At 35.9% G+C, this 72089-nt stretch overlaps 4 protein-coding genes across 4 annotated transcripts; all 4 read left to right on the top strand.

The window, feature by feature from the left end:
* The first annotated feature begins 18221 nt into the window (after window positions 1–18221).
* On the top strand, window positions 18222–20288 carry LOC104453213 (probable carboxylesterase 12). Its single transcript, XM_010067736.3, has 2 exons — window positions 18222–18845; window positions 19731–20288. The coding sequence occupies exons 1-2, from the start codon at window positions 18267–18269 to the stop codon at window positions 20220–20222; spliced, it is 1071 nt and encodes a 356-aa protein (XP_010066038.2). The 5' UTR covers window positions 18222–18266; the 3' UTR covers window positions 20223–20288.
* A 4695-nt stretch (window positions 20289–24983) lies between these two features.
* LOC120296022 (probable carboxylesterase 7) lies at window positions 24984–37801 on the top strand. The gene is made up of 4 exons (XM_039317674.1): window positions 24984–25002; window positions 28736–29187; window positions 31400–31504; window positions 37652–37801. The coding sequence occupies exons 1-4, from the start codon at window positions 24984–24986 to the stop codon at window positions 37799–37801; spliced, it is 726 nt and encodes a 241-aa protein (XP_039173608.1).
* Window positions 37802–49731: 11930 nt separating this feature from the next.
* On the top strand, window positions 49732–52473 carry LOC104453214 (probable carboxylesterase 12). The gene is made up of 2 exons (XM_010067738.3): window positions 49732–50221; window positions 51785–52473. The coding sequence occupies exons 1-2, from the start codon at window positions 49760–49762 to the stop codon at window positions 52268–52270; spliced, it is 948 nt and encodes a 315-aa protein (XP_010066040.2). The 5' UTR covers window positions 49732–49759; the 3' UTR covers window positions 52271–52473.
* A 3924-nt stretch (window positions 52474–56397) lies between these two features.
* LOC104453209 (probable carboxylesterase 12) lies at window positions 56398–59557 on the top strand. The gene is made up of 2 exons (XM_010067733.3): window positions 56398–57011; window positions 58882–59557. Exons 1-2 carry the CDS (start codon window positions 56550–56552, stop codon window positions 59365–59367), a joined length of 948 nt encoding a protein of 315 aa, XP_010066035.2. The 5' UTR covers window positions 56398–56549; the 3' UTR covers window positions 59368–59557.
* Window positions 59558–72089: the final 12532 nt, after the last annotated feature.

The following is a 72089-nucleotide window of genomic DNA, read 5'->3' as shown; positions in this document are numbered from 1 at the left end:
AAATTAATCAAATAAATATGTTAAAGCATCCAATTTCACCATAACCACTAGATACGAATTTCATATTGTTATGCAAACAAAAGCAATATCAAACAAGTGATAGCAGAATTTCCTAGTCTATTTACTATCCTATCTCTAGGTACAACAAACATATTCAATTTATTAATCCACTATATATTTATGTGAATTTAAATAAACATAAGTGCATTAAAATTTATGAATATTTCCGGTTTACAATGAGTCTTTTGGATTACTTTATCATCGAAAGTTATACAAATAATGCGGTACATCTCTATTCACGTTTAATTCATGGTTATATATTAAAATGAGTAATTGCATATTGCCACTTCTAGTCTCAAACATGCGCATCAAATCATTTAAATAGTGGCCAGTTACTCAAAAGCATTAAGTAAAATAATATATAACTCATATGAATAGAATCACTTGTACGTGTAAAATCATGAAATTCACATTATCATACTTAGGCTACATCATAGCCCTAACAAAAGAAAATTAGAACATAGTAGAAGAAAAAAAAAAATAAATTAAACCCAACATCTTGAATCAAAGAACAGAAATTATGTCAACACTTTTATCTTCTTTTCAAAATACTTGAAAAAACTCTAGAACAATGAAAAATGATTTAAAATAAAAACCTCGCTGTCCCCAAAGCTCTCAATGTTCTCCCATTTATAAAATACATTCAAGACCCTTATTTCTAGATAATTGCTTATTTTAAGCGTTAAATTTGAGAGTAAATCAAAGGATTTTTTATTTTGATATCTATTTTCAAACACTTGCAGATAAAATTAGGGAGCAAAATAAAGAATTCCCCGATTTGATATTGTCACGCCCCGATCCTCGAGCACGTGCCCATCCCTCGGTGGTCGATAAATTTGCAACATCCCAGGACACATCGCCGACCCATTCATTTTAATGCGCATGGAAGCATATAAATAAATCCCTAGACAGCACAAAGATGTGATAGGAAAATAGGGCCACAATGCACCACCAAATCACACACCTTTATACACAGTGACTAGTTTATTTACAAGACTAGTCTATAGACCAAGGTCTACAAAAGCATAAAAGTATGCAAGTCCTCTAGGCATTCGAATCCCTAGCAGAAAACTCCGAGGTCTCTTGAGGGCTCGGGTCCACCACTATACCATTAGGAGGATCGGCTATACCCTCACCGAAAGCAATCTTTAACACCAACATAGGGACCCCATACTCTTATAGGGGACCTTCCTTAGGTCCATTTCACCCTTGATGATACCACGCTCTAAATTGATGGGGCACCCTCCGAGGTAGACCCGCATCAACCCAAACAATGGTTCTCACGAGTTCATAGACCCAAGCTCCTTGGCCCTCAGGAAAAGGAATCTAGGTGACCTGTTTGGTGATCCTCTTGGGCTGACCAAAATGCTTTGGGAGAGTAGCCATCTAAGGACCTAAAAAGGTTGAATCCACGACGGGGTGAGATAATGTCTCAGCAAGTTCTCCCCCTAAACTTTGACTAGGAAGGAACTACGCCCAAAGGCAGTCTATGCACACACAAGACAAAGGACTTACCTTACCTCAGTTCATTTCTGCAAGTTAGTACGATTCATATACTCAACCAATCACTTCAATTCAAAACATCAATCCATCGATCTAATCAATCAATTGACTCGATTCTATTATTACTGCTCACCAAAGCTGAGATTGATTATTACTGCTCACCAAAGCTAATACATATATATATGATTGCTCACCAAAGCTAATTAATGCTCACCAAAGCTGATTAATGCTCGCCAAAGCCGATTAATGACCATGTTGAAAATACCCAAAAAATTAATCATGTGTGGGTATATGGTTAGCCTGAGCCAAAAATACAATATCATTCTTTTAAAAAATCTCACTATTTATTATAGTCCATAAACACATTTTTGGTGTTGTAAACCGATGCCCCAGTATATTCTAATTAAAATACCGAAATTACACAATTTTGGGATAAATACCCAAAAAATACAATTATCATTCAATTGTACAAAATAGCATTCGATTAAATAAACCAAGCATACTATTGCAATCGACACGAAATTCTAGTTATCGGCTATCCCGGCATAATTTTCGAAAAATAATAAATAATTAAATAAATACCAAATTAATTAAATAAATACAATTAAATGCCAAAAATAGAAACTTAGGCTGGAAATGCCTAATTAAATACCGAAACAGGCCCATAAAATTTCCGAACCAATCTAGATAAATAGTACAATCTATCTAGTCTCTAATTAAGCCGTTCTATTCACCTAACATGCAAAATCGGATAATTAAATTATTAATCCATTCTTACTAACCACCTAAATCATACTTAGCCTAAACTAATCAACTCTTAAGCATCATTAACTCCATAAGAAGAGTTTAGCAAGTAAACTCATCGGTTTAACGATCTGGTGAGTCCATGGCGATGGCAATGCGGAGATGGGTGACAAACCTCTTGGTGGCGAAGCCAAGCAGGGCCCAAAAGAGTCGTAAAATGGGCCTAACAGTCAGGGTTGGGCAAAGGACTTCTCGATTTTGTCCTTGGGCCGAGAGGGCTGGAACAAAGGCCGGTTGGCGAGGGAACGGTGAGGGACAAGTGGACGAGCTACAGCAGGTGACGGCAGCTGCTGGACGGCATCGACGGGGCTTCGGCTGAGCTCTACAGTGACCAAGGAGTCTCAAGGACATGAGACTTGGCACAATTGGAGTGGAACGAGTGGCGGATTGGCGCGGGTTTGTGCGGGGCTCGCAGGCTGCGCGTTGAGGCGCGACGGTGGTAAGCGGGAGGTCTAACTAGCGTGTGACGGCAGGGGACTTGGCTCAGCTTCCTTTGCAACTTTGGAGCTTCAAAATGACTAGAAATGAAGAAAGCAAGCTCTGAAGAAGAAGATGAAGCTAGCTGCCCAAATGGAGGGACCCCTTGGCCAAAATATCCTCTATTTGATCATTATATGGCCCCCACCATGTTTGCCCTATTCTCAGCCAAATAGTAGTCAAAATATTCCTAAACAAGCTAATAAAGTGGTCCAAAAGTGATGGAGGCCATGGCATACGAATTTTAGGACAAATTCTCCCAAATTGAGCCTAATTTCTCTTCAATTGAATTCAATTTGGTCTCCATAAATCCCACCAAGGTGTCATCAACCAAACTAACATTTTTCCTTATCAATAGAACCAACTTGTATCCCAAAAAGGCGATAAAAAATGGTCCTCTGAATTTTCCGGACAAAAACAGCCCTATATTGAATTTTTGCCGAAAATTTCGGTTTGTAGAAAAATTTTCGGTCAAACAGTCGGTTTCGGGTCGAATTCTCAAATCTATTGTGTTAAAAATCCCTTAACAGCTTCCTCAGATAGACTAGTTATCTAGTGAGTGATCAACTCAGAGAATAGATTTATAGTCGCGTCGATAAAAAGCCCGATTCATTAAATTGAAAATAGAATTGGAAATTTAAGATGTCATAAATATCCATCTTCCAATGCTTTTTAATTTGAATTCCTGATTTTTGTCATTCTTTTATTTATCTTCTCTATATCTCGTTATGTTGCATAAATAACGAAAATTCGAATAATTAAAAGGAAATTCAAATATTTTCTCATAGATATTATATTATTTGTTGCCTAAAATAGATAAAATAATTTTTTTTTTATAAAGTTATCAAATCTCCAAACTTAACATTTTGCTAGTCCTCAAGCAAAAGCAAGATATAACGCATATTCAAGCCAACAATCTCCTTCATGACATTTTTCCATAATTACTAAAATTCACAATTCAAAGAAAAACACAAAGTTTATCCAAACATTGAAATCGATTCTTAAGTTAAAACAAATTCTAACTATGTGACCCAAATGTGTGTGTGAGTCCTCATCTTTTCGAATTATATGTAATCTAGATAAATTCACATTGGTATGCAACCTCTAAAAAATTCTTTAGAATTATGACAAAATCTCATAGGTTTGCTTTTAATTTCTCTCTCCACTAATGTAAGTTATTCATCCAACTAAAAATTAATAGGAATTTTCTCGATTTGTAATTTAAGGTTGGGCTACGGGTAAGATAACGGTAAATTTAAGCTCAAATCACCCATCAACACATTGATTTCTAAGATCTAATTAGAGCCAATGCCAGTATCCCCAATTTCACTCCTTCAAGATAATCTTTCTGCTATCACATATTATCATTTCTCTTTTTTTTTTCTTCTTTTTTCTCATTGCTTTTTTTTTTTGAATTACTATGTGATAGAGTTTCTCCCAAAGTGCCTCCTAATATAACATGAAAATTTCCAACCCATTAAGTATCCAAAAGGCTCGCTCAATTGGAAGTTGGATAGGGAACCATAAAAGCAATTTTTTTTTTTTTTTATGATACACCCCAAACAACCATGGCAATCAATTTTTTTCTTTTCCATGCTTCATCCTTCCTCCCAAATTGCTATTAGGCTCAAATAAACTTTTATCTCAAAAAAAAAAAAAAATAACGTGTTCATGGGACATGGGACAATGATATAATTTGATAAAAGCTAGGGTAAACATTTATGGGTATCAATGAAAAATTGGATAATAATTAAGGCTCAATAAGGTGACTGGGGATAAATAAACAGGGTTAGCTTGAAAGGCTCAATCGATCCAAAATCGCTCAAATCATTTTTTCAATTAGATGTTAACTTAGGATTTCACCTAAAGAGAAAATCAAACAAATTCTAAGATTTTGGTGAGATCTAAGAAAATCACATACTTCACATGAATATTCTCTAGATTTCCACACAATTAAAAAATTTAAAACTTTTGGTGCTCGGTAAGTAGATTGACATAATCATCAGAATCAAAATTAACTCACATATTAGTTGCAAGTTCAAACAAAATTCAAATTTTCCTAAGAATGACAAAAATTCATAACAATGAATGCAATCATGAAAAAAAAATTAGGTTTAACAAAAAATTTGTCTCCCCCCCTCGAGACTTGAATGAGGCATTGTCCTTAATGTGAAAAAGAAAAATAGGAACAAGAAAACTCCTTGGTTGTAGAATGTGTTCATGGATGACCTTGATGACTAAACTCCTAGAATGTGGTCCCTCAAGAAAGAAAATTAACTTGGATAAAACAGAGAAAAATTAATCTTTTTTTTTTTTTGTGAAAAGTAAACTTAGTAATAAAAAAAGAAAATGAAAATGCTTGGGTTGTCTCCCAAGAAGCACTTGCTTTATAGTATTCAGCCAAACTATCTTAGATGTCGTTATTTTGGAGGATGAAGTTCAATAGTGGTTGTTTATTTGTTGTAACCATCTTCAAAGTAGGGTTTTAAATGTTGACCATTCAACTTGAATGTGCCCTCAATATCACACGTAACTTCAATTGTTCCATATGGGAATACCTGTGTGATTGTGAAATGATCAAACCACCGAGAACGTAACCTTCTTGAAAAATGTTTAAGATAAGAGTTATAAAGTAGAACTTTTTGATCAATTTTGAACTCTCTTATGATATGTACTTGTCATGCCACCTTTTTGTATGCTCTTTGTGTAATTTACAATTTTCATAGGCCTCATTGCAAAATTTCTCCAATTCATTCAATTGTAATAATCTTTCTTCACTTACAAATTGCATGTCAAAATTCAGAAATTGTAATGCCTAATATGCTTTATGCTCCAATTTCACTAGTAAGTGACAAGCCTTCCCAAACACTAACCTAAAAGAAGACATCCCACTTGGAGTTTTGAACGCTATCCTATAAGCCCATGCATCATAGAGTTTTTCCTAGAGGCATTCATTGTTTTTTTCTAAAATTCATTTGATTTCCTTATTTGAAACCTCTACTTGACCACTAGTCTAAGGATAATAGTGGGTTGCAACCTTATGTGTGACTCTTTACTTACTCAAAAGTTCTTCAAACTATTTTTCATAACCCCCTATCACTTATGATTGTCATAGGAGTGCTGAATCGGATAAAAACATTTTTCTTCAATAATTTGACTACAACCTTAGCATTATTTGTTGGCAATATTACAGCTTCTACCTACTTAAACTCATACTCCACAGCCATTAAAATGTACAAATTCCCACAAGAATGTGTGAAGGGTCCCATGAAATCAACACCCCAAATATCAAATAATTTGCACACAATAATGTTGTTTAAAGGCATCTCATTTTTCCTTGAAATATTTCTAATTCTCTTACACCTATCACATAAAGATATGTAGGACTATGCATCTTTAAAAAGTGTGGACAATAAAATCTAGATTGTAAAATCTTAGCTGCAGTTTTGTTGGCACCAAAATGGGTGTCTCTCCATCATGACAATGATATAAAATGTCCCCCCTCTCTTCGCCCGAAGCACATTTCCTTATGACCTGGTCTGCATATACTTAAAACAAAAAATGTTCTTCCTAAAAAAAAAAAAAATTAACGTTAGAAAAGATTTTTTTTCTATGAATATGATAATTCAAGAGGAAAAACATTACTTACCAAATAATTCACAAAGTCAGTGTACCAAGGAATTTTTGTAAATTTGATTGAAATTTTTTCTCATTAGGGAATTCTTCCAAAATTGGTCTTATATTTTCCTTTGAATTCGAAATTCTTGATAAGTGATCCACAATTAGATTTTCCGTCTCATTCTTATCTTTGATTTCCAAATCAAATTCTTGTAGCAATAGAATCTACCTAATCAACCGGGGTTTTGATTCTTTCTTTTCAAGTAAATACTTAAGAGCATAATGGTCAGAATAAACTATAACTTATGAGCTAATTAATTAATAACGAAATTTATCAAAAGCAAAAAACTACCAAAAAAGTTTATCTTTTGTTGTTGAATAATTCAAATGTGCACCTACCAAGGTTCAATTGGCATAATATATAGTTTGAAAAACTCCATTGGTCCTTTGTCCCAAAACAGCCCCCATTGCACAATCACTAGCATCACAGATTAGCTCAAAAGATAAACCTCAATTTGATGCTATCATAATTGGTGCTGACCCTAACTTCTCATTTTAAGTGTTAAAAGCCTCCATACATTCACCGGAAAAATTAAAAGGAGCATCTTTTTCCGAAAGATAAGAAAGATGTTTAACAATTTTGAAAAATCTTTTATAAACTGCCTATAGAATCCTACAAAGCCCAAAAATCCTTTGACAAATTTCATAGATGTTGGTGAAGGCAATTTTACAATGACATCCACTTTGGCTTGATGGACTTCTATTCCATTTCGAGAAAATTTATGACCGCGCACTATTCTTTTTTGCAGCATAAAGTGACATTTCTCCCAATTTAAAACAAGGTTAGTCTTCTTACATCTTTGTAAGACCAAAGCAAAATTATTTAAACAAGAATCAAATGATAAGCCAAAAATAGAAAAATCATCCATGAAAATCTCAATATAATTTTCAATCATATCAGAAAAGCAGTCATGCATCTTTGAAAAGTAGTTGATGCATTATAAAGACCAAATGGCATTCTTCTAAATGCAAAAATACCATAAGGACAAGTGAAAGTAATTTTCTGTTGATCTTCTAGTGCAATAAAAATTTTATTATACCCTAAATGTCCATCACAAAAGCAATAAAACTCATGTTCTACAAGTCTTTCCAATATTTGATCAATAAATGGTAAAGAAAAGTAATCCATACACACCCGCCACCCAATAACTATTATAATTGGAATCAATTCATTGTTGTCATTTTTTTTAACAGTCATACCTCTTTCTTTCGACACAACTTACACATGATTTATCCAAGAACTATCAATAATATGATAGATGATACCTGTATCAAGTAGTTCAATTACCTCAGCTTTCACTACCTTTTGCATCTTCGGGTTCAATGCCTCTGAGGTTGAGATAGTGAATTTTTATTGTTCCTCCATCAAGATTTTGTGCATGCAAAGTAAAGGGTTAATCCCTTTGTTATCAGCTATCTTCCATCCAATTGCACCCTTATGTTATCTCAATACTCCAAGTAGTTTCTCCTCCATCAAATTTGTCAAAGAATAAGATATAATTGCTCGTAAAGAAGAAACTCCATCTAAATAAGCATATTTCAAATGAGAAGTTAATGATTTGAGTTCAAGAATTGAAGGCTCTTCAATTGATGGTTTATGATTTGTTGTGTGTTGTCCCAACTCCTCAAATTTAATTGCCTTTTACCTTGAATATGATTAAGTTGCCTCCATGAACGTACTCTTTATCTCCTCATTCTAAATTTCTTTGTCCTATTAAACTAAGCATGCTTCAAAAGAATCTTTAAAAATATTTTTTGGAAAAATCTCACCCACCAACTTGTCAACTGTCTTAATTCTAAAATAAGAATTATCGATAGATGGATATTTCATCACTTTAAAAACATTAAAGGAAACAAGATCATCTTGAATTCTAAAAATCAACTTCCTTTGTTGTACATCAATAAGGGCTCTTTCTGTTACTAGAAAAGATAGACTTAAAATAAGTAGTACCTCAAAATATTCCTCCATGTCAAGAACTATGAAATCTGCAAGAAATATAAATTTGTTGACTTTTACGAAAACATCTTCCACAATACCTCTAGAATATTTATTTGATTGATCAGTCAATTGAAGTGACACTGTGTTTGCTTTTATCTTGCTCAATCCTAGTTTCTTGAAAAATGAATAAGGCATCATATTAATGCTTGCACCTAAATCACACAATACCTTTTCAAAAGAAGAATCCCCAACAATGCAAGAAATAGTAAAACTCCTTGGATCTTTTAACTTTGAAGGTAATTTGTTTTGTAGATGGTTGAACACTCCTCATTCAACTTCACAGTTTTATAATCCTCCAGTTTCTTTTTGTGTGCCAAAATCTCGTTCAAAATTTTTGCATAACTAGGGATTTGTGTTAAGGCATCTGCAAAGGTAATGTTAATGTGCAATTTTTTAAATACATTAAGAAATTTAGAAAATTACTTATCTATTTTGTACTATTGGAGTCGTTGAAGGAATGGAATTGGTGGCACATATGATTTGGGATTATTTGGAAAAAAAGTTTGCTCTTGCCTGCCTTCTTTGGTTTTTTATTGATCTCCTCTTCTTTGTCTTTGAAAATCTCTTGTTGGGCATCTTCTTCTCTCACTTGTTTACCACTTCTTAAGGTTATACCATTTGGCTGTGTTTGGTTGACCGGATAAAAACCAGGATAGGATATGTTTTATCATATCCCGTGTTAGGTAGCTATTTAGGATATGATAAGGTCGGATATAGAATGGATATAAACCAGATAAAAAAAATTGAGGGAGAGGGTGGGATAAGGTTGGATAGGATTTCTTTTATCTGAAACATAAAACCTTAAGTTTTTTTTTCCGTTGTTCGCCCACAGACGACTCCAACTCCTCTATTTCCAAAGTATCAACATCAAAGCCTTCTTTTCGATAGCTCTCTAATTCACATCGAAATTTTACAAAAGCGACAAATTTTCAAAGGTAAATAATCATGCTCTCTCTCTCTCTCTCTCTCTCTCTCTCTCTCTCTCTCTCTCTCTCTCTCTCTCTCTCTCTCTCTCTCTCTCTCTCTCTCTCTCTCTCTCTCTCTCCCTCACGTTGACTTCTAAAGTAGCCATAAGGTTGGTTGTGGATTGTTTTCCTATTTCATCTATGTTCCCTCTCTCCCTCTAATGTTCTTCCCATAAGGTTGGTTGTGGATTGTTTTCCTATTTCATCTACGTTGACTTCTAAAGTAGCCATAAGGTTGGTTGTGGATTGTTTTCCTGTTTCATCTATGTTCCCTCTCTCTCTAATGTTGACTTCTAAAGTAGCCATAAGTTTGGTTGTGGATTGTTTTCCTATTTCATCTATGTTTCGGCTTACGTAGGTCAGAATTATAGTTCTATTGGCTTTTTGGCTGGTTGATTGGAGATCGTGTTCTTGGAAGTGAAATTTTAATAGCCCATCTATTTTAGCATTTGGCATGGCACAAGGTGGGCACGTCAACAGGATGGGGTGGGGATGGTCTTTAGTTGGAGCTTTGATCAACAATACGACTTGCCCCTGCATAAATTTTTTACATTATTTCCATGCAAAGGGCTTCTTTTCCATAATTGTTATTATGCGTTTGTGGCAAAGAGCTATGGTGGAGAGATTTTTCTATTATATCCCTGCTCTGAGATGTAAAATAAAGATTTTTATTTTTTATTTTTTATTTTTTATAATGTTCAAAGTTGCATATAGGCCCCAATTTACTGCTGTGATGTTTGGGTGCGAACATGCCTTGGCTATAGATTGGTGCTTCTTCCTTGGTGTTTTGAGATTGAATTTGCATGCGACTTTATAGTGCCAAAAACTGCTCTCTTCTTGGCAGTTTTGAATTTGTAGATTTATAAAGGCCTTTCTGGTTTTGTGCAAAATATTTGATATCTTCAATGCCCCTAGAAATTATATGTCCCTTCTAAAAGTTTGAAAAATAGCTTAAGCAAATCCACGAGATCAAGGATTTTCTCCTTACTGCAAGGAGGAAGGAGAACCTCCTTGAAATTTGTTTTTTTGAAAAAATATATCATTTTATATATTTTTTCTATTATCTAACCTATTAATTTGTACTTGTCTATAGAAATGGATCACAATGATAGAGAGGAAATTTTCACCATTCTTATATTAGAGGAGATGAGACTCCAAATTTTGCATTTGTGTATGATGTATATGCTAGTAGTGTCCACTACTGCTGAAAGGCACTACTGCAAGCATATATTGAAGGATCGGACATTTATTAGAATCCAAGCTCGTTTAGATCACCTTGACCACCTCATTAAGAGCAATGACTTGAATTGCGTGGAACAACTTAGGATGGATAGACATACATTTACTCTTCTATGTGAGTTGGCACGTACAATTGGTGGGTTAAAAGAAGATGAACTTGTAACTATAGAAGAACAAATGGCCATGTTTCTATATATACTTGCCAATCATGTGAAAAATTGAGTCATCAAGTTCAGATTTATGAGGTATGGGGAGATAATAAGTAGGTATTTTAACTTAATTTTAAATGTGGTGATAAGAATGCATAGTATGCTTCTTGTCTCACCTAAACCAGTTCCAGAGGAATGTGTCAACGAGGGATGGAAGTGGTTTAAGGTATGTTTGTTATGCTATTTCATGGACTAATTTAATACTTTAAAGAGAATGTTATTTTATTAATTTTATGTTTCTAGGGTTGTTTAGGAGCATTAGATGGCACATTTATAAGGGTACATGTTCCAGAGGTTGATAAACCGAGGTACCGAAATAGAAAGGGTGAAGTTGCGTCCAATGTATTAGGAGTTTGCTCATGTGACATGAGATTTGTTTATGTTATACCTGGATGGGAAGGCTCAACAATGGATTCTAGAGTGCTTCGAGATGCTTTAGTTAAACCCAATGGTTTAAAGATCTCCGTTGGTAAGATAAGCCATTGTCAATATATTGCATTCTATGTATTGTAGGTTTTAAAGGTTCTAAGACAATTAATAATATCATCATTTGTTATTAGGTAATTATTATCTTGTAGATGTTGGATACACAAATAGGGAGGGCTTTCTTGCTCCTTATAGAGGTTCTCGATACCATCTATTTGAGTGGACAAAAGGTCGTACACCAAATTCACCCGAGGAGTACTTCAACACGAAGCATTCTCAAGCTAGAAATGTCATAGAAAGATGCTTCGGTCTACTTAAGTTACGGTGGGCTATTCTTAGGAGTTCATCCTTTTATCCAATTAGAATGCAAGGTTGAATAATCAAAGCTTGTTGCCTTCTGCACAACTTGATAAGAAGATAAACGGCTATTGATCTAATCGAGACACAGTTAGATGAAGTTGCTACCACTACCGAAGATGTGGAAACAATTGATGTTGTCGAGCCGTCAGATCATTGGACAACATGGAGGCAAAATTTGGCAGTACAAATGTTTAATGAGTGGAATCCAAGTCGAGGACATGGAGATTTTATATTATTTTAAAAAAGTCATTTGTTTTACATTGTGCAAGACTTGCATTATAAAATGTTTTTTTTCCCATTTCCATTGCTGGTTTGTCATTATTGAGACATATATATCCTATATAATGTTTGAATTATGACTTTATCATTTTAAATTTGAAGTATTATGCTGTCTCTATCATTAAATTTTCTCTACGATGTTATCTTCCATCATTAAATTTTCTAAAATTGCAATGAGATGTTTAGGAATGGAAGGTAGTGATTTCAGGCAAACACAAGGAATGAGAATAAAGAGAGACCGATGTGTATGGACAATAGATGAAGAAAATGCACTTCTAGATGGTTTGGAAGAATTAGTTATGTGAGGAATGAAAGCCAATAAGAGCTTCAAGAGTGGATACATGATTATGTTAGAGAAGTGGTTTGAAGAAAAGTTCCCTTGTTCTAGCATCGAGGGTAATCCTCACATAGAGTCGAAAATAAAAAACTTGAAAAAGTTGTATAATAAGATATATGACTTGAGGAATCAAAGTGGCTTTGGGTGGGACCATGAAAAGCATTGCATTGATATTCATTATGAGGATAGTTGGCAAAAATATTGCAAGGTTTGTGTTACTTCTTCTCATTTTTCTTCTTTATTAATTGTTTCATTTTTAACAAAATAATATATTTTCTTTGTAGACTTATCTAGGAGCTGCTTCTTTGATAGGGAAGTCCTTCCCTCAATATGATCAACTAGCAGCCGTATTTGGGAAAGACCATGCCAAGGGAAATCTCAGTGAAGACCCTTCAAAAACTCATCGGCTGTAGATCATGAGTAATGTGAAAATCATGATAATGTGGTAACCAACAGTGTAAGTCAAAACTTATTGCCACTATCATCTTCTTAGACACAAAATATTTCTGATTCTTGAAGAAGAAAAGTGGCTAAAGCAAGTGACAAATGGGCTGCTGGCTTAGTTGAGATAGTAGGAACTTTTGTCTCATTCCTGGAAAAAGCTAACGAGAGAATGGAGATGATCGCTAGCCGCATCGGACATGCTAAGGATTTGGATAATGACAAACGAAAAATCAATGATAAGCTTCTTCATATGTCTTTAGGTATTATGGATAGAATAAAATTATGTAGAAAAATTGTGAAGGATCTTGAGAATATTCATCTATTTTTGGGATTTCAATGAGACGACAAGAAAGCATTTGTGGAATTACTTCTCCAAGAGATGAGAGAAGAGAATGAGTGATGATTGGGAGTGATGGATCGCAATGAATGAAGTCATATCGGATTAGCACTTTAAGCTTTGTTCCAAATTGGACATCTGACTTAGAGTCTTATATTTGGTGTTTATGACTTTAGTTATATTGAGTTGTTTCTGAGTTTGTAGGAGATATGTTTTCTCTCCCTACTTTTTCTTTTTTTTCTTCTTTATTTTTTTAAAAGGTTTTTTGGGGCTAGCTATAAGCTTTAATGTTATCTTTTGGGACCTTTCAGTTGAAGCCATGACTTGCAAAGAGGTGGATATGGCTTGAAACTTTATCTCTATGTTGATTGCCAAGAAAACCATTATCTATAATATTCTTTGCCTCTGTCTTTTATTTTCCTAAATATTTTCTTTGTCTCTTTGGCAAAAAACCTAGCCACGAACTTAAAAGGAGCCTTAAGTCAAGACAGTTTGCATCTACTACTTTCTATGGACATGAACATGAGTTTACTTTGGTCAAAATGCAGCTGGTGGATACTCAACAAATGTGATGTACTTTGTAAATGCGAATTGTTCAGAGATCGTTCATTAATGTGATTAACTATCATTGCATCATCATGACAGCTAGAAAAAAAGATATAAGTGTTGCAAAAGTCCTAAAACTTGTCATGAAAATGCAATTGAGTCATAAAACTTGCAAAAAGTGCAATTAAGTTCTAAAACTTGTCAAATTCAATCGAGTCCTAAAATTGACGCCGTCAAATTTCCTAATGAAAAAATATGACGTGGCGCATATGTGGTTTTTTTAATCATTTCTCTCTCCTACGTGGTGAGTTAAAAAAAAATCCGTTAGGAAATTTGATGGCGTTGATTTTAGGATTTGATTGAAACATTTTGACAAATTTTAGGACTTAATTGCACTTTTTGCAAGTTTTAAGACTCAATTGTATTTTCGTGACAAGTTTTAGGACTTCGTAGCACTTATCCCTAAAAAAGAAAAGAAAAAAGCGAATGAACTTTGTACTTTATGCTTTGTTCTAATTTGGCATTTGTTTGATTTGGTATCGGACCTGTAACAAAATGGAAACAAATGAAAAACTTGTAAGAGAGAAAAAAAATTCATGTTTCAAAGTGAATATATTGAAATTGAGGTTATTCTAAAAACATTTGATGTTGAAGGGGGTAACCAGAAGATTATTTAAAAGGAACGGAAAAGATTATTACAATGCGTAATTATGAAATTCGATGAGAATCTGTTAATTTGAAAAAAATATATTGTTTTGGATGATTTTGTGAATATTAAACCTACAATTTTGTACTTGCCTAATGTTATAGTTTCTAATATATCCGAATTTAAATCCGTAAATCACCGAATGATAGATTGGATAAAATATGAGGATATCCGACTTTAATTTTGTAATTCACCAAATAGTAGATTGGATAGGATATGAGGATATCTGATTTTAAATTCGTAGTTCACCAAACAGTGGATGGGATATGAAGAAATCCATGGATGGATTTCTTCCCATCCCATCCAGTCCTATCCCGTTTAGAAATCCGAACAACCAAACGTAGCCTTTGTGTTTTCAATTGGATTTTTCATTGTGTTGCTAGGTTAAGAACCCTATTGTCTCCCTAACATCATGTTTGCCAATTAATCCACTTGCATCTCTAGATTTCAAATTGAAGCCTCTTGATTATGAAATCTCACATTTGTGCTTTTAATGAAGTCATGAGTGGTGTTAGCAAGTTTGGTGACTATATCTTCCAAATTTGACTTTATCTCTTCTGGTTGTTTGAATCCCGGTGGTGGTCTCGTCACATTTTGATTATTCCATGAAAATGTTGAATGATTACGCCATCCCAGATTGTACATATTGGAGTAGGGATTATTATGTGACCTATTAAAATTCACAACAAAGTTAGCATTTGCACTAGATTGTGAAAAAGGGTTACATATTTGGCATTCTATACTAGCATATCCTCCACCACAAAAATCACATGTCAAATTCTAAATTTATGGCCAAAACACTCATGTTATATGGCTTTTTGTTTAGTGCTTCAAATTGTGTAGTAATTGTAGTGAAAGCATCTGCTTCATGAATCCTGCTAGCTTTTCACATTGATGGACTCTCAATAGCCCATTGATAACTATCGGATGCCATCTCCTCTAATAGTTTATAGGTTTCTTTTAGTGTTTTATTATTTAGAGTTCCCCCGGCAACCACATCAATCATAGAACGAAGTTTGTACTAGACCCATTATATGAGGTTTGTACTTGCATCCATACAAGTATTCCGCGATGTGGGCTTCCTTGACTCTTTCACATGCTACATATAATGATTCATTATCCATCTACATAAAATTAGTAATATCATTACACATCTTTGTAGACTTTGTCGGTGGAAAGAACTTACCAAGAAATTTTTGAGCTATATCATTCCATGTAGTAACCGATCCTGTAGGAAAAGAAGAAAGCCAACTATTAGCTTTGTCTCTAAGAGAGAATGGAAATAATCTCAATCTAATAGCATCATCTAAAACTCCATTATATTTAATGGTGTCATAGATTTCAGAAAAAGTATCGATCTGAGTGTTTGGATCATCGTTTAGTAGCCCACTAAATTGCATTGATTGTTGAAGCATCTAAATGAGTAATTGCTTGATCTCAAAGTTGTTTGCTTGAATTGTAGATCTCTCGATGCTTGATGTGATGTCTAAACTATTGATGCAGCATAATCTCTCAAAAGCCTATATGGATTTTCATTCCCACCATTTGCCATCTTCTGCAGTAAATTTCTCTATTATCTTAGTCGCCTTTTAAATGTACTCTAGATCAAACTCAGTAAGTTTCCCTTATTGGCTATGTATGATAAACCGATATACTCCCTGAAAAAAATAAAATGAAAGCTAGATTAAACTTATAATTATCCAATATCAATATTAATTAGTATTAAACAAATAGTCCGAGCAACGATGCCAAAAACTTGCTGAATGTCGAACAAGCAATGTAATGACGAGAAAGAGTATCATCTCATGGAGACTGATGATTAATAAACTAATTAAATAATAAAATTGATTAATTTTAAAATTTATCTAACATATCAAAATAGAATTGAGAATAAATTAAAACTAAAAATCTTAAAAGCAAAATTTGGAGATTAAATGCAGTTAATCAATTAGATAAATATGTTAGATTTTCGATTTTAACATAACTACAGGATATGAATTTCATATTGTTATGCTTACAAGAACAATATCAAATATGTTATAACAGAATTTCTAATCTATTTACTATCTTATCTCTAGGTATAGCAAACTTGTATAGCAAATTTACTCAATTTATTAATCCATTATATCTCTATGTGAATTTAAATAAACATAAGCGCATTAAAAGTTATGAATATTCCCAACTTATAATGAGTCTTTTGGATCACCTTATCACCGAAAGTTACACAAATAATTATAAGGAGCAATTGCATATTATCACTTTTCAGTATCAAAAATGCATATCGGATTGTTCAAATAGTGACCAGTCACTCAAAAGCATTAAACACAATAATATATAATTCATATTAATGGAATCACTTACACACATAAAAATCATGAAATTCACAACACCATAGTTAGGCTACATCGTAGCGCTAATAAAAGAAAATTAGAATATAGCAGAAGAAGAAGTGAAAATATAATTAAACTCAGCATCTTGAATCAAAGAACTAAAATTATGTCACCATTTTTGCCTTCTTTTCAAAATACTTAAAAAAAAAAAAAAACTCAAGTTAAATGAAAAACGATCTAAAATAAAAATGCTATCCCCCAAGCTTTCAATATTCTCCTATTTATAGGATACATCGAAGATCCTTATTTCTAGGTAATTGCTTATTTTTCACATAAAATTAAGGAGTAAATGAGAGGATCTTTGATTTGATATCTATATTCTAAACCTTGCAATTAAAATTAGGGAACAAAATCAAGAATTCCTAATTTGATATCCATCTTCCAGTGCTTTCTGTTTTGAATTCCTAATTTTTGCCATTCTTTTCCTTATCTTCTCGATATATATTTTTATGCTACATAAATAAGAAAAATCTGAATAATTAAAAGAAAATCCAAATATTTTCTCATAGATATTGCATTATTTGTTTCATAAAATAGGTAAAATAACTCTATTTTTATAGAGTTTTAGTTTCATTGCTAGGTTGCAAATGACAAAAAGGGCCAATTGTAAAAATTTAAATGAAGCTACTAATCTACTATTGAATTTGAGAATGGTAAAGTCATTACCTCGTTGATAGTTTACTAAATTTTAAGCCAGCCCACTTGGATAACTTAATATTAGTTGGTTTGAGAACGGTAACATCAAACTATCGTTGGCTGATTCGAAAATGACCGGCAGTTGCAGCCTCTAAAAGTCCATTAGTTAAATAGAAAAATCCTATCAATTAGCCTGGATTATTAAATTACGCCTGTCAATAACAAAATATTTAATTTGTAGAACCTCCATAGTCCATATTAGCAAACTCGTGAATGTGTTTAGTCAAATCGAACTTTCCAAGCACAATTCAATAAGATATATCCATTGATCCACAGATATCGTGATTCATGACTCTTGTGTCACGGGCCAATCGAGGGAACCTCTCGGGTCGTCCATCTTTTGGCACGTGACACTTGCATATGTCTACAAGAGGGAAAAATCAATCAACTTTTTATTATAAGAATATAACTTTCATTGAAATTGGATGTGGAAAGTTAATAGATAATAATAAACATATAAAATCAATTCCATACATCGCAAGGAGTTATCAATGCAACCAGTAGATTTTGTCGCTTATTGGTAGGTCAAAAATGAAGGCAAAGAATCAATTCACACGAGCCTGATCGGGCACGTGTGAACGTATGAATTGTTTCTCATAATTTTGATCCAGTCAATATCGTCCTTCCAGATGGAAGAAAATTGTATCTCACGAAACAACACCATCAAGCGTTAATATTTTCCGCATACGACGATGTCTAGGCAAGTACGAAGGGCATATAAAAGCCAGCAAAGTGATGCAAGAACACAATAAAAACTTCTGATCAACTCTCTCCCCATATCGAACCTGCTTCTATTCTATTTCAAAACTTAATGGGATCAGAAATTCTCTATGATTTGTCCCCAATGGTAAGGATTTACAAGAATGGCCGAGTGGAGAGACTCGTGGGCACCGAAACCGTCGATCCGTCGTTCGATGAGAAAACTGGCGTTGAATCTAAGGATGTCACCATTGAATGGGGCCCCACACCATGGTACCATGGACTCCTGGGCACCAAAACCGTCGATTCATCGTTCGAGAAGAAAACCGGCGTTGAATCTAAGGATGCCATCAGTGCACCGGCACCCAAACCATGGTACCCCGTCGTCTCCGGGAGACTTTACATCCCAAGAGATGCAATCGGTTCTCTCCAAAAGCTGCCTGTACTTGTGTACTATCACGGAGGAGGCTTCATAGTCGAGACCGCATGGTCACCGACTTATCACAACTATCTCAATGCCCTAGTCGCCGAGGCTAACGTCGTTGCCATCTCCGTTGACTATAGAAGGGCGCCCGAGCATCCTCTTCCAGTAGCTTATGAAGATTCGTTGTTCGCCCTCGAGTGGGTGGCCTCTCATTCTGCTGGAAACGGACCTGAGGAGTGGCTGAATTCTTGTGCCAATCTCAAGAAGGTGATCTCTCTAATTGGCTTACATAAAATAGTAAATCTGGGGATGAAACTCATTAGTTCATAGTATATTTAGCGTTTGTTTGGAATAGCTGCAGGTTTGATATATTTATATTGCGCTATGTACTTGTGAAGTACTATATCTTCTATATTTGGTGATACGTTTTAAAGTTATAGCACTTCAAAATTGAGTGACTAAAAGCTATTGCAGTTGCTGTATGAAATGGACTGATCTCGACGATTCTTGAAAATAGGTTCGTGTTCATCGCCTCATTCTATTAAGATAGGTTGAAGCCAATTACCAGAAAAAAAAACTGTTTGAATTTGTCTCCATTTTTTTAAAAAAACAGTTACTTAATATTGAATAAATACTATAGAAAAAAGAAAAATAAAGGTGACTTCGATATTGAAAAAACAAAAAAATCGACTTCAAACTTCAAAGTTAGAACAAAAAACCTCAAGGTAAAGATAAAGTCACACAAAAACTTGTTTGATAGAAATTCTTAAGATGAGTTTCGTTATAAAAATTATTTGTTTCATCAAGGGCGCCAGATTGTATGTTCAGATTGCAAAATGGCCTTTTGGCTGGGCGGTGGAGATTTAAAATTTGTCATTAATTAAATATAATAATGTTTTATAAATCTATCATGTATATAGTGATCGGCGGCATGAGTTTTCTCAAATAGTTGAAAAACAATTGGACCAAAATTTGGAAATCGTCATTCATTTCTGGTGGCTCAGAAACATGTTTGATATCTCCGAACTGTTGACATTTTTCTCTTGTTAACTGTTCATGACAGGTTCCTCAAGCAATGAGTTTGCACAACTAAGAAAATTCTCCTCTCTTGTTATTTAATTTAACTAACCCCTTTCAATAATAAATTAATAGGTGTTTCTAGCCGGAGAAAGCGCCGGCGCTAACATAATCAACTACATTGGCACCCGATTGGATATAAAAAGGCTTAATGGAATCGAAGTTCCGGGTGTCATGATGGTGCACCCTTATTTCTGGGGAAACCACCCGTTGCCTTCGGAGACCTGTGATCCCAAGACGAGGTCCTTCTACGAGATGTTCTGGCACGCGGCGAATCCCAAGACAACCGGGTGCGACGACCCGCTGATAAACCCAGGGAAGGACCCAAGGATCTCGAACCTGTATTGGAAGAAGGTCCTGGTATGTGTTGCTGGAAAGGATGTGTTGAGATATAGAGGGTTGTTTTACAAGACGATATTGAGGGCGCTTGGATGGTATGGAGTGTTGGAAGAGATGGAATCGCCAGGGGAGGATCATGTGTTCCATTTGTTGAATCCTACTGGCGAGAATGCTGTGAAGTTGATGAAGAGATTGGTCTCCTTCATGAACGAGGATGAGGATAAATAGGGTTGGACGTATTGTTGTTGGTAACTTCTTTTGTGTGTGTGTGTGTGGGTTAATGCTTGTGATCTCTGTCTCTATTCGTACTAAAATAACGAATTTTTCGGGATTTTTTTTTCCTTCTGGAAACATGATCTTTGTTTCCATATTGCATGCTCTAAACCCTTCTCCAATGTTTTGATTGTCTTGACAATAATTATTGATCCCAATGTTAAATATAGGGGAAGTTCCAAACTTCTCCCAACTTTCTAGTAATACATTTATCCCTAAACTTTCCACTGTTACTTGTGTTCAGAAAACTCCCTAATTTGTTTTGAAAATTAACAAAACCTTTCATAAGTGTTCAATGAATCTAATGAAAGTATTTTCAGGAGATATTCACGAAGAAATGATGGTCAAACTCTAATTATTACCATCCGGATATACATCTAAAGTTCTGAATATTCTTGTCAATGACATAAATATATGTCATGAATGCCATTAGACTCATATGAGGATATCAACAAACCTTGTACACGAGTATTGTCAATACATTTGGGATCTTTAGACTCTATGAGAAGTCTATTCAAACCCGGGAGTATTCAAACTCAAACAATATCTTATGATCAAAAGGACTATTCAGACTCAGGAAATTCAAAAATATATATCTCAATGGCTAGTAATCTAGCTTGGATTTCTTATGTAGAAAGTGTTGATTGTTTCTCAACCTTGAAGACTGTTCTACAACAAACTTACTCAAAGCAAGGATTCGTAAATTGATTGACAATCATTCAAAGACAATATAGTCTTTACAAACGAAGAGCTTTGCTTATGGAAACCTAACTTTATTTGTATGGGCAATTGAATCAATGGGAGATTCTGATCTAGTCACTTAAACAGCTACTAAATCTTCTTAAAGCATTCATGTCCAAAGGTTAGCTTGGAAGTTGAAGAGAATAAAAGAGATTCTAGCACTAAAAAGAAATCAAGATCGTGAATACAAAATTCCAAATTTCAAGAGAGTTTCCACCTCACACACTTGTCTTCGTGAGCTGCAATTCTAATCATTTGATAGGTGTTGATATTTTTACAGTGGGTATTTAGGTGTGAGATACTGAAATCTATCAACTTGAGTACAAGCAATACTAGCTTTGAATAAAAGTGCTCAGATATAAATAGCACAACTTGATTGGAATCCCTCATTGATTATCTAGTAGAATGCAGCTAATAGTTTGTTAGCATAAAAGAGTGAATATAGGCTTAATATAAGCTGAATCACTATAAATTTTGTATATAACTTCTTCTATGTCTAAACTCATGCTAATTATTTTTGATAGACTTTTGTATACTTGTGGACCACATCTGATCTCTATTCAAATTCTAACCTTTGTGCTCTAGTGAGCATCATCATACTTCTAGTGATTGTTCAAACTTAGATTTTGAGTTCTTTACTTCCACTTTATATTTGTCAAAATTTATTAAAATCACCTATTCAACCTTCTCTAGGTAATACTGTTAACCTCCAACAACACGTTATGCCTCTAAATTTTATTTTACCATAATTGCTAGCCTTCCATTACATTTCCATTAGTATGTGCAATGCACGACCTTTTAGGGGTAAAAGTATATTTTCCTTTCATGTGATGGAAATCTCTCTTTTTCCTTTAATATTTACAATAATTCAAAAATAAATCCACTAGAATATCCATAAAAATATTTAAAATAAATCTTTGGTAAATATAGCCACTTTAGTAGAATTAAATAAGGCATTTTGAAAAAATTAATAAATACTAATTTGATAAAAAGGGAAAATGACTATAATAAAAGGTCAAAACGACAAAAAATGATTTCTTATTATATATATTTAAAGGTTAACTAAGGTAAAAATTGATGGTTAAAAAAAATATTTTAAAAATCATAAAAGAGAATGATTTCCTCGGCTCATAAAAAGAAAATGATTAACCAAGATTTAAGGTGATATTTTAAATATTTTTTTATCTATCAATCTTTTTTTTTTTTTTTTGCAGTAACAACCATTAAATAAATACATTATGAATACTTATTTTTAAATATGGCCTTTCTATTATTTAGGCTTTTTTTTTTTCATTTTACTCAATTGTTTATTTTCTTCTTAAAATACCTGATTAGTTCTATTAATATATTCATCTATATTTATCAACTCTTTCTAGTTTAATATTATTGTGGATACTTTTTTTTTTTTTATTAGCATCATAGTTTATTTAGTTTTCTCCTATTTTCTATAAGTTTTTTTTTATAGCAGTTATAGGTAAAAGAGATATTTCCTTAAAAAAAAAAGATGTAAAATTTACTTTTACACCTTCAAGAATGTGCATTGCACAGGTTAGCCAAAAAAGTAACAGAGAGTTGATGAATGTAATAAAATAAAAGTTCTAAGGGTACAGTACAATAATTAAAAGTTTGAGGACAAACTTGTACTACCTCCAAAGTTCTAGGGGGCTTTGTGTGATTTCCCCTTAAATATATCGATTATGAGAAATGGTTACCGAATTATATTAAATTTTCAAACACTTTTTCGAGGCAATGTGAAATCATTTATGTACAACCTGTCATTATAAGTCATTCCTTTGTCCTGGACCTCATGATTTTACCAATAAAAACTTTCCCCATTTACCTTTAGATGAAATGTAATAAATTAGTAAACTTGGCGTATTTTTCCTTTTAGCAATGAGTCTCTGACTCTTTGATCATCTAGTTAATCCCCCTTGAGTGTGACAGTCTCTCCATTCCACACACACTGGGTAATTACCAAAGACACAGATTCATTCTCCTAGAGGTGACCACAAGAAAATGCGCAAGCGTGATAAATTGAAATCTAAGCATTGAGCAAGTGGGACTAACACTTTTACCAATCGAGTAAACCCTTGAGTTTATTATAAGGGATGTAAACTTATTGTTCATACACTAACGTGAGTAGCTAGATGTCTACTCCTACTTCTTGAGATTATATTGTCCTTTATTAATCACTAAACAAGAATTTGCATGTTGAGATGGAATCTTGTTAATTTCAACTAATTTTTAAATGATCCTTACTCAACAAAAGACTTTCTTTTATTTTGTACTAAGCGTGCTATCTTTCTCAAATAAGAGTTCCGTGCAGATTTTTTGTTTATGATAAGTCTAGTTTTTTTTAGAAATGAACAATAAGCTCTCGGTTTTCTCGATTCTGGTCGTATGCTTCTTCTCATCTGATTTCGACTTCTTAAGCTTATACACGTTCTTATCACAAATGTTGGATAAATCCTTAAATCGCCATTATGTCTTCAATTCTTCCAAACTCAGTGAGTTTTGCATGATATTACTTTTCATATCAGTACGAATCAGCTCGATTCCTCCGTATTCGTCTTCAACCAATTAGATTGTAAATCTTATAGTCCTCATTTGAAGATAGGCTGAATATGGCTGTAATCTGCACTAGGTTGATTGCCATTGTCATATATTACTTTCCATATGTAATTGATTCATCGTATGTATTTGAGACTATGATATCGTTAAGTTACTATAACATTACATCTGCGACCATGATATCAATATGGTAATATAACATTACTTTTCATATGTAATCGATTCATTGTATGTATCCGAGACCATGATATCGATATGAATATAACATTACATTTGCGACACTTTGAGACATGCCTTTATTTCCTTGCATCCACTGAAACAAACATGTCAATTGTCAAGCATGTAGCTTTTTGTTATAGTCAAATCATCGAGGAAGAGGTCCAACAAAGCCTCGTCCCTTCATACGGTCATGGAATGCGCGTGGCAGGTAAAAATAGGGAAAAGACTGGATGACGGCTCGATCAGTCTCACAGGAGCGGCGGACCCCTATCCACCACTCTTTTTATGCTTGAAACTGCAGAACATATTTGTCTGGTTGCCCACCTTTCACAAATTAGAACGTGTGATCATGGTCGCACCGTCACTAATGAAAGGTAACCGTGCTGCAATGCTAGCAAGTGTCGTAAAATGATGTCGCTACTGTATTACAGCCTTCAATTTTAAGTTAGGTGTGCTAGGAGGCAGATGAAAGACAGTGGCCCAAGGATTGACTAATACATATAGAAACTATTTTGCTTTTCAAATCTATATGGAAACTATTTGAGGCTAATTTCTTCAAAATTATCAATATCGGGCTAATTAGAGGTTCATTATTAGAAATCCCATCTTCATCAACATTCTTACCTTCTTTTGGAACAATAGCAGCCTTCTGATGATGATAATTTTAAAGAAATCAGTGCCAATTTTTGGACTAGCGAGCAGATTTTGGACTAAAATGAAAATTTGAGATTTATTTTTAGACAAAAAAATAGGAGCACGATTAGTATTGGACCTAAGTTTACAATTTAACAGGGAATTAGCCTCAATCAAATATAACAAACATTATAGTTTTTAGACGTGGACTCTCTCCCCACTGTCTCTCTCACAGGAATCCTGATGACGACATACCAACAGATTTCTCAATGTATTTTGTCAAATCAAACTTTAAGCACAACTCAATTCTCACTTCGCTTACGTAACCTCAACTAGCCCCGGAATCATTGATGACTCTACCAACAACTTGATCACTTTCCTTTTTTTTTGTCGGATCTACTTTGATCGCTTTACATTGTATTATATTGTACAATATACAAGCCATTGCCTTCAGAGACGACCGAACCCCGAGAAGGGTCCTTGGCTGAGAATTTCTGGCTCGCGGCGAACCCAATGACCACCGGATGCGATGACCCGCCAATACACCCGGCAATGGATCCGAGGCTCTCAGGTTTGGGCTGCAAAAGGGTCCTAATATGTGTTGCTGAAAAGGATATGTTGAGACAGAGGGGTTGGTATTACAAGGAGTTGTTGAGAGAGAGCGGATAGTGGGGCTGTGGAAGTGATGGAATCACCTGGGAAGGACCATACGTTTCATTTGCATAGTCCTAGCTGTGATAATGCTGTGAAGATGATGAAGAAATTGGCCTCCTTCACGAATGAGTAGCTTCCTTTGATGCGGGGCTAGTTCTTGTCATGTCAATGTCTATTTGTAATAAAACATGAGTCTATGTTTTCATTTGCCAGGAAATATGTTCCTTGCGTGGTAATTTTCTCATATGATTTGTAAGTTTTAAACCCTATTGGTAAAATCTTGTAATGGGCAGTCTCTCGGTTGGTATGCTAATAGTAATTGCTAATAAATTTTAGCTACTTACAACTATCAGATGCAATACTAAGTTATAAACTTTCTTATATAAAAAAAAAAAAAAAAAATTACCGCTCAAAACAAAAAATTGATGTAGGTGAAAATAGTAATTTACCTGCAATATTAATAACAGACCAACATAGCATCGATTTTAGTGTGGTAGTAACTTGCCACCCGTGGTAAGGAATTTATCAACTTCAAGCGGTATGTAAGTTATAGTACCCTTTAAAACAAAAACTGAGCAGAAAAATTGGTGACTTTTTAGGTACAACTTTCACAAAGTTAGGTCCACCCCTTATAGGGAGAAAAATAGTTATTGCCTTCATTTTATTTTTACAACCTACTAACCTTTGCTTTCATTTGACTTGGGTTCTTTCAAGCCATACTTCGCATAACATTGAACATCCGATTTTCATTCAATTCATCATTGTGTAAATCCTATATAAGGAATCACCACTAACATATTAAAGTTGCTAAAAATCAAAGAGAGATGAGAAAATATTTCACTTTCCGCGCAACCAGATATCTTGAGAATTGAGACTTAATTATGTTAGTTTTTGAACTAATGCCTTTTATGTAGTACCTAAACTTGATTTTGAGCTAATTAAAATGCCAAGGTAGCCTAAAAACTATGAGGGTTCATCCTAACCACTCTAAAAATAAAAATAGCACTCAAGATATTAAATTGCGCAACCAAATGTAATCAAAGTAAACATACAAACAACATAATATTATCTCGAAAAAAATGGCATTCAAAAAACTCTATTGTAAAGCTCTAAAGGCTTACTCAATTCGGATTTTAACTTTCAAGGATTTTCTCTTTAAAATACTTGAAAAGCTAATTTTTAAAGCTTGTTCCAAAGATTTCTAAGTTTTCTAAATTTTTTGTTATTTTAAAACATTTTCTGAATTTTCTAGAATTTTTATGAATTTTTAGATTTTTAAATTTTATGAATTTTTTGATTTTCCTTTTTATGAATTTTCAGAATTTCCTGAAATTTTTTAATAATTTTCTTTTTTTATTATTTTTATGAATTTTAATACTTTATAATTTTTATTGTTTTTTCATTATTAAGAAAAGGACATTCGGACCGGGTCAAAGGATCCGGCCCGCCTAGCTGACCCGTATCTAATGGTCCGGGTTGGGATTGAAATTGGGCGAGTCTTGAGGCCCGGTCCAATTTTATTATTTTTTAAAATTCCGATCGACCAGACCCGACCCGATAGCCGGATCTGACCCAAGTCACTTTATTATCCGAATCTTATCTTTTCGTTTCCTGACTTCTTATTCCTTTCTATTATATTCTATTTTCTAATTTTTCTTTATTCTTTATTAGTTATTTCTTTTTCTTTTCCACGTCGTCTCCTTCCCTAAGTGTTCTTCCCAGTGACAGCCTTCTTCACCAACGTTTTCTTCACTGAAAACTCCAGCCATTCTACCAAGCTCTCGGCAAAGCTCTAATGGCTTCCAAATCATTCCTCGCCATTGATCGGTCACTGATGCTGACAATGACCTACGCCGACTTGACTACAATTCAACTCGCATCCTCTACCTAAACGATCTTTCCTTCTAGATCGACAATCACACACAACAATCTCCAACAAAACGAAACACATATGCTTGAGGGAAAACTATAGAGATCTAACACAGCGGCGACTAATCGCAAATCGTCGTCGGAAAAACAGAGGCGGATTTGAGACTCCAATTCCCTTCCCTTCCCTATTCAACTCGGCCAGGAAGTCTCGTCCATTTTTGTTATATTTTTTATTCAGTTTCATTCATTTTTCATTACTGTATAATTCGTCCTTCTTTTTTTAAACTCTTTTTCGATTTTTATGTTTTTGTTTAACAAAAGTAAGGTGTCAATAGCTCGTTTACCAACAAAATATGGAATTCGTCATTACAAATGAAATTGAAATTTAGTAACTTGTCATTAAAATTAAGTAACTTATCAACATAGGCCCTTTACTTTAGTAAGTTCAAACACCAAATTTAATGATTAACTATCAAGTTGTTTAGAAATTTTCCATTGGAAATAGAATCTTGACTTTTGAAGCTAGTAATTACTAGGTGGTTCAAGACTTGGCTTGCAAGTTGAAAGTCACAAATTCGATTCCCAATCTATCATGGATCTCAGGAAACCTTGATTAGTTTGTGAATGACAGGCCTAGACTTAGTTGTATTGTCAACTTGGGCTTCCCTGCTTGCTTGAAATGGACGTGGTGATGGGCTCACTGGGAAGCTAGTATTTTGTTGGCACTTAGAATGGAACATTCCATACGTTTGTGGATGTAGAATGTCAAGACAAAAGCATTTCCTAGATTAATGACAATCTAGTGTTCCAATAGTGATTGTTGACGAATTTAGCTTTGAATATTCGGCATTGATTCATCTATATCACAAATACAAGGAAAACAGACATGCCACGGGGCGATTTGAATGTCACCTAACATAAACGAAAGCTGAATTGCTCTTGGATGAACAGAATACATGCGTCAAAGAGGTGGATAAGACATATCATGCTCAACAGTGGAGAAAATAACTCCTCTATCTTACGCACAAAAAATCATGGCGGAGTTCACCAGAAAGGTTGAGATGTAAGATACTAATGGATTCGCTGTGATGTTCAGGGAAAACCGAGCTAAACTAAGAGACCGAACCGAAATCGAGTTAATCTGCTGAGCAGGATTCCGAGTCACTTTAACATCAATATTTAGAGCGATTTGCAGCTATAGCTGCGTGGAACGATTCGCATTCTATTATAACTTCAGAGAGAGACCAAACAAACTAGGTCGACTAAAAAAGCTCACTTCAACGACGAGAAAGTGCTCTTGAACTCATTTTGATGTAAATTAGAGGATCAGGCGAATGAAATTGAATCCCACAAATTAGTGAAGTCAATAATCACCTAGCTGATCAGAAAATCATGATCATCATCTCAGAATCAAACTGAAGCTTCGCTTGCAAGCCTAAACACAATGCATTGAATATTTGCTCGCAAGCCTAAACAGAAAAAAATTGTGTGCCTCATCCGGCTGGCTATCAAATTTCTTATCCAGTCAATATCATCATTCCGAATAAACAAATGAGGGTTTCATCATAGTACATATCGCACCAGACAAAAATTTACTTTACACTAATCGCAAGAAAATTCTTCTTTCCAGATATGACAAAGACTATCGACGATGTCTGGGTATATAAAAACAGCTACATAATGCAAGAACACAACAAAAAGTCATGTTTAACTCTCTTTGTTCTTCTCCTCAACAGTCAGTCTTGCTTCTACTTCAGTGTAAAACCTAATAACGGAAACAGAAGTGGCCCATGTTTTGGTTCCAGCGGTAAGGATTTACAAGGATGGCCGAGTGGAGAGACTCATGGGCACGGCAACCGTCTCTCCATCACTTGGTGAGAAAACTGGCGTCCAATCAAAGGACGTCGCCATTTCATCGGATTCTAGCGTGTCGGCAAGACTTTACATCCCAAAAGCAGCGATCGGCTCTCTCCACAAGCTCCCCGTACCCGTGTACTTTCATCGAGGAGGCTTCACATTCGAAACAGCGCAATCTCCAACTTACCACAACTATCTGAATGCACTAGTCGCGGAGGCTAACATCACCGCCATCTCTGTCGATTATAGGAGGGCACCAAAGCATCCTCTTCTGACGGCTTACAATGATTCGTGGACTTCCCTCAAATGGGTGGCCTCTCATTTTGCGGGAAATGGCCCCGAGGAGTGGTTGAATTCTCATGCCAATCTCAGCAAGGTAATCTGAAAATGCTTTCCACTTTCTATCGAGATCACTTATTGGCCTATAATACACTGATAGATATTGCATTCAAACTCATAATAATATATCTGATCGGTATAGTTACGGTTGTAATATAACAATGTTTCGCTATCACCATGCTATAAAGAGTTGATATGCTGTCTTTGGTGATGTATGTTCGAAAGTGACGACACCTTCAAATTGAGTGAGGCAATTTGTTAAAAGCTAGTATTTTCTAGGGATGGGCACGAAGTGGGGCGGGAACGAATATCGCTGTCCCGAGTCCTATGCGGGATGGTTAGCCACGCAAGGCCCCGCCAAAGAATCGACTTTTACTTAAATACAATTAGCACTATTTAGTAGATGGTTATTTGACATTTTTCTTATTTTTATAATATCTGTAATAAAAAAAATGGGGAAAAGTACTGAAAAAATTCTAAATTTATTGTATTTGTACCAATTTAATCATAAACTTAAACATTTTCACATTTATATCAATTCAATTCAATCCATCCAGCTAATTTTGGCTAGTCGGTGCTAACGTGGACGATGACTAGTGACCGGATGCTGATGTGGCAATTTTATAATAACTTTTTTTTGGAATTTTATATTAACTTTTATGTTTTCTCTTTTTCCTTTTTCTTTTATTTTTCCTTTTATTTTCTCTCTTCTTCCTCCTTAGACTTTCCTTGCAATGATCAGCAAGCCTCACAGGAGGCTCACCGGCCACTACTAGCCACTAGGAGAGGGCCATGATGCCCTCGCCGATTGCCAACAAGGAATGTGGCCTAGGCGAGGTTCGGCAAGGGCAACAACTCGCACCAATGGCTGGCAAGGGCTTTGCGCCCTTGCCCACTAGCCAACCAGGGAGGCTCGCTGGCCACTACAAGGACTTTCCCAAGAGGACGAAGAGAGAAAAGAAAAGGAAAAAGAAAAAAAAAAGAAAAGAAAATTAATAAAAAAATTTGAAAAAGTAAAAATATTAGTACAAAAATTGCCACGTCAGCATCTCAGCCATCAATCGGCGTCCATTTAGCACTGGCTAGCCAAAATTGACGAAATAAACTAAATTGTTATTTTTGTGAAAATGTTTAAAATTAAATTTGGTCTAATTAAAAGGTTTATAACTGAATTTGTACCAATATAATAGATTTAGAACTTTTTTGGTACTTTTCCCTAAAAAAATGGCCTCATTGGTGGATTTTATCAATAAGATTAACGTCATGGGTTGGTTTTATAGAGCCGATCGAGCTCCAACTTCACAAATTAGTCAGCGTAGGACAATCGTGAAGATAAAAGCCCATGGAAAACAGTTGTCCCATATTGCTCACCTAGACTTTCCAAGCTTGCATTCTTTACAAAGGCAAGACTTGTAGGGAGAAGATATTGTATTTAATGGGGTAATAATATTATTTCATGCTTTCTTTTTAAATAAAATATGCTTTTTTTCTTAAAGTGTGCAATGGGCGAATTAGCAAGGCGGGCCAAGGCTAACGGCAGCCTTGACCCGCCGTGCCTATTGTCCCGCCCCATGCCCCGTGGGGCATTTTTTGTGGGGAATAACTTGTTTGAGTTTGCCTCCAAAATACATTAACAAAAAAGTCAGCTTAATGGTAGAATTCTATCAAAAAACTTATGGTGACTTAAGAAAATGTTGTTCACGAATTTGAAAGTTTTTACGTTCTCAATACTGAAAAGATGATTTCAAGTCTAAACTTAGAAGAATAAGCCAAAAGCCAAAATTAAAGCCACCCTAAATTTTTTTGCTAGTTTCTATGATCAAATTTCAAAAGGTTTTGGGTGGGCAGTGGAGATCAAGATATCGCGAGAATCCATGACTTTTATACAGTGCTCACTTGAGTGCTCTAAGTTTTGTATGACTAGTGATCAATCGAAAAGTTTTATGGCATTCAAGCGATAGTAAAAAAAGTTACAGCCCTTATATGAGCGTCATATGAAAGTTTAAAACATTCAAGTGATCGGAAAAAACAAACCATAGCCCTCAAGTGAACGTCATTCAAAAGTTATAACTCTAGTATTGTCTTCTTCCTTTTTCCCCAAATAGTTGAAAAGAGCTCAACAAGTACTTGGAAATCATGATTCAATTTTGGTGGTTATAAAATCAATTTTTCATTTTCACAGATAACTTAATTGTCTTTGAGAGCTTTTCATTACTACATCCTTACAACTTTCCCGAAGTTCTTCATAGGTGTTTATGGCTGGTGACAATGCCGGTGGTAACATAGATCACAACATGGGCATCCAATTGGGAGGGGAGAAATTAAATGGAGTTGAAATTGCAGGTGCTATTATGGTGCATCCTTTTTTCTTGGGCAACAAACCACTGCCTTCGGTGACCACTGAGCCCAAGAAGACATACTTCTGATAGATGCTAAAACGCGCAATCCCATGATCTCCATAGCTAAAACAAGAACACATATATAATCAAGTAGAAATATTAATGCACATGTTTTAAAATCCATCGTTCTTGATACGAAAGCGGAAAAGTAATGATTCAAGCGCAAGTTTTTCTCCTCTATTACCTTATATATCACTAGCTTAATGAGATGACCCATTCACTATTTAACGCTAGATAAACACTCATTTGTGAGAATAATTGTGAAATTAGGGTTAGATGATAGACTTGAACACTATTTATAGAGTTTCCAACCAGATCCTCTCATTATGGGCCATGTTCAACTCAACCCACACTAGCCTGTCTCATATTAGACTAATTAATAAATCTTTTATTTCACCTTAGACCAACACCATAAAATAGTAAATTATAATATCAATTAATGCTATCCACATTAGGAAAACTCTTACATTATCTCACTTGGGCTATATTAATTGAAAATATATTGTATATGCACACATTGGTCTAGAGATAATTCTTAATAGTTAATCACATCCCATAAAGTCTCAAACACAAAATCATGGCAAAAACTGCATATATACATATAGAGACTTCCATAGTCACTAGAGTTTTCAACTTTATTTATATGAATTCAATATGATAGTATGGCAAATGGATAACATCTTTCATAAAGAGATTCTATTTGTTAGTCACTTTTCTCTTACATTAGGTATCACGAAAACCTATGCCACTAGAAAACGTCTTTTTGGTTCCCATGAACCCACATATGTTTTGTCTTTATGGTGAACCTTTTTTAACGTGTAATAAGACATATGCTCAAGGCTAATAACCAGATGCCCTAACCTTCACTCAAGGTTTATACAATACCTTAATACTTTTATCAATATATATTTAACATAATAAAATTCATTCAAAAATATTTTATTGAATGTAAAAGTTGATATATATCAAAACATTACTAAATGTAACAAACACATATATAAACTTTATTAGAGAAAAATAAAAATAACTCTCACTAAATAACAATATCATAAGATGCTCCTAAGCCCATGCTAATGACATGTCGCTCAAATATATAAGGGTGTAGGTCTTTAGTTAGTAGATCTGTAACTATATCATCTGTATGAATATGATCTATGGGAACGTCATCATTTTGTATTGATTCATTTATGATCGAAAACTTGACTTCCATGTGCTTAGATCCCTTGAGACTTCTGTTGTTATTGATAAATAACATTGTAGAGTTATTATCACAATATAACGGTATGAGCCTATCAACAAAATAAAAAATGGCCAACTCCGTAATGAGGTTCCGCAGCCAAATAGCCTAAGTAGCAGCTGAAAAGCATGTTATAAACTTCGATTGCATGGCAGAAGATATAGATTTATGTTTCTCACTCTTTCATGATACTGCACCTCTTGCCAACATAATATGTTTCATGTTGTCAACTTCATGTTATTTTGACAGCTAGCAAAATTGGCATCCGAATACCCTACTAGCTGCATGTCCGAAACATGTCTATAAATCAACATATAATCTCTTGTCCTCTTTAAATACCTTTTTTTTTTTTTTTTTTTGCCAGCAACCATATGATCACATCTTGGATTTAACTAATATATGCCTAGAAGTTCTATCGCAAAAACAATATTTGGTTTAGTGCAAACTTGAACATACATAATACTTCCAAGCACACTAGTATGAGATACATCATTCATTTGAGCTTTCTCAAAATTTGAATTAGGGCATTGTGAGAGACTCACTTTATCACCCTTAATAACATGAGCATTTCTTGGATTGCAATGTTGCATATTGAATGTTTCTAAAATACGATCAACATATGCCCTCTGAGACAAACCCAATAAACTGCGATAACGATCCCTATGAACTTCAATGCCAAGAACAGAAGATGCATCACCAAGGTCTTTCATGTCAAATTTTTTTTATAACATCCACTTTATCTCATGCAATATTCTAATGTCATTACTTGCAAGTAAGATATCATCTACATAAAATATGAGAAAAAGATATTTCTTCCCACTAATCTTGCAGTATATACACTAATCTACTTTGTTCTCAATAAATCTAAATAAAGTGACAACACAATGAAACTTTAAATATCATTGTCTAAAAGCTTGCTTAAGGCCATAAATAGACTTTTCCAATCTACATACAACCTTAGCCGAATCATCTACCGCCAAACCTTTAGGCTGCAACATATAAACCTCCTCATTAGGGTCTCCATTTAGAAAAGTAGTTTTAATATCCATTGAGTGTAACTCCGTATCAAAATAAGCTACCTATGCCAAAATCACTCTAAAGAATCTTTAGAAAAAATTAGAGAAAAAGTTGCTTCATAATCTATTCTCCAAGTTTTTGGCAAACGACCCATTAAGTAGTCTAACATTACCATGTATGCTAAAATTACACATCACCACGATAAAATCTAACAATCTTTATGATTTTTCCCAACTATTTATTTACTTTTGTCTGAAGAATCTTGAATTAGTCAAGAGACTCAGACTTTTCTTTAATAAAGTATAAGTATCCATATTAGAAATAGTCATCAATAAATGTGATAAAATAAAAATTTCTACACAAATGTGTCATGTATGGTCCACTAATATCGACAAAGTAAAACTTCGAGCTGTGATTTTCTTTTTTATCTTAATCATCTTACTTCTACAACAATCTACGCAAGTCTCTAGATCACTTTTAAGAGTAAGTAGGATGTCAGCCTTTATTAGCATTTCTACTCTTTCTCTAGAGATGTAACCAAGACGTTTATGTCATAATGCATAAGATTGTTCCCTATGTAGAGGCCTTTTGGAAACAACATTTTTAGCTGAAGAAACGACATACATATTGTTAGGAGATCAACACAAACAATACAATCTATTGGATAAATTGCAACACCCAACCTTATTTGAATTATAAAACATAGAAATACTATTACTCTTTATTTTAAAGGAGTATTCACACATATCCAAACAAGACATAGAAACTAAGTTCCACTTAAAGGAAGGTACATAAAAAGTGTTTCTTAGCGTCATCCTAAAATTAGAATCTAAAATCAAAATAACATCTCCCACGAACTCAACGTCAACACTATAAGCTTTAATTTATCCTAATTTAGAGTCCTTCTGTTTATGAACCTGTGTATGGTAAACACAATATGATTAGTTGCACCACTATCTAACCACCAAGAACTGGATGGGGCTTCAAATAGATTGGATTCACAAAAAAAAAAAATGCCAAAAAATAATTACCTTTAGGCTTACTTTTGGTTTTCTTAGACAATCAAGCTTTATATTTATTGCAGCATTTCTTTACATGTCCTCTATTCCTACAAAAGTAGCAAAAAACACCATTTTTCTCATGACCCAAACTATTAGAAGGTTTTCATAATTTCCTTTATCATTGGAAGGACTAGTAGCTTCATAATTTCCTTTATTATTGGAAGGACCATCAGCTTCATAATTGCATTTCTGAGTATAATTTTTGAACTTCTTATCTTTGTCATCACTAGAATTAGAAGCATAAAGGGCAATGTGCTCTTTATCTTTTCTTCAATTTTTCTTCCTCTACCACCACCCTTGCAATCAGGTCATTAATTGACCAAGTCTCATCTTGAAAACTATAATTGATCTTTACAAGTGCAAAATCAGGAAAAAGAGCATTTAGAGCTTGATGCCCAATGCAAGCCACATGAATAAAATCATTGAGAGTTTGAAGTTTTGTCTGCAAATCTATCATTCTTACAACATAATCCCTAACTCCACCACAACTATCATATTTCATATGAAATTGTGTTTGTAGGTGTGTCCATATCTCAGCATTAGATGAGATACGGTTTCTAGCCACCAAGACTTCCATTATTTGTCTTGCAGCGCAGTCTACAAACAAACTACTTTTCAAATGTTTTTTAATAGAACGTTTCATAGACAGCAAGCAAATTCAATTGCTCTTTTCCAAAGTAGCAAAATGTGCTTTCTAAGCTTCTGTACTCTCGACAGGAAAGTCTACCGACTTATCAGCAGTAAAAGCCATATGAACATCTGACATCTCCATAACAAACAAAAAATCTTCTTTTCATCTCTTAAAATTTGAACCAGCAAGAATTTCTATAGTGACGGAGTTACTATTTATAAAAGAATGTGACTGAAAAATAAGCAATATCTATAATTAACATCATGTGAGTACTGTGTAACTTGACGTACAAGTATACATTTAGAGCGTTACATGCAAAATCACATAATTATATTTGTGCAGAATACATGACATGTAATTGTACACTCCCCACATAATAGCGGCTATGAGAATATATTCTAACATTCATGAATTCATCACTTTGGGTGTATGAACCACTAGGATTAGTCACTCCTCTATCACACTATCATGTATCCCTCCATGAATTAATACACAATCATCTCCTTTGGGAGTATGATCATACATTAGATTAGGAGACATCCCATCATTATACGAGACCAACATTTTTCAAATCCAATCAAGTGTGCTAATTTGGCGATCACAACTCAATTGAATTCTTTAAACTCTCTCATACCGGGATATAAACTTGACTTCTCGCGTACACCATATACATGTGATTTTAACTTTAGTGATAAAGGCAATTTATTACTAAAATCACATATCATGATAATTACACTTTTTTATTCATTAATATAAGTTAAACTTTATATATATATATATATATATATATATATATTCAATGAATCACACTCTTTAGAATATATGTGTGATAATATACTTGTAAACCAACACCTGTATTTCCAAAATCATGAAAAAAAAAAAAAACACACACACACACACAAGAAAATACGCAAAAATATATCAAAAATACACATATTTATGATTTTGTATGTATCTTCACATTCACAAAATCATCAAACAAATAAAATAAATACACCACAAGGTAGAGCATGACCATACAAGCATTTAGCCGCCATTTACGCTCCCATCGGAGGCTCCACATGCCCGCAAGTGCTGCCTAAGTGTGCAATGAGTGGAGCACACGTGTGGACGTACTTCTCTACAATCCAGTCCAACCGGTAGCAGTCTGACCAATTCTTGGCTCAAGTGTACGGTTTGACAGGTTGACCGGTCCTTTCAATGGTAACCCGGTTCAAGTGGGTCAACAAGTCGGATCTTGGGTTTGGTCTCGGGATCAATGGGTCAAGTCACTGGATTGGGTCGGGTCTCACAAGTCATGTTTTATTAACATCACCCCTAGTGCATGCCACGCCTGCATGTGAGCACGCATGAAGGAGCGTGTGGGCACATGGGTGCATGCTTGACTCCCCTAGCGGTGTGTGGTTGTGTGGGGGCACGTGGGGCCTCCCCCAATGGCACACCATCCATGGTTTTGCTTGTCTTGTCGAGTTCTTTCTGTTTATATAATAGAAATCGAATTTTGCCGCACAAAATATCATGAAAATCAAGCAAAAATTTATGCGTTTGAGTTCTAGGTTATAGCTGCTCTGATAACACATGATAAACGTTAAAACGCCTAATCCCATGATCTGCATAGCTAGAACAATAATATATATATAGAATATATATATGTTTTGTAGAAAGATTAACCACTTGTTTTAGAATCCATCAGATGTAAATAAAAAACGATGATCCAAGCGTAATGATCCAAGCCCATTCACTCTTTAACGCTAGGTAAACACTCATTATGAGGTTAATTGTGAGAATTAGGATCTAAGGAGAGACTTGAGCACTATTTATAGAGTTTCCAACCAAATTCTCTCATTACGGGCCAAGTTCAACTCGATCTATCCTTACCAGCTTCATATTAGACTAATTAAAAAATATTCTATCTTACCTTAGACCACTACCGTAAAACAGTAAATTATAATATCAATTAATGTAACCCACATTAGGAAAACTCTTACAACTTTGCCCAGAAGTTCTAGCTCGCGGCAAACCTAATGACCACCTGGTGCAACGACCCACTAATAAACTGGACAACCAACCCTAGGCTCTCGAGTTTTGGTGTTGATAGGGTCCTAATTTTTGTTGCTTAAAAGGATCCGTTGAGATAAAGGGATTGGTACTACAAGGAGTTGTTGAGTGAGAGCGGATGGAGTGGTGCTATGGATGTGATGGAAGCACCAAGGGAGGATCATTTGTTTCACTTGTTAAACCCTAGCTATGATAATGCTAAGAGGATGATGAAGAAATTGGCTTCCTTCATAAGCAAGGACAATTAGGAACAGAGTTATTACTGTCAATAAGTAGTTTCCTATATGTGTAAGGCTATTTCTTGTTGTCTCTATGTCTATTAGGTTTTCATTTTCCAAAAACCATGTTCCATGCATGGTAATTCTCTTATTTGGCTTGTAAGTGTTAAATCTTATTGACAAATCGTGTAACGGGCAATCATGGTAATTTACCGATAATTTTAGCTACTTACAAACATGGAATGCAATAATAAGTAGTGTTGCGACCTTTCCGAACCCTCCTAGACACAAAGGCTAATGGCTCAACTAAGTCTAAGCTCTCCCAAACCCATCAATTCACGGCTTATGGTCTGGGTTTTTAACTTGCAAGTCATTTTTATTTAGAAATCACCACTAATCGATTTGCGATGGGTCAATTAGAAACTCAACTAAAATATTTAGATAAATACTTTACTCATGCACAACTAGAAAAATTAGGATCAAGGACTTGATTATATTAGTTAATAAATAAATGCCTTTTCAGTACCTAATTTTTAAAACTTTAATGTTCAATTTTTTTAAAGGATTTTTCATGCAAAAATACTTTTTTTAAAAAAAATGCTATTTGTTAGCTTTTTCCTGATTTTAGAAAAAGTAAAATATTCTTACTATTTTACATTTTTAAAATATATTTTTTAATTGACATAGTTATATAATATTGTATTATTATAAAAGGAGGACCTAAATCGGATCTAAAGTAAAATAAGGGAAAAATGAAAATAAAATTTAAAGCCCAGGCTTTTATTTTATTTTATTTTTCGAGCCCACCAAATTGATATGCAATTTAATTTTATTTTAATTAATAAATTTTTTATTATTTATTATTTTTATATTTATCTTTTGTAGAAATTTAAATAAAGTAAAATGAGGGAAAATGAAAATAAAATTTAGTTAATGCAAATAATGTTAATGCCTATGTGATGCCATTGAAGATCCTTTATTTTATTTTATTTTTGTAATTTACCAAGGAAATTACTAACTTAGCATACCAATGTAGGCTCGCATATAGGGCAGTAAGTTACCGATCAAGCAAGGATTTTACCAATGTTTAATTCAATAGCAAGTTACCTTATCGCCTATTGAAAATAAAAACTTGTATTATGAAGTTAAGAACTTACAAATTCACCACTAGTCTCCTTGAACCTGTTCTCACAAATTAAAAAATATATATTAAAGGTTAGAGAAAACAAAATTCCATCAATGAACCTCAACAAGGCTCTAGTAAGTTGAAGCATGGTTTATGGAGTTAGGGTTCTAAGGTCGTATTTGCCATGCATCGATGCATGGACTCAAAGACATCATAATCAATATGGTTTCATCAACGATGAAATGAAGCACGTCAACTAATGTTATGTAGAAGACATTAGAGAAACTGAAAAGTCAAACACAGCATGTAAAAAGTCAAGGAACAACAAGATTTGAATTACAAAGGTTTGCACATCCACAATCTAGTCCTCTCTTTTAGTGTCAAATACTCTTAGAAGAACCTACTATCACGTCCTGAACCCCAGGCACGTGCATATTCCTCAGCGGTCGATTAAAAATGCGACGTCCTAGGACGCGTCACCGACCCATTCTTTTTATCTTTCAATTACGCACATGCAGAAGCGAATTAAATATACACCCAGCCAACAATCAAACACAGGGATAGTAAAACACGACAACCATTGTCAAAAACAACATATCCATTTATCAAATGTTACCCCTATGAAGTTTAATAGTACGAGCCTTTTTCCGGCCACTTCCTATTGACCCTCTCAAAATCCTCAGGAATTAAGGTTAACCTACTTCATTAATGGCAGGACCAGCCAAAAAGGTGTCGCATCTCGCGCCCACCATACCCGCACTCGGCAAATCTCCACGCTATGGCCCTGAAAAGGGTTAACCATGACGAGGTGAAATAAATCTCAGTGAGTCAAAACCCTAAATCCCAATTAGGACGCAAATTCGCCCAAAGGCAACCTAAACAGGCACCACAACAAGCTCCCATCGCCTCGGCATGTCCCTGCATATTAGCGCATCACATGTGCCAATATAAACATAACAATCGTAATTAATAACCGGAACACATCATTTCCATCCTTCAAATGTTCACATGGGTCCCAATTATAAGGTAAAACTGTTATAACATGTCACATACCGTGCCACACAATTTTGCCACATAATTAGGCATGACTATCACAACCAGTCAGGCGTGTTCCATTTATTACGACCCAACGGCCATGACCAACTCAACAGCCGGCGGTCATCCGGTGTAACCGGGCATCATCCCGCCCCATCAAGCATGGCATCATCCCGCGTATTCATACGCATCAGGACGGCATTCTAGTAAGAAGCATCAATCCGGCCTCTATCGCGACTCCGCATTCGTTGACGTGGGGCATCCGAACTTAATCAAGCATCGTCCCACATATTCATACGCATCAAGACGAGTTCATTACCCCGCATATTCATACGCATCATGGCATTTAGGTGATCACACGAACACACCATCAATCAAACCAATTATTATCTTATGTCAATTAGCCCAAAACACCAAATTCCCTTTTCAAATAATAAATCTTGCAACTCTTTTTTTTTTTCATTCAAAGATTTCTGAAATAAATTTGTAAGTGCTCACGTACTCAAAATTAATCCGTCAAAATTTTCACGAACCTAATTTAAAACCTCATTATTTTATTAAGAAAATAAGTTTTGGTGTCTAAACCCGACACCTCATTGTTTTTCTAATTAATTGCCCGTAAGGCCATCTTTTGCAAGAATAATAGACTATCACTATAGAACAACCATTCACATAATACCATGCATAAGTTTTCAGCATGCCAAAAATCAATGAAATCACTACATATACATTTTCCGGCAAGCAAGACATTAAGAACAACCACAAAACCACAACCGGCCCTCACAACAGAAATCTGGTCCACTCACATGTCTCCAAGATTAATTTTAGAAACATAATCAAACGAGCTCAGAAAATTCTCAAATTTGAATATGTTATAAAGGACACTTATAAAAACACTTCTTATGAATACACCTTGACCTAGATCTTCCTAAAATAAGAGAAGTAAATTGCTCAAACTGTTGTCAAAACTGTACCTGGGTCCATAAATTACGTTTTCCAAAATCAGTTTGGTTTGACATCTAAAACTCGTCCATTTGATTTGAAATTTGATTATGTTAAACTACAAGATGTGATTAAAAAAATTTGTGAAGGAAATCTTTCGAAAATAAAACCCTAAGAGTTAAAAAATCGTTTAAACACCAAAAGATCACTGGTTCCAACACCAACTGAGATTCTACTTTGCATGTAACAAAGCTGAAATCTTGTTCTTTTAAATCCATAAAATCTTAAGTAAAATATATGTCATAGCTGAAGATGTTTAGAACATTTTTCAAGAAGGAAGCAACTTCAAAATGGTAGCACATTTTAACCCACGAAAATGACAAACAGCTAGTATTCAGTAAACTAATCCGAAGATTAAGCTAATCCATCTTAACACTAATCTAACCAAGCTAATTAACACTAATCTAACCCTCTAAATACAATTAACAACCTAATCAAGGATTATTGAGTTAACTCACCGGATTGAGACGGCGGCGAGCTCATGGCGACGGCAATGCGATGGCGGTAAAAACCCGAGACTACCGTGTCTCGAACGGAGCTCAATCGGTGGCTATTACGACAAGGTGAAGCTCACTGCTTGGGGCTGCTTGCTGGACAGTGGTGGACGGCGGTTGGACGTTGGTGTTGAGGCTGGCGACTAGTTGTTCAGTGGAGATGATGAGGCGGTGAGCTAGTAAGGAGTCAAGCGTTGGGATGGTGGACATGTGGGCTGGTATGAGGTGGCTGGACGTGCGACTATTGGCAGAAGTGGAAGGGAGGGGATGGTGAAGAAGGCGGTGATAGATGATTGAGATGGGATGATGAAGATGGGGAGATGATAGGGTGAAGTGGTGGAAGCGTGATGCTGCTGGCATGAGGTAGGAGTTTGCTGGTTGATGAGGGATGGTGGGCGTAAGGGTGAGACGTTGGCAGGAGAAAAGGGGAAAGAAACATGAAGAGAGGGAAAAAGGAACATGAGGGAGAAGGGGATGACAGAAGAAGAGAGTTGGTTGCGGGGAGTGAACGTGAGAGAGAGAGAGAGAGGGGGATGGAAGTCAAAACTGCAGCCAATAAAATGCCTAGGGAAATATCCAAATATAATACCCCTAAAGTCTTCATGCCCAAAGTCAAGTGCTCCTTCAATGAGAATTTAGCTTCAATTTCTCTAAACAAAGCCAAATTAGGGGTAGAAAACCCCTTTTGCTCAGCTCATCCGAATTTCCTTAATTTCTTTTGTCCGAAATCGATTTTTCTGCAAAATTTCGAATTCAACGAACTTTTCCGAAAGATGAGATAACGTCCTATAAATGAATCGTGACATGCTAAAATGTCCGATTCCCGAAACCGAATTCAATTTCGTGGTTAAAATCGATCGAACGCGATTTTAATATGACCTAACCTATTAGGTAGTTTTCAAGGATTTTAGTTTGTTTGACCCGTGGTCGATAATTTTCGATTCACGTTTGTGCATCTTCAACTCATAGGCAACTCTTGGTTGTCATAAAAATCGCAAGGTTTCAATTACGTGTCCCGGGTATAATATCGTTAGAAAACCGTGTTATTGCCATTCGACACGAATTTCACAATCATGCGGAATAACCCACAATTTGACTACACAATTCCATTGAATCAACTTATATTCGATCACAATTTGATTATAACAGTGTCATATTGACCATTGTCGATTATTATGGTCGAGCAGTCAATTTCTGATCAAATTCCCTAGTTTGTCACATTCATATCCCTTAACAGTCTCATCTAATAGATTAGTTAACTCGTAAGTGATCAGTTTCAAGTAAATTAACCATATACGCGTCGATGAAACAATCATTTCATATATTCGAGACTGGGTCTAATTTTAGGATGTCACGCCTAGTAAACAATAGCAAATGCTTACAGCCTCTCTCTTGAAAAACTCCAAAAACTTTATGCTCACAAAAGACAAAACACCTCTAAATACAGTGATAGAAACTCTCGCAAAACATTCATGAGTCTAAGCAAAAGGGGGAAATTAATGAGCACAATTACCTCTCGGGTTTCGATTCTAGTTGTATGCTTCTTCTCATCTAGATTTGACTTCTTGGGCTTATGCACATAGTTATCAGAAACGGCAGTTAAGCCCTCGACTAGCTGTTATGTCTTCAATTCTTTCAAACACTCAGTATGCGACTTTGTTATGATCAAGATCATCAAGGATCCAACCAAGCCTCATCCCTTCATATGTGCATGGCAGGTGAAATTTAAGGTCTCTATTGTCATTACAACCCGTAATTTTAAGCAAGTTATGCCAAGTGGAAGGTCAAAGTAGGTGGCTCGAGGGATGAGTGTCACACCCTGAATCCTAGCAGAAAAGGGGAATGACATGGCCGTTCTTCCCACCCGAAGGACACAACCTATTAGTGTGTTTGGTAACGCTTCGTTAAAAAAATTATTTCGGGGAATAGAAATAGAAAAACTATTTCTGTTATGGGGAATAATTTTTTCACAAAGAACGCGTTTGGTAACCGCACAAAATTTATGTTATTGGAATAAAAAAGAACAAAAACACATTTAGTAAACTTGTATAATTTTTTTGTTTCTTTTAATTTTTAACTATTTTTATTCCCACCACCGTGGCGGGCGATCAACTGGGCGACATCCAGCAAGCTTGCCAAAGGCCAACTAGGCCCTGGCAAGCCTCGCTAGGCCACCGGCGAGGCTCGGCCTCGCCTAGGTGGCGTAAGGTCGGCCTTGCCCTAGCCTAGCGAGGCCCAACCTCGCGTCAGCTGGGGAGGTCGAGCCTCACCATGACCACGTGAGGCTCGGCATCACCGATGGCTGGGCGAGCCTCGAGCTCGCCCAACCAAGGTGAGGCCAAGCCTCGCCGGGGTCGGCAGCGCTCCGGCAAGGTTTCCAGCCCTCAACGGCCGGTCAATCGGCCATGGACGAGGTCGGCAAGCAGCCAAAGAAAAAGAAGAAGAAAAAGGAGAAAATAAAGAAACAAGTTTTGTGTTTTTGTTATTTTGTTTATTCAAAAAGTTTTCCTGGGAAATTGTTTCTTGTTTTTGTTCCAAATTTGTTCCCAGGAACAAGAGTGTAAAAAATGCATTTTTTTCTTTTTTTTTGTTCCTGGAACAAAAGAACAGAAATTTGTATTTTGGGGAATAGAAACAAAAATAAACAAACAGGCCCTTAACCACCCAAAATCCGGCACCCAAAAGTCTCCATTGATATCACTTGCTCTATTATTTGCTAATCAAGAGACTTGAAAAGATTGGGAAAGAGGGTGAGTAACCACAGCTCAGTGAGTAATATATTTCTTTCAAGCAGATCAAGTTACCCTTATACATACATACATAATTACAAACATACATACATAAATATAGAGCACTACCAGAAACTCATAATAAACTTTTTAATATACATATCAAATCATATAAAAAAAATGTTTCATTTCAACAAGTTTTATACAATTTAGATATCAATGGTCAAATTCATTAGTTAATTTCTATCAAAAAAAATATATCAATGATCCATTCCATTGTCCAAACTCATACAACATCACACCTCAAGGACCTTGAGGTGGCTTCCATGAGATCGTATCATCGTTTAGCACATAGCCCTTAACCAACACATATCAATAGTACAAAGCTCTAGAGGTGACTCCCACAAAATTACGTTATTGTATAATGCTTAGTCCTAAACTACAAAGCTTCAAAGGTGGCTCCCACAAAGTTATGATATTGTGTAGCACTCAATCCTTAACCACCTTATATCAATAGTACAAGACTTTAGAGATGTCTCCCATGAAATTACATTATTGTGTAACACTTAGTCCTCGACTTACACATATCAATAGTACAAAACTCTAGAGGTGGCTCTCACAAAATTACTTTATCGTGTAACATTTAGTTCTTTAGCAATCCATATCACGATTTGTTTCACAAGTCATAACATAGCCTTTCACAAATCGATTCTTTTCATAATACCAATCAAAATCCACATATAAATTAGTTTCACATATTGAATCAAATCACCTTTCATAAAATATATTCAAAGTCAGCATAATTCTTTCACAAAAAGGTTTCGCAAACCCAAAATTTGTCATCTATCCCAACTACATTCATCAAACAAAATATATATTTTAAACAATACATTTCTCACACCATTTTGGAATCCATTTCATAAACCAGGGACACTTCAAAACTCTTTCTCATTAAACATTTTCCAAATCATTAAAGAACCTATTCCATAAATTAGTTCTCAATATAATACATACATTTAAACTTTGCGACACCTTCCAAAACATAATTCTCAAACCATTTTCAAATGAATAATAAGTAGTAAATGCGCTATGTGCATCAAATATGCGGTGAACATCAAATATAGCTCACACTTTTCATTTTCAAAGTATGAGTCTACAAATTCAAATAAGATATAGTATCATTACCTAGAAAGCCCGAAAAGCAAAGAACGCAAAGTTAAACAAGCTGATGATCTGTATTCCTGCAATTAAATGAGAATTGACGTTAAAACCAAGGAAAATGCTACCTCAACTGTGAAACAGCTTAACTATCCCTAAATGCTAACAAAACGACTCATATGCGCTCACAAACCGCTTACTCAATACGATTATTCAAAGCCATTTGCAATGTGGGGCTTGAGCACGAAACTTAGTCGCGCTATAAATCTCACTTGAACCTTGTTTCTAGTGATCTTATAGTCAAAATGAAAATCTTTCCAAGCACTAGAAGACCCACAACTTGGACAACCCAAAATCATGCCGAAAATCAACAAAATTGGCTCAAAAGTTCCTGGGCATACACCATTCATCACACATGGGAAATTCCGAAAATTCGTTTCAGACAAACCACAAGCTCAATCAAATTCCATAAAATCCTACTCCTCCATAGCACTCTAAACTATCATTCTCCTATAAATTCTCAACTCAGCAACTCCAAAATGGATATTGCAACTCAAATTCCACTTTATTTCAAATTTGAACCCTCATTCCAAAAATATTCTATTGGAAGATCGAGAGGCACAAACACTTATCAAACATTGCATATTAGAGTTAAATCGGCTTGACGAAGCATTCGTGGTGAGTACTCTCTTCCTTCTTTCTTGTTTCTTCTTTTTCTTCCTTCTTTTTCTACTTTCCTTGTCTCTCCTCATGCACTGCTCTCGATTATTAAAAGGAACTTAATTCCACCATTCTCTCTTGTTGACTTTTCAAGGCTTTTCTTTTTTCTTTTTCTTTTTTACATTTCCACTTTGACTTAGTCAAAATCCATTTATTATAAACTATAAACTAAATCATAAATTCTCTCTTGTTGAATTTTTGCTTTTCTTTTTCTTTTTCAATTTCTTTGACTTAGTCAAAACCCATATATTATAAACTAAATCATCATAAATCCTCTCTTTGTTCAAATCGTTCCCCTTTCCCCGCCCCCCAAATGAAGATTATAGCAGAGTCAAGCTCCATTTGGGTTTGTGCACTTTTGACATATTAGAAAATATAGTGCAAGTAAACAACAAATTCTTTGATTATTGGAACTCCCATGACCACATATTAGTAAGTTCCTTAATTTAGTTTGTCGAATCAAGCTTTAAGCACAACTCAATTGTCACTTGGCTCATTCATTGTTGCAACAAATAAGTGATTTAATAATAAAATAAACATAACATGGAAATTAATCGAACACTAGATTTATGTAACTTAGACGGAGGGGCTTACTTCATGGGAAAGCAACAAAAATTCCACTATGAATCAAGCACTATAGCAATATTACCACCATAATTGAGTCACTCAAACACTTAATGTTTCTCAACTCCCAAGTTACACTCATAACTTGTACAATGTTAGATCATCACAATTGCCCACAAAATAATTTATATAATCTAACAAAATCCAACCTAGAAGATTTAATCAACTTTAACACTCAAATTACTTAGGGTGTGATTCATGAAAAAAGCTGCATCTCACTTCTTCACATATGGGATGATTACCCACTCTTATGTAAATGATCCAAAATAGGAAATCTTAATTAGGAAACATAGTCAAACTATGAAACTTATTTAATCTGGGAAACCTACTTAGATCGGCCTTCCTTTATGGGTTCAAACTCTAGGCATTTTTCAACATTCTCCACATTGGCTCAACATGTGAGTTAAATGGCAATCACTTCACTAAATCATGAACTTTACTGTTATTTTCCTACAATCTCTTGGTTTCAACTCCACAAACATCTTTTGAGTCAAAGTTGCACTCAAACTCCCCATAACCATGTAAAGCAAAAAAACTACTGTAAACATCTCTATAAAAACATCAAATACAAACCTTGTGAAACTCAATAGCTACAACACCATTAACTCTATAGGCTCCACCTTGCCATAAGCACCATTTGTGTCGATTACTATACAAGTGCTATTTAAGACTTTTTAGTTGCAATTTTACCTCGAGCTAAACACTATCTAGATTCATATAATTATTACCATAATTACTTCAAATAGAAATATCAAAACTCATCAAATGTAACTTTTTTTACAACAACTAGTAATTAATTCTAGGCACCACAATCAATAGTCCTTCTCACCTCGTGCATAGCATTGGAGTATGCACTTTTTCGCACCTTTGCCCCTTGCTCTGGCCTGAGGGCATCGAGCTTATCATCACTCATTCAAACATAATACGGAGCAATCATAAATTCTAATAACATAATAATCAACAATTTCATTTGACCACATTTTTTGATAGTTCAACATCCACTTATAGCTTGTGGGAATTTATTCACCAAGTTGTTTGTCATCCTAAACATATCCTCTAGGAATCCAAGCACTAAAAAGCTTTTATATAATCATATCTAGTAATCTTCTACTCATCAACTCTGTGACTTGTTGCAGTATGCATTTCTTTATGCATAATTTATTCAACAACTTTGAGCAAAATTCTATACTACTATCAGTTTGCACATACTTGATCTTGTTATTAGTGTCCTTTTTTTTAATCAAATCACTCAAATGCCTGATCTTGATAACAACATTAAAGTCACGCCTTAGCACAAATATGTACATCCTCCTTGAGAAATAGTCCACATCCATTAACATAAATCTAATACTAATTCTTGAAGAAAATCGCAACAACCTATGAACATCCAAGTAAATCAATTATAATATCAGTGATTTCTCTAACAATCATATTAAATTGCACTTTCCATTGTTTGCCTAAGTTACAACACTTGCTTACTTTTAGTTCCTTAGCCACATAATACATAATAGAACTCCTTTACTTGGAACCTTCAAGCTTCCCTTGTCAATGTGCCTACAATGTACATGCCACAATTCGAATTGTTGAACATATACATTTGATGTATCCGTGTCAAAGTTTGTCATTATCTCCCCTTAAAGCTCAAATAGACCATTATGCTTGAATGACCATCAGAAATCCACATTATGAAATATATCAACACTTGACTGAATCCAAAGCACTTAAGGAAATCAAGTTCTTCTTCAATTCCAAAACATGGCTCAATTTGGTTAATGTCCTCATGATACCATCATGCATTTTGATTCTAACATCACCAATAATCAAAACATTGCACTCAAGTGTTTGCCCAACTGTACTATATCACCATCCATGTATTAGTAAGTTATAAACCAATTCTTGTTTGGTGTAGTGTGAAATACCAAAATCAATAACTCTTCTATCAAATAATGAATCTTAGGGACAAACAAATTATAGTCGGCACTATCCAAATTACTATTAGCTAGAGTTGTAGTATCATCTATAAACTCAACTCTAATTCTTTTAACCCTTCTTCATTTCTTCAGCTTAAGCAATCCCTTCTTTCTTCTTCTTCTTCTTCTTTTGAAGCAGGCAATCCTTTCTTAAATGCCCCAGCTTGCCGCAATTCCAACATACAACAATATTGGTCCTAGATTGACAATGTCTATTCATGTTCACATTACTCTTGCTAGCATGAGTACTAGTTCTTCTACCTTCACCTACTAAAGTAGCATAAACAAGTTCACCAAATTCTTTTCTAAGAATGTCCTCACTTAGAATTAAATCATGAACCTCATCAAACATCAAGCTTTTAGACCTAAAGGAACTACTAACAGTAGTAACGGTAATATTCCAACTATCAAGTTATGATGATAATAGAATTAAAGCACATACATTATCTGCAAAGTCAATCTAAATTGAATTCAATTGAATAACAACAACAATAAATTCATTTATACTCTAAGCAACCGATGCACCATCTCCCATTTTTGAGTGAATTAGACATCACATCAAGAAAATGTTATACTCATAAATAACAATCGAGACATATTTTCAATGCTTAACCTTAATTATACTCCTAAATAATTAATTACTTTATGAATTATTCTAATATATTTATATTATATTACATTATACTACATTATACTATATGTCCAGGGAACGATATGTCCAGAGAACGGAAATAATAGTCGGCTTCTTATGACAAGAATAAATGGAACTTTCATTGAAATCGGTGGGCGTGGAAATCTATGACCCTATATATTGCAGAGACTTACATACCGGCTAGTCAAAAGACAAACAAAAAAATTTAATGCTGAGGCTATTAAATTTCTTGTCCGCTCAATATTTCTAATGAAAATTTTTCACCCGGTCAATATCATGGTTCCCAATAAATATCCCACCAAATTTCTTACCCGCCAACATCCCATTAAATGAATTTTGTACGACACCGCTTCATTAAAATTCTTCCTTCCTGACAAAGAAGACTAATGACGATATCGAGGTATATAAAAACCAACATGATGAACAACAAGAAGTCCTGGGTAACTCTCTTGCTGCTTCTCTGTCACTCAAAAACCACATGGAAACAGAAGTGGCCCAGGATTTGTCTCCGTTGGTAAGAATTTACAAGGATGGCCGAGTGGAAAGACTCTTGGGCACGGCCACTGTCTCTCCGTCTCTCGATGAGAAAACTGGCATCCAATCGAAAGATGTCGCCATTCCATCGGATTCCGCCGTGTCGGCAAGACTTTACATCCCTAAAGCAGCGGTTGATTCTCTCCAAAAGCTCCCTGTACTCGTGTATTTTCACGGGGGAGGCTTCATAATTGAAACGGCGTGGTCACCGACTTACCACAACTATCTCAATGCCCTCGTCGCAGAGGCTAACATCATTGCTGTCTCCGTTGAATATAGGAGGGCACCAGAGCATCCTCTCCCGGCAGCTTATGACGATTCGTGGACTGCCCTCAAATGGGTGGCCTCTCATTCTGCCGGAAATGGCCCCGAGGAATGGTTGAATTCTCATGCCAATTTCAAGAAGGTAATCGTAATTGTTCTTCATTTTCTTTTAGATCTTGTAATTGCAGATATATAATAGATGTGACGGTCAAATTCACAATTCAGATCTAACATGTGTTTGGTACAGCTGTGGCTGTAACATAGCGATGTTGCACTGTGAATTGTTTACTTCTGTTCTTTTGGTGATATGTTTTAGAGTTACAACACCGCAGATTTGAGTGAGGCAATTGTCTAAAATTCATTATATGCTAGAGGCCCCGCTATAAAATCATTGTTTTTACTGCAAAAAGAACTAAAACCACTTGCTAGATGGTTATTAGATATTTTTCTCATTTTTATTATTTTTATAAGAAAGAATGGGCTCATCGTTAGATATTATAAATAAATAAAATTAGCGTCCTGGATTGGTTTTACATTGCCAACCAAGATCCAATCTTCACAAATTAGTAAATGCTGGACAATTGTGAAGACGAAACACATGGAAAACAATTATCCTACATCTCCTTATCTACTTTCCAAGATTGCATTTTCTATGAAAGCAAGACTTGTAAGGAAAAGAGATTGTTCGTAGGTTCTATTAAAATTATTTCATTATGTTTAAAGCAAACAATATAAGCACATAAGTTAAAAGAAATTATAATAGATTTTCTTTTTCTTGAAGTGATAAGGGGTGGATGAGTAGGGTGGGCCAGGCCAATACCACCCCACCCCCTCTGCGCCTATTGCCCCGCCTCATGCCTCTGATGGGATTATTTTTTGGAGAAAATTTGCCCCATTGTGCCCCCGCCACCTTGCTCGTCTCTATTATAGATTGCTTTAGCTTTGAAAGTACTACAATCGTGAGAAATTTGTCAAACATCTTCTAAAAGTCGTGGCACATATTTTCACCGAAGTAGTTATCGCGGGGAAATTGTCCCAAAAATATAGTCGATGATTTCTAATAATCGGTCCATTATCTTTGCCTTCACACTATTAAGAGAACTTGAAGCCAAATCAAAAGCCCCTTTGAATTTGCCTCCAAAACAGATATTACAAAAAGTCAGCTTCAATTATAGAATACTATCGACAAAAAGAAGGTGACTGCAGATGATATTCTTTAAAAATTTTAAAGATTTGAGGTTCCCAACTCTGAAAGGATGAGAAAATATATTTCAAACTCGAAGTGGGAAGAATAAGCCAAAAGGCAAAAATAAAGCCAAACTAAAATTGGTTGCTAGAATTATTCTTAAAATATATTTCTAATGAAACAATGGTTGTTTGATTTATCATAAGCGTTAGACTGTATGTTAAAATATTGAAATGTTTTTGGCTGGACAGTGGAGATTTCAAATTTATCATCTACTGGGTATAATATTTTCTACTATTCTATCTAGCGATCGATCGGTCCCATGTGTTTTCTCAAATAGTTGAAAACATTTGGACGAATGCTTGGAAGTGTCATTCAATTTTGGTGATTTCAAAAACAATGTTTGCTGTCTATCATGGTCAAAAATATTCTGTTGGAAAACTGTTCATTACAGCATCCTTAAACATGCTCAGCAACGAGTACACACAAACAATACAACATTCTCTAAACTCTCTATAGGTCTTCATGTCTGGAGATAGCGCCGGGGCCAACATAGTTCACAACATGTGCATCCGACTGGGAGAGGAAAAGCTAAATGGAGTTGAATTTTCCGGCATTATGATGGTGCATCCTTATTTTTGGGGCGACGAGCCATTGCCTTTAGAGACCACCGAACCCGAGAAGAGGTCCCAGGTCAGGGACATCTGGCGCATGGTGAACCCGACGACCACAGGCTGCGACGACCCCCTAGTGAACCCGGCAACCGACCCAAGGCTATCAGGCTTGGGAGTCGATAGGATCCTAATTTGTGTTGCTGAGAAGGATATGTTGAGACAAAGGGGTTGGTATTACAAGGAGGTGTTGAGTAAGAGCGGATGGAGTGGCGTTGTGGAAGTGGTGGAAGCACCGGGGGAGGATCATGTGTTTCATTTGCTAAATCCTGGATGTGAGAATGCTGCGAAGATGATGAAGAAATTGGTTTCCTTCATGAATGATGATAAGTAGGGTCAGAGGTATTACTGTGAATAAGTAGCTTCCTTTCTGTGCGGGGCTGATTCTTGTTATCTCGATGTCTATTTGTACTAAAAGACTGAGTCTGGGTTTCCATTGGCCAGGAACCGTGTTTGGTGCGTGTTAATATTCTTATTTGGCTTGTAAGTTTGAAATCCTATTGTAAAATGAAGAACAATTATCCAAAATGTCCTAAATTTATTATATTTTTACTAATTCAACCATAAAAAATTTTAATTTTTGGTCTAAAATTTTATCAATTGAATCCTAAAACTTTTTTACATTTTGACAAATAATTGAACCAGGAGATGTGGATGCCAGCCTTTTTATGTATCACGACTAGCACTAATACAGAAATTTTTTAATAATTTAATATTTTTCAAATTTTCCATTTTAGTCCTTTTTTTTTTTCTTTTCCTTTTTTTTTCTCCTTTTTTTTTTTTTTTTTTTTCTTTGTTTTTTTTTTTTCCCTTTTTTTTTTTTTTTTTTTTTCCCTCTTTCCCTCCGTTGGCCTTAAGGAAGGGTTGCCGAGTGGCCCTTGCCCACCCAGGCGTGTTCCTGAAATAGGGGTTCCAGAGCAAGGTGAGACAGTACAAACTTCTAGATAATGGTGATGGGTATTGAGTCAATTTCTGACTTTTTCATCGAAATTTTTCTATAAATGTCCAAAGAGAATACGATGTCACCGTGTTGAGTGTGGAAGAAGATGGAGAAGCCTCACCTATAATTTTAATGGTAGTGAGGAGAACTATTTTTTTTTTTTTTTTATGAAAGTGGGTCCTGCCATTGGATGCATCAGCTGGGCAACCTTCCCTAAGGCTTGGTGGAGAGAAAAAGGAAAAAATAAAAAAATAAAATAAAAGAAGAAGAAAATAAAAGGGGGTGCACAGGAAAAATTGAATCAGATTTTTCTTACCAAACAACAAAAATATTTTCTAATTAATTTTGAGTTTCAACCAAACATTTGAAAATATTGTTATTTTCTCAGAAAATGACTTTCTAAAAAATATTTTTCAAAAACGTCACATTTTCTACGAAACAAACAAAACTTTATAGACAACCCAAGCAATTGCGATAGCATGTCCTGCAACATCTAGGCCTTCGTTTGTTGCATGAGCCGCTTGTTCTCCATACTTGCATTGAATACAACAAAATTAAGTGCCACATAGAACTTAAAACTTCTAACTTTATTTTGTCCTATGAAAAATTATTAGTTCTTATGTAGAGCAAATATGATGACTAAGACACCTCCAATGATCACTATGCCATAGCACAAACCACTATGCTTCCTCTCGTTATCATTAGGACACCTCAAATGATCTTCATAATTTCACCTTTTGAAGTTTATCGACACCTAATTAGATCCAAAGTACTCAAGGAAATCGGGTTCTTCTTCAATTTCAAAACATGGCTCAATTCAATCAGGGACCTCTCTATACTATCGTGCATTATGATTCTAACGTCGTCGACACCCCCAAATCGTTGCATTCAAGTAGTTCCCCAAATGAACTATGCCACTATCTCTGTATTGATAAGTTGTAAACAATTTTTGTTTGATGTAGTGTGAAACAAATAACCAAAAAATCAATAACCCATCCATCAAATAACGAATTATTAATGAAAAACAAAACATAATCAGTACTATCCAAATTACTATCAACTAGACTTGCAACATCATCTATAGACTCAACTTTAATTCCCTTGCCTTTTTTGTTCTTCAACTTAGGCAATCTCTTCTAAAATGTCCATACTAGCTGCAATTCCAACAAACAATACCACCAATCCTAGATTGACTATGTTTATTTAGGTTCGCATTACTCCTACTAGCATGAGTACTAATTGTCCTTTTCCTTCACCTTAGCAGAAACAAGTTCACTAGATTTTCTTTAACAAATCTCCTCACTCATAATCAAATCACAAACCTCATCAAACATCAAGCTTTTAGACCCAAATGATACTAACAATAGTAATAGTATTATCCCAATTATCAAGCTATGATGATAACAAAATCAAAGCATGTAACTTAACCTTAAAGTCAATATAAATTGAACTATTAAATAAAGACTACATTGAATTCATTGATACTCTAAGTAGCTGACACACATTTACCCATCTTTAAGTGAATCAATTGTTGCATCAAATAAACATTATTGATTGTAGAGGGCTTCTTATACATGTTTGATTGAGCATTCAACAAATTTGTAGTATTCTCTCTCTCGGGATGTTAAAAGTGACATTAAAAGCTAACCTCAACCGAATAACATCCAAAGCTGTCTATCTAACAAATGTCAATTAGCTGGCTTCATTGACTTTGATTTATTACTAGACAAGTTCACTTTTCTTTTTTTGTCGTCATCATCAATTAGCTTCAAGTCACCAATTGTTGAGAGAGAGAGAGAGAGAGAGAGAGAGAGTAATAAAATAAGCATAACAAGAAAACAAATCAAACATTTCATTTACGTTTTATATATTAGTGAAAACACAATGGAAACTACAACACAACTCAAGTACTTAAACACTCTTACTATTTTCTAACCCCTAATTACCTAAATAACTCAAATAATGCTAGGCCCTCACAACTCCCTCAAATTAATCTCTCAATTTCATAAAAGATTCACAATCTTACCACAAAATTTAATCAACTTTAACACTTTAGATTGTTTCATGGTGTAATTCATGATGCACCTCTCACTTCTCTACATGAGGCACAAAGACCCATAAATATTGGATCCAAATAGGAAGCTTTGGTCAAGAAATCTACTCAAATTAGGAAGCCTATTCAATCAAGCTACTTGAATCAAGTTACCTTTATGCCTTCAAACTCGAAACATATTTTATTAACACTTAACCATAATTAAAATCATAAATTATTAATCGCTTTATGAATTACTTTGATTACTTTGTTTTATATTAAATTACATTGGCCTAATACCATATAAAAAAAAAAAAATATATCATATATATATCAACTTTAGATCCAATTCCAATTCTACTCCAAACTTTTTTGCATTTCATAAAAAACTCTTAACTTTTGGTTCAATCCCAATTTTACACTAAACATTTTTTTCATCTTAGTAAAGACCACTAACTTTAGATACAAGTCCAATTCTATTCTAAACTTTTCTTGTTTCATAAAAACCACAAACTTTTACTTAAATCTCATATCTACCTCTGTTAACTTTCCATCCAAAATCACCCATAGTGATATGGCATTTCCACATCATTGCTCTAGTTTTTTCCCAAATTTAAAATCCAAGAAGACATATTTTAGAGATGAATTTCTACATCGGCCCAAATGTCATCTTCTTGAGTATGAAATTTGGGTAAAAATTAAAGCAATTAGGGTTAGCCTTCTTCAATTACTCTTACTCTTATAAGAGTTCTCCTTCCATCTCATTCAAGGATCTTCAAATTTCGTGCTTAGTATTCAATCTCTCATACTCGAAAGTCTTCAATCTCTTGCGGTTGGAAAGCTCACACTCAAAACACTTGAATAGCTTGCATTTGAGAGTTTTTTCATCTCCTAGTTGTCAGGGAAATTTGGGAGAGAGGGTTCAAGGTGCCAAATTTGGAATTTAACTAAAAGTTGGTGGTTTATGGGGAAGTCGAATCTGGAGCTAAAGTTGAAATTTTTTTTTATATATAGAATTGAAATAAAACCTAATGTTTAGATTTTTTATAGGATATTGGCCATATTATATTATACCTTATTTATAATTTAATATACGGACAGCATGACTCGATATCTTTTGGACATGTCCAGAAAAGGAAAATGACAATCGGCTTCTCATGGCAAGCATTAATGGAAGTTTCACCAAAATTAGCATGCGTCTGAATCAATAATCCAATATCTTGCAAAGACGATGAAACGCAGAAAATATCCCATATTGGTTAGTCATTATCAATTTTAGGACGATAAAAAGCAAAAAAAAATCATATCTTGCAAAGACTGAAACCAGCTAGTCACAAAGGACAAACAAAAAACTTCAATGCTGAGCTGTCATCCACTCAAGATATCCGATCGCCGGTCAATATCACTTTCCCAATAAATATCTTATCAAATTTCTTACACCGTCACTACCGTTGAAAATTCAATGAACGAAACCACCTCTCGAAAATTCTTCCTTTCCGCATCTGACAAAGAAGACTAACAACGATGTCGAGGCATATAAAAAAACAGCAAATAATGCAAGAAGGCACCATGAACTCCTGATTCACTCTCTTGCTTCTTCTCCTCAACATTGATCTTGCTTTTCTTTCACTCAAAAACTTCATGGAAACAGAAGTGGCCAATGATTTGTCTCCGTTGGCAAAGGTTTACAAGGATGGCCGAGTGGAGAGACTCATGAGCACGGCCACAGTCCCTCCATCTCTCGATGAGAAAACTGGCGTCCAATCGAAAGACGTTGCCATTTCATCGGACTCCACCGTGTCGGCAAGACTTTACATCCCTAAAGCAGCGGTCGGCTCTCTCCAAAAGCTCCCTGTACTCGTGTACTTTCACGGGGGAGGCTTCATAATTGAAACGGCGTGGTCACCGACTTACCACAACTATCTCAATCCCCTCGTTGCAGAGGCTAACATCATTGCTGTCTCCGTTGAATATAGAAGGGCACCTGAGCATCCCCTTCCGGCAGCCTATGATGATTCTTGGACTGCCCTCAAATGGGTGGCCTCTCATTCTGCTGGAAACGGCCCCGAGGAGTGGTTGAATTCTCATGCCAATCTCAAGAAGGTAATCCTAATCGTTCTTCATTTTTTTTTATTTGGATCACGTATTAACAGATGCATAATAGACATGCCATCCAAAATCACAATATAGATCTGACATGTGTCTAGTATAGGTGTGGCTGATACATAGTGGTGTTACACTGTAAACAGTTATATCTGGCGCTTTTGATGATATGTGATTTAGAATTAATCCAGTAAAGTCGAGTGAGGCAATTAATTAGCTATCGGTATGCTAGTGATGGAGAAGAAGCGAGGCGGGGAACTGGGATCATGTCCCCCATCCCCGCCCCATGAAATACAAACTTGTCCCGTCATTGCTCTGTCATCACGTCGTGCTCGGCGGGGGCAAAGTCTGACTTCGCAAGCCCTGCGATAAAATCAGTTTTTTTTTTTTTCGCAAAAAGAACTAAAACCACTTGCTAGATGGTTATTAGATTTTCTTTTTCTCATTTTTTTTTTAAGAAATAATGGGCTCATTAGTAGATTTTATTAAAAAGGATGGCGTCGTGGGTTGGTTTTACGTGGCCAACTAAGCTCCCATGTTCACCGGTCAGTCAATGGGGACACTTGTGAAGATGAAACGCATGGAAAACAATTGTCCCATATTTTCTTACCCACTTTCCAAGATTGCATTTTCTACGAAAGCAAGACTCGACTTGTGAGGAAAGGAGATTTTCGTAGGGATATATTAAAATTATCTCTTATGTTTAAAGCAGATAATATAAACACATAAATTAAAAGAAATTAAAGTTATATTTTTCTCTTAAAGTGTATAAGGTGTGGATTAGTAGGGCGGGGCCGGCTAATAGCAGCCCTAACCCTCTGCGTCTATTGGCCCGCCTCATGATTCGTGATTTTACTTTGTAGAGAAATTTTTTCTCCATTCGGCCTTGTGCTCATCTCTACTATAGATTGCTACAGCTTCGAGGGTACCATAGCCGTGAGAAGTTTGTGAAACATCTTTTAAAAGCTACAACACCCCTTTCCACATAAATAGTTATTGTGAGGAAATTGTTCCAAGCAAACTTTCAATGACTTTTGAAAATCGGTTCATTATCTTTGCCTTCATACTATTTAGAGAGATTGGAGCGCAATTAAAAAAAAAAAATTTGAATTTCCCTCCAAAATAAAGATTACAACTAGGTCGGCTTCAATTGTAGAATACTATAGAAAAAAGGGAGAATAAGTGCATTAAAAATCCTCGAGTCCTAGAATTTTCACAAAGTACAATTGAATCATAAAACTTTTACAAAAGTACAATCAATCCTTTGATTACACTTTGTAAAAGTTTAAGGACTTAATTATATTTTCGTGATAAGGTTTTAGAACTTCCAGTGCACTTATCATTCCTTCTCGCCCCCCTCCAAAAAAAAAAAAAAACAGAGAGAGGGTAAGGTTTGAGGTTCTCAACACTGAAACGATAAGAAAATCTATTTCAAACCCTAAAGTTAGAAGAATAAGCCAAAAGGTGAAAAATAAAGCCATACTAAAAATTGGTTGCCAGAATTGTTCTTAATATATACTTTTAATGAAACAATGATTAATAGTTCTATCATAGGTGCTAGATTGTATGTTCAAATTTCCGAAGTGGTTTTGGCTGCGCAGTGGATATTTCAAATTTATTGCTAACTAGATGTAATATTGTTTCACTATTCTATTTAGCAATCGACCAATCTCATGAGTTTTCACAAATAGTTGCAAACAGTTCGACGAATACTTGGAAGTGTCATTCAATTTTGGTGGTTTCGAAAACAACGTTTGATCTCTATCATGGTCAAATGAATTTCTGTTGTGAACTGTTCGTTTTAGCAGCCTCAAACATGCTCAGCAATATGTATACACAAATTATACTAAATTCTCTAAACTCTTCATAGGTCTTCATGTCTGGAGATAGCGCCGGGGCAAACATAGTTCACAACATGGGCATCCGACTGGGAGAGGAAAAGCTAAATGGAATTGAAATTCCGGGCGTTGTTATGGTGCATCCTTATTTTTGGGGCGAAGAACCATTGCCTTTGGAGACCACCGAACCCGAGAAGAGGTCCAAGATCAGGGACATTTGGCACGCGGCAAAACCGACAACCACCGGGCTCGACGACCCCCTAATGAACCCAGCGACCGATCCAAGGCTATCGGGTTTGGGTGTCAGCAGGGTCCTAATTTGTGTCGCTGAAAAGGATATGTTGAGACAGAGGGGTTGGTATTACAAGGAGGTGTTGAGTAAGAGCGGATGGAAGGGAGATGTGGAAGTGATGGAAGCACCGGAGGAGGATCATGTGTTTCATTTGGTGAAACCTGGCTGTGAGAATGCTGAGAAGATGATGAAGAAATTGGTCTCCTTCATGAACGAGGATATATAGGATCAAAGGTATTACTGTCAATAAGTAGCTTCCGTCGTGTGCGGGGCCAATTCTTGTTATCTCTGCCTCTATTTGTACTGGAAAACAAAGTCTGCTTTTCCATTTGCCAGGAGCTATGTTCCGTGAATGTAATTTTCGTATGTGGTTTGTAAGTTTAAAATCTCGTGGGTAAAATCGTTTAACTGGCGAACTGTTGGTTGGGTACGCAGATGCTAATTTACCGATAATATTCACTACTCACAAACGTCAAATGCAATAGTAAGTTATCAAAATTATCAATTTCAAGTCGAATATAAGTTGTACTTATGTAGGAATTTACCACTCAAAATAAAAACCTAGCGGTTAGTTAGTTATCAACATAGTAAGGAACTTTTTGTCATTCCAATAAGTAACTTACCAACATTGGCCCGTTTTTACTTTAGTAAATTACCCACACTTTGAGGAATTTGCGAACACCATATTCAATGATAAGTTATCAAGCTGTTTTAAATTTATCATTGGAAATATGATACTACCATTGCAGTTACTAAAGTATTGGCCAACCAGATAGTTGGTTGAGTAGTTCAAGACTTAGTTTGTTAGCTGAAAATCACATTTCAGTGTTTAATTGACAACTTAAACTGACCATTTTGTTGAGAAACTTCCTATGATATTTTGAAGTTGGCACAACCATCTATCTATCATTATTACTTAATAAATACAGATATTTTCCTATTTTAGGTAATGTTGGCGTAAGGGATACTGTATAGTCTATAAATGGAATCTGTAGTACAAAGTAAGAAGACTAATAGAAGCTAGATGGACCTTGATAGAAGGAGAACAACTTAGGAAGAATACAAAGTTCTTAGAGACTTGGAGGGACTGATATAAGGTGAACAGTTGAGTGAGGTCTAAAACACTAGCATACTCAGGAAGACCAAATGAACAAGATTATATAAACTTACTAGATTACTAGTAGAAGCTGCTCACTATATCAACTGCAGAAAAAAATATTTTTCACGTATTTACGTAATCTGGATAGGAGGACCTAGATATTCGTTTTACGAATCTTGTAGGTTAGTAGGAACTAACAACTAGCTTCAGGCTTGGAATTCCAAAAAGAATAGTTGAAGCAAAATCTAATCGATTGTTACCTACTTTGTGGAAAGGGCTACTACCGAGAATATTTGACTTTATTTGGAAACACCTCACCGTAATAAGGGAGATTTGATTGTGTAGAAGACCAAATCTTCAATAATTATGTCCATCCTTTCTAACGACAAATTGATGCTCTTGAAAGTTGTCCAATGGCTAATTTGAAGACTAACCCTATATAAGAAGATCAACTCACAAGTCACATCGGATGATATAAGATGAAAATTTTGGAAAGCTACAAATGCTGATATAGTCACATAGTTACTGTGTTACGTTGTGATTTTATTCACTTTTGTTCTTCTTTGTTGATAGTTGTTATTACTCATTGTAGTCTTTGTTTTGAGGTGTGTACAAGTGTGTGAGCAATGCTTGTGTATTGATAGTGGGATCTGTCAATTTTGGGTAGAAGTATCACATGCTTCATTTTAACTACTCAAAAGATTACTAGTAGATTATAGTATATTGGCGGTTGTTAGTTTAAGAAAGTGCAAACTTGATTTAAGTGAACCATCGTAAAGATCTGCATGTGTCGTCTTCTATCTCTTTACTTATTACATTACTTAACTAATGGAAATATATTGCATATGATATTATCAAATTGTTCCCGCATCTCTTGAACTTGACTTATTCCTCGAAAAATTATTAGTTTTACATATCAACTTATTCAACCCACTCTAAGATGCATTGTTAGTCTCAACATATTCCAAGAGCAACGATAGAATAAAAGATAACAATGTATTGGAGAAATTACCAATTTACCACAAAACCGCTAATAAATCCAATCTCCTGCCTGTCGTCATCAATGCTTGAACTCATATTCAACTGATCATTTAATTCAACCTTCATCTTCATACAAACTGCATCTATGAATGTCATGAATCATCCAATCTAAACCATACAAAGCACAGAGAGATGAGAGAGAGATTGAGAATTTTTTTACTCAAGGTTTGAGGGTTGTTTTTGGTGGTTAAAGTGTTTTATAAATTTCTAGTCATTGGATCTCAACTTAGGTATCAACCTTTTAGCGGTTGTAAATTAAGATGGAGGTGATGCAAAGCCAAGAAAGAGGCTGAAGAAGATGAAAGAAGAAAAGAAATAAAATAAAAAGAGAGAAAAGAAAATTATATAAAAATACCCTTGGATAAAAATGCCCTTGGTGTTATTTAAAATTTGACCAGCCAATGAGCTTGGAACCTTATTTGAAACTAAATTAGCAATACAAACTCTTATTTGAAATTGAGTTGGTCTAATATGGGTTTTCTTTTGAGAAATGGACTTTACTCAAGTCTTTATTTGGAATTTTCTCTTTATTAATGACTACAATGCCCCCATTTATAAAACTTAGTAGCTGCTAGCAATCTTGCTTTATTTGAAAATGGTTAAAAAAAAAAAAAAAAAGTTCATCAATAATTTACCCAGAAATAAGAGAGCTAACCTATTAGATTGGGAAAATTCTAAATAAGGGCCTGAAATTGAGTCATTTTCTCAACAAAAAAAAAAAAGGCTTAAAATGGACATTATTTCAAATAGCCTGAAGTGTCCAAATTATTCTCAAATAAGGCCTGCACTTGCTAGCTGATCAAAATGCTTGCCAGCCAGCAACAAAGTAACTTTTCAGGCTACTAGAACAAGGACATTTTTTGTCCAAAAAAATTTGAACAAAAAGAAATGCCAATTTTATGAAAGTAAAAACCCACACTTGCTTCTTTCTTTCCCTCAACACACTTAAGAGAACAAAGGTTGAGATTTTAACGATTGAGTGACTGACGGCATGCGACTAGTGATAGCATCTGACCAGGTGACATTGATGGGAGAGTAAACGATCAAGGGTGTGGATTGATTTGGACAAGGCTAAAAAGCAAATTAGGCAGCTCGTTGTGGGTTTCCCAAAAATTACGAGAAGAAGTTTCAGTTCGCATACACCAAGTTCTTTAGAAGTGCCGTGTTCGCACCAAAAGTTTCCAAGAGGTAGTGGCTCTTCTATTGATTGCTTTTCAACTATTTTCGCACTCAAGATTTGGTTGGGTGGAGACCTTTGAGGTTATCTATTAATGTATAATGGATTGATCAGTCTTGCTTACTTGTATCCACATGATGCAATTAAGGTTTTCATTTTTTCCCCAATTGTATAGGCAAGAGGCAGATTCTGTAGTAAAATGGCATCCTTTGAGTTTTTATACTTTTCTTTTGTTTGCTTTTACCGAAGTTCAGATTCTCTAAAGTAACTATCATATGGGGTGTCATCAAATTCGACTTTTGCTTTCTTCATGGGTGAACTTAATGGAATAAAGCCTTTTTTTGGGCTCCTTGCATCATCTTCTTCTATTTGTCCGACTTGTTGAGCATTAGCAGTGATATAGATGACCAATTTTGCAATTCCAATATTGCAACTAGAAGTTTCAACTTTCCTTTTAATGAAGCCTTGATTTTTGAAGGTACTAAATCTTATCTTTTGTTTGCCTGACTGAAGCCATAGGTGTGGTACTAGTAATCTGACGTCATTTTATTTTATAGTGGTGTTTATATGAAGTGAGATACAAATGTATATGAGTGAATTTGTTTACTAGTTAGTATAAGCATGTGTGTGGAAGCATTAGCACAGAGAATTGCTGGGAAGTAAGATGCAAAAGTAAGATGAACATGTTTAGATGCATAGGGAATTGCTGGAAATTTGTTTACTTGTGTGAAGTAAGATGCAAAAGTCAGATGAAAAGTTGTAAATTACAAAATGCCTATGGAAGCATTAGCACAAACAATTGCTGAGAACATTACATCCCATACATGTCTTCAACATTGTTTTTTTCTTGGTGAAATGTTTTAAGTTTGTATGCATTTTTCACATGTTGTTGAGGAGATACATGAGACAAGGGATTAGGGTCTTGTTAGATGTGCCTTTGGAAGCATTGACAGAGAGAATTGTTGTGACATCCTGATTTTCTTATTCTATTTTCAATTGAATGAGTTGAGTTTTTCATCGACGCGCCTATAGTTCTTTCTTTGAGCCGATCACTCACGAGATAACTAGTTTATCTGGTAAAGCCTTTAAGGGATTTTAATGCAATAGGCTTAAGAATTCGACTAGAAATCGACTGCTCGACCGTGCTAATTTGCAATAGTCATTACGGCACCGTCAAAATCAATCAGAGACTGGAGATAAGTCGATTCGACAGAAGTATCTGATTAGTGTGTGGATGATTCCACCTGATTGCAAAATTTCTATCGAAAGGCACTAGACTGATTTTTATGTCATTTTTGTACCATGTGATCGTATTTGAAACCTCGAGATTTTCACGACAACTGAGAGTTGTCAATAAGTCAAAGATGCATAATGTGGCTCGAAAATAATTGACCACATATCAATTGCACTAAAAATTCCTAAAAACTACCAAATATGTTAGGTCGTGCTAAAATCGTGCCCGGTTGAAATTAACCGCAAATTTGAACCTAATTTCAGAAATTGAAAGTTTTATTATGTCACGATTTATTTTAGGAACGTCAACTCATCTTCTAAAGATTTTTCTACAAACCCGAGATTTTGGCAAAAAATCAAAATTGGGTTATTTTGGACCAGGAAATTCGAGGGACCATTTTTGGTCCCATTTTTTGATCAAGTTGGACTATTTGGCACGGGAATTACAATAATTTAATGTAGGCACCTTAGCTGAATTTATGGGGACCGAATTGAGCTCAATTGAAGAAGAAATTGAATCAAATTGGATTGAAATTGTCCAAAATTCGTAGGTCATTGGGGTGTGCAACATTTGGACCCTTGGATGGCTTGCCAAGGAAGCTTGAAGGCTACAATTTGGCTGAGGATGATAGCCAAGGGCTGGTGGGGCATGAACTTGAGTGTTCTAGATATTTTGTGGCCCCCTCAAGCTTCAGCACCCTCCTTCTTTCTCTTTGCAGCTCACTTTATCCATTATTGAAGCATTTGAGAGCTTGAAAAAACCAGAGAAACCGGCCAACCATCCCCCTTCACCGTCGACCGCTGCCCGAAGCTGTCGGAGCTGCTGCTCGCGCCCACAAGCCCGTCCGCGCATCCCTCACGCTCGCACCAACCAACCGTCGTTTGCTGTCCCCGAGCCGCCTCAACTCACCATCGCAACTCACCGGGCCACTTTGTCCGTCACCGCCCGGCCATACGGAGTTGCTGCCATCGCCCGCTACTGGCCTTGGCCACCCGTCCCGTGCCGTTTCAACCCGAACCAAGCCTTAACCAACCTTCTCGACCCAAGAAGCAAAAGCCGAAGCTCAGATCTTAACTGAGGCTTCATGGCCCATTTTAAGGCCCGTCCAAACCTCCGTCGGTGTTGCCGCAAGCTTGAGTGTTGCTCATCTCCGTGTCGCCATCGCCATGGACTCACCGGCCCGCCAAACTGGTGAGTTTACTTGCTAAACTCTACTTAGGGAGTTAATAATGCTTAGTGGATAATTAGTTTAGCCTAAGTGTGGATTAAGTGATTAATTAGTTTGAATTAATGATTTAATTGTTCAATTATGCATGTTAAGTGGTTCGAATACAAACTGAAGGATGACAAACGGGCATCAAAATCCATGAAAGTCAAGGTGGCAAGTTTATGGGGGAGAGGTGGCACCCCTAATGGTCTTCCAAGACCATCCTTCATTAATTACTTGACCGATGACTCATCAAGCATTTAAAGTTGTAAATAACTTGTCATGATGACTATACACTTAAGCTTATGAGTCATTTTTTCTCATTAATTACTTAAGACACCTAAGCCTCCATACTCATCACCCCCATTTAATGCTTTTCACACTTATTCACACTTATTTTTTTAGGAAGGTTTGACTAATTCAAGGCCTATCTAGCTTAGCCTCCTAGTTGGGACCAAAATAAGGGTTGAAATCGAAGATGTTACACAAACCTACATAACTAGGTCCAAATGGGCCCATGCCCATGTTGGGCAGCCCAAGGGCCATGCGCCCAGGAGTTGGGCGGCCCAAGGAAGGGCCATGAGCTTTTCTAGCTTATTAGGTTTATCATTGCCATATCTTAGTATTAATTGCCCTCAAGTATGTGAATAGTGCGTGGATAATGTGCAATTTTCGCCAAATGATCTCATTATTAAAAAATGATTATTTCAGTGCCAAGCACGCCACATAAAAATGCTACATGGACTGAATTTTTTTAAATAATATACCAATTCATCTAAAAATTTTAATTATAAAAGCCACGTATTATTTTTGCTTGAATTTCTCATTGTTAACACTTAAATAATCTATTTTTTTTCAATCGACACTTAAATGGTTTGGCGAAAATTTTTGGCATTAAAGTAAAAGTTGTATAAAACTTTTTGTACTTCTAGGCTCCATTCGTTTCACGGAAAATAATTTCCTAAAAACGTTTTCCGAATTTTCTAGCATTCGTTTCACGGAAAATGAATTTCTTGGGGAAAATATTTTCCATTAAAAGAAAAAGTCTTCTAAATTAGGAGAAAATGTTTTCCATTTTTGAAAAATGAAAAACATTTTCCTCACTTGATTTCTCTTATCTCACAACTCTACAAATTCTCACTTTCTCCTCCCCTTTCTTCTTCTTCTTTTCTTTTTTTTTATTCGAATTATTTTTTAACTTTAATTTTCTTTTTTAATTCGATTTATTTATTTCCTTTTTCTTTTCTATTTCTTTTCTTTTATTTTTTTTTTCTTTTTTTCTTTTTTTTTTTTCTTTTCTTTGTTTCCCATCTTCATCTTTCTTGGTCAGTCGTCGGTGTCACCAAGCGAACCTCAAGCTCATCGATCTCAAGCTCGGGCTCGTCGATTTGGTGAGCCTTGAGCTTGATGCTCGTGCTCGCCAATGGGAGCGGCAAGCCTTGTGCTTGTCAACGAGCTCGAGACTCGCCGGTGTCCGGTTGCGAGGCCATCGCCGTGGCTGGGGACCAGCCAAGAAAGAAGAAGATGGAAAACAAAGAAAATGAAAGAAAAATTAATAATAGATTTTAAAAATTAAAAATAAATTTTAAAAGATATGAAAAATCCATTTTAAAAGATAATTATTTCTTCCTGAAAAATTACTTCCTGGAAAATATTTTCCAAAAAACACCACATTTTCTGTGAAATGAACGGAGTCCTAGTGTTCTTTTATCCTGAAATTGGTGATCTCACAAAGAAATGCTTAAATTAGAAATCGGCCTCAGATTTTGAAGTATGAAATACATAGTGGGTTGAAAACACGATGTTAAGATCTGGTGCAACCGTTCGCGTTTAAGTCATCACGGTATGGATCAAGTACTTGCCTTTTGGCCATTAGAAGGACTTCATTAGTCCGTAATCACTGACTTTTCTGCAAAGACAGTGGAACCCAATTCTTTATTTTTTTTGTCCAATCAGCTTATGCTTTTGGGTTTTTATTTATTTTATTTTATTTTATTTTTTATGCTTTTGGGTTTATGGATGCCAAATTCAGCCTACGCTTGGCCCTCTTGGATTTTTCTTGTCCCATTTTAAGCCAAATATGAAAAGAGAACTATGTTCTCCTTATGGGTTTTACTGGTCTAAAGTTCAACTCCTACTCAGAAAACAATTGACTCCGGGAAAGTTAATGTTACTCCATCGAACATATGAATTCACAACTGGAGTCTTACTCCAAGTAGTCTTCTCCGTATCCAAACCTCCTTAGCAGCTTCATAACTTGGTTCTGAGCTTGCATGCTCTTCAAACTCCTTCCTACTCTCAGGTGGAAGAGGACATGTAGATGCATTTATACAAGCTGCAGCAGGCACAGAGCCCTCAGGATTGTAGTTAGGTCATCAAATCCTCTTGCTCCTGTAGCTAGAGACTTGGAACTTTGAGGTTGCTCCCCAGCATTAGAAGTTGAATCAGACCTGAATAGAGAGCTCCACAACTTTCGAGGAATATTATTTGCATTGGCATAACTTCGACCCTGATCAGCTTCATCATGCTCTGGCGCTGCAAACTCATAGCTATCAGATCCCAATAGTCGTCTCTCTTTCTCAGGCCTAGGACTCTCATTAGACCTCCAGTCTCCAACAACCTGATTTGGCTGAGCAAGATCCCATCCGCTGGCAGGTATCTTGGCTCTTTCACCTCCTATCCTACTGTTAAAAGCAAGCAAATCTTTCTCCACAGTGATCCATCTGTCTGGATATTTTGCCCTTGGAATAGTTGCACCAATTCGATTAGATGTAAACAGGCATATCAATTTTGTTGTCTGTTCTTGATCAAGTTCAAACCAGAAGTGCGTTGTACTACAGTAGTTGGAAATTATTACCGGTTGGAACTGCTCTTCCACCAAAGGCTGGCATTCAATACGCCTTTTCACCTTAACCTTTAACACGAGCATCAACCAAGTAATCATCACAAGCCACAATATGAGAGCATGTACAAAATGAACAGTCAACAAATCATGGCACATACCTGCGCAGGATAGGGGGTTTCTTCAGAGGGTTCCTTTGTCCATGCATGTATGTCTATATTCATTTGGCCTCTGCTAGTGGCTTCAAACACGCCATGTAATTTCCTATCGCTGTAGTTGAATAAGAAAAGCGCCAAGCCAGGTTCAATCTTCTTAATATATGCATAATGTAGACGAGGCAGACCTGTTCAAGCATTTTAAGAGTTCCTCAAACTCAAAGGCAGCCCATTGTGCGCAACGAAATCCAAAACAAGTTTTGCATGGCACGCATTAAGAAACATCCAACTGACCAAATAGCTTCTTTGCATAACACTCCTTAATGGTATGGTGAGTGCACCCCAAAATTACTCCGCCAAGATCCTTTCTATACAGATTCCTTGCAGATGTGCTGCGATTGGATATCCCGTTTTGGTGGCACGCTTCCTCCAAGAAGTGATTATTTTTCTTGGCCTTTCCACCCATTCTGCTATCCAAAATTATAAGCACGCTTGATTTAATTCAAGCAGTGGCAACATGACAAAATGAATGCTAAGCTAGACAGCGTGCGAATCAACGATTTCCACATGTCCCTTTACACCAACAAGGTTAAGGAGAGGAAGATAGGAAAATATAGGACTCCAGCTATAAAATATTACATGATTGCATGATTTAATACTCAATGGATCCATGTTGATATTTAGTCCAACAGTGAAGCTTGAAAACTTATCACAATCGGAGATAAATGAGGTCATAAGTGAACAGGGGACTCTGTGCTCTATTGGACCCTTTGCTTTAATAAATAAGGATAGTAATATTTGATGTAAATAATTACATAGATATCACTTCACGAGAGCTCTTATAGTCCATATGGGACTTAAGATTGTTACAAACTCCTCGCTTTTACCTTGGAAACACACGAAGCAAGTAGGTTTTCAAAGGTGAACCCAATAAATTCTTCAGGATGTTCCTACCATGTAAGACATTGTGCCAAACAAGTACAAGGCCATGGCCTGGAACTTAATTTCCACATGTTGCAAGACCAATGTTTAAATTTATCCAGCAAGTTTAACATGTTACATGAAGGGATAATGTAGTGAGTATGACCAAAAGCACTCAGTAGGAATGCCACAGCAAGTATTCGAATTTCATGCAAATAACAACTACGTGAAGCATTTCTCTCGGGGGATACCAATAGTGATTTAGATTTTCTTTAGGTGCTGCAGACATTACATCCATGAACAAGAAATTCAATAAAATGCATCAGAACACTCGAGTCCATTCAATCAAAAGTCACAAAACCATATATATGAATCAATTCATAGAACAAATATGGATTGTCCATAAGTATTTTTTACAAACTTGGCCTCCCAGATTACATTGAGAAGTTTGAGAATAGTACAAAATATACATACATACATACATACATACATACATACATACATACATACATACATATATATATATATATATATATATATTCACTTTATTCTATTGGCGCCCAACATGAGTATGTTTTCCACTTTCCTTACCAGAGTTTCATCAAAATAGTCTCCATCTTTCTTTCATATTAAAACAGTAGATCACTTTTCACCATGGGACATTCATTGCCCTTCATAGGACTCAATTTCTTCGCATGAAAATCTCACTTGAAGACTATAACAGCAGCTGGATAAAAAAAAAATTCTCTTTCCTCACCGGTTCCTTCGCTCGATAATCTAATGATATATATAAAGCACGTTCAATGAAACCTTTCAAACCTCAAACTCGTACGACAAAACTTCCATGAAGACCTGCCCCAAACATATGAGACAAATTATGATAGTACACATCTACAAAATCGACAAAAAAAAAAAATTTGTAATTTCCAAACGAATAGCATGATTTTGATTTAACAACATAACTACAATATTTTTCTCCCATATTTTCGGTTCGACTCTTCCCATGTACAATCCACATTATCTCCCTCATTCAATAGAATTTATTCCAAGAGGACTCAAAAATCTTCGATCATTCTCCCTTATCCACAGCAAAAATCTTTGCCATTCGGCACACGCACGCGCCTCTACTATTTTGCTAGTGATGAAGACGAAGAAGAGGAACGCCGAGAAAAAAATGAAACACTTTCTCATCTCACGTCTTTCAAAGGACAGCAATCTTCGTTAACTTCCTTCCGATTACACTCTCCGAACGAACGCCTCGAAAACGCAGGCGATCGCGGGAGTGTTTCTAGTACCAGCAGAAGAATCAGGAACCGCTTCGCCTTCCGATCAGACCTCGACGAAAAAAACGCAAAACGAATTTTACGAGATAGTCTCGCAACACACTCGACCGACTCTCGCGATACGTCATCTCGCTCGAGAGGGGAAACAAACCGACGAAAAACCTAAGCGGATCGCGCACGGCCGAACGACTCGAAAAACCTCGAAACGACGACGAGACGAGCGACGCCTCGAGAAAGAAAGATCCTTTCGCCTCCACATAAGTATAGCACGAAATGGCAACGCACCAGAACAGCTCGAGACGATCATTGATCGAAACAAACGAAGGCGAGGCGGCACGAACATTGGCAGCGTCAACCTCGATTCGCTTCAACTTCGCGAGACGCGAAACCGAAACCGAAAAAAAAAAATAAAGAAGAGTAGATCTTCACCTGAAGAAGAAAATCGCCGATCGGTGAGTCCGTTTCGAGCGAGCTGCAAGATGCCGAGAACAAGAGCCGAGAGCGAAAGCGGCACCGAGAGAACCCCGACGCTTCGACGAGCGACCGCGAATGGAGAAGCTGTGAGCTTGCACCGAAGCTCAAGCAGGCAGAGAGAGAGAGGGGGGAGAGGGCGAGAGAACAGTTGCCAAAAATGGCGGCGGAAGTGGAAAAGCAAACGAGGCGCGCAACGAGCCCCTGCCTTCGCTTGAAACGAGTCCTCAGCCCCTACGTACAGGAGACAATATTCAGTGGTTAGCAATCACCACGTCATTGTCCTATGTGGCACGCGCAAGCCTAGGTGGATCCAATAACAAGTCGACACGTGTCCTTGGACTTGGACCAGCTGGAAAATAGGAAAGTAAAAAGTCGGAGGGCCTCTTTTTCTCTCTCTCCCCTGACAGCCGACTGAAAAGGGCTGCAGAAGCAATAGTTAATGCTCTTGCCGCTCAAAATCTCTCTCCTCGTTTCAATTTTCAAGCAAGCCTTCTCCTTCGTCGGGTCGAGAGGAAAAAAAGAAGCCATCTTCTCTCATCTTTCTCCGGCACGCCCGACCGCCTCCCTCTCCCCCTGCGCCTCCCCCGCCCCTTCCCCTTCCCCAATGCCCCCGTCGGTCACAAATGCTACTTAGATCGCCCTCCGGCACGTTGCTTCCCAAAGACCCCACTCGTTCGCAGCTGCTGGGTCCCGAGCTCCTTCGCCTCCGTCACTTTCGGAGCCTCATCGACGGCTACGATTCATCAGCCGACTCCTCTCTCTCCCCCACCCCCCACCCACGCTCGCGTCGGTCTCTTGGGAACCCTAGTGGCGTCCACTTTGTGGCGGAAAGAGAAAAACGCTACCGAGCCTGCCGCTCCTTTATCCCGATTGTATGATTTGAAAAAAATAATAATCATGTCCATGAGCGGACACTGGCAGCAGCTTAGACGGTCCTAAGACTCATAGTAGTTAATTAAATTCCAACGTCATGCATGGCACATAGCGGCATCAACGAGCTGCAGAAGCCGACCATCAATAACAAAAATCAACGTGTTCTTGCCAAAATGCTCGTGGAAGATGCCATTGTCATGCCCTAGTTCTGGACAGCAGACTCCTGCACAAGCCATTAACATACAAAAAACACGGACGCCACATAACGCATGCAAGTAGAAGTACCACAGAGAAAAAGCATATGGAGAAAGCTCGGTCATCCAAAACCAACAACTTGATTATAGAAGGGAACAAAACTACATTATCCATAGCTGAGTAGGTAGGCAAAACCTCAACATGTTTGCAGTCGCCAAAACCAGAGTATGCAATCAAACCCCAAATTTAAAAGCATAATATCCCAATGAAGAAACAAAAAACCCAAAAGGCCATCTTTGCAGACCCCTACACAGCTCCTCTTTTGGCTCACACGAAGCTCATTTCTCAAACGAGTGGGCGCCTCTCTTCTTTCCAAAGCCAACAACTACACAGCACCAGAATTTGACAAAGACAAGAACTTATAATTAATTAACCAAGCATTAAGAA

Source organism: Eucalyptus grandis, chromosome 7, assembly GCF_016545825.1.
Source record: "Eucalyptus grandis isolate ANBG69807.140 chromosome 7, ASM1654582v1, whole genome shotgun sequence".
Taxonomy (NCBI): Eukaryota; Viridiplantae; Streptophyta; class Magnoliopsida; order Myrtales; family Myrtaceae; genus Eucalyptus; species Eucalyptus grandis.
The sequence above is the reverse complement of the archived record's forward strand: the minus strand, read 5'-3'. Positions and strand labels throughout refer to the sequence as shown.

What these genes read in the sequence shown, in the direction of transcription:
- LOC104453213 (XM_010067736.3), top strand. Translation starts at nt 18,267, where the DNA reads ATGGGATCAGAAATTCTCTATGATTTGTCCCCAATGGTAAGGATTTAC. An exon ending in CTTGTGCCAATCTCAAGAAG is followed by an intron (nt 18,846 to 19,730) that starts GTGATCTCTCTA and finishes ATAAATTAATAG; the next exon opens with GTGTTTCTAGCCGGAGAAAG.
- LOC120296022 (XM_039317674.1), top strand. An exon ending in CTCATGCCAATCTCAGCAAG is followed by an intron (nt 29,188 to 31,399) that starts GTAATCTGAAAA and finishes AGTTCTTCATAG; the next exon opens with GTGTTTATGGCTGGTGACAA. An exon ending in AAATTGCAGGTGCTATTATG is followed by an intron (nt 31,505 to 37,651) that starts GTGCATCCTTTT and finishes TGGTACTACAAG; the next exon opens with GAGTTGTTGAGTGAGAGCGG.
- LOC104453214 (XM_010067738.3), top strand. Translation starts at nt 49,760, where the DNA reads ATGGAAACAGAAGTGGCCCAGGATTTGTCTCCGTTGGTAAGAATTTAC. An exon ending in CTCATGCCAATTTCAAGAAG is followed by an intron (nt 50,222 to 51,784) that starts GTAATCGTAATT and finishes AACTCTCTATAG; the next exon opens with GTCTTCATGTCTGGAGATAG.
- LOC104453209 (XM_010067733.3), top strand. Translation starts at nt 56,550, where the DNA reads ATGGAAACAGAAGTGGCCAATGATTTGTCTCCGTTGGCAAAGGTTTAC. An exon ending in CTCATGCCAATCTCAAGAAG is followed by an intron (nt 57,012 to 58,881) that starts GTAATCCTAATC and finishes AACTCTTCATAG; the next exon opens with GTCTTCATGTCTGGAGATAG.